The sequence below is a fragment of the Chenopodium album genome, chromosome 22 (assembly GCF_948465745.1).
Source record: "Chenopodium album chromosome 22, dcCheAlbu1.1, whole genome shotgun sequence".
Lineage (NCBI taxonomy): Eukaryota > Viridiplantae > Streptophyta > Magnoliopsida > Caryophyllales > Amaranthaceae > Chenopodium > Chenopodium album.
Window position 1 is genome coordinate 2,039,796 of NC_137855.1, and position 62,395 is coordinate 2,102,190.

Below are 62,395 nucleotides of genomic sequence, written 5' to 3' on the forward strand. Positions count from 1 at the left end.
TTACAACTCGTGATTTTCAAGTAGTAGTTTTAACATTGACAGTGCTCGAGGTCTCATGTGACTAACCTATGCAGTAGTATGCACCTTGTTTAGGGTAAAAATACCCCAGGTACGTGGCCCAATCTCATAGTGACACGTGGCCCAATAAGAAGGCGACACGTGGCCCTATGAGAGTGTGACACGTGTCCACCTGACAGGGTGACACATGTCAGCTATCTTTAAATACATAATACAATATCAGAAAGAAAAAAAGGCCCTGATTACATCAGGCCCAAATCCCGAGAAACCCTTGAAAGCCGTAAAACGGCGCCCCCCCATGACACGTGGCGACCCCTGATTGCGCAGCCAATCACGTCACGACATTCTAGGGTACAAACCCTAGAGGGGCACATGTTCCCACCCCTATAAATACCCCAATCATTTATGATGGGAGTGATGGATTATGACATAACATAAATATAGAGCATTAAAAAGCTCCAACTTCTCTCTACTTTCTCTCTCTAGCTTTTCCGATTTCCGATCGCTAACTTGATCGTCGGAGGCGAATATTCCGATCACCGGAATATTCGTTGTTTTGCAGGTGTCCGAGTCTCATTGTCAGTAGAGCGTGACCAGTATCCGAGGAGTTCACAAAAAACCCTGAAACATTTGGCGCCGTCTGTGGGGATACTCGTCCGTTATGGCAATAGATGGTCAGACACCTAATACTGGTCCTCATCCAGGCGAGGACGAATATGTAGAAGACTTACGTACAACCATACATTCTAGCAATCCTTTGACTGCCTCATTTCAAGAGGCCGAACAACCTCCTGTTACCCCAGCTACCCTAATGGCCGAGCTGACTAAGCTCCGCAAAGAGTTGGCCTCCAACCAGCAAAAGGGGGGAGGAGGTACTTCCAAGAAAACACACAACAAGACCAATGCAACTGATGCTGGTAATACCCCATTCCGTCGTTCGCATGGAAGGTCTCCCCGAGTCCCACGGACCAATCTCTCTAGTCTGTTGGCGAAAACACAGACGGCTGGGGGGAGGGGCAGACAGCCAAAAAGAGTTGAGACTGAGCCATCACAGCGTTTCAAAGACGCAAGGGATTACATTCGGCACAGGCAAAGGGAGAGGGCCGCATATTCTGACACGACCTCTACTCCAACCATGCCGGATGAAGCCTCCAACCAACCTTTCTCACAATACACCAACACGGCCGTTTCCAGCAGAAGTCAAGCCGCTCACACTATTACTCCCATTCCAGTTCAGCCATCACAATATCATCCCCCTCAAGTACTCAATGGGTTGATACAGCCAACTCCCCAGGTCTTTGGGCAATATGGGCCGTATGGCCAGGTGTTCGGCCAGGCTCCCTACCTGGCTGGAACGTCCGCTCAGCCTCAGCCCATTGATTGGCAGATGCGTTTGTTGAATTTGGGAGACAAGCCGTCTCCGTTTTCGCAAGACATATTAGCGTCCCCTCAACCAGCAAAAGTGAAGAGTGTATTAGTTGGTGCCTATGATGGTACGGGCAACCCAGAGGAACATATTACCTCGTACAGGAATTTGATGTACTTGCAAAGTGTAGATGATGCTACATGGTGCAGATGCTTCCCGGCCACTCTTAAGGGGGTGGCCCAGGATTGGTTTAACAGCCTTCCAGCCGGATGCATAAATTGTTTTACTATCCTCAGTTTGTTGTTTGTGGGAAATTTCTCATACAACATCCCACCAAGAAAGACAAGTCTCAACTTGGCAACAATTGTTCAAGGAAAGAATGAAGGACTACGCTCGTATGTCCAAAGATTTAACCAAGAAAAAGCCCAAATTCATAATCTTCCGGATGAAATGGCATACTCAGAATTTCTGTGGGGATTAAGGCATAATGGTTTTAAGTTCGAATTGGTAAGGAAAAAGATTCGGTCATACGCAGGTGTATTGCGGGAAGCCGAAGCCTATATTGAGGCCGCGGACTTTTGTTCGCTCACCAAATCAGAACAGCCGGCCAAGGGGGCTGAGAGGAAGCAATCTTCTCAGCAAGACTCGGCCGGCCGAAAGAGAGAAGGAAACAAAAGAAAAGAAATCTGGGTGGCTGATGACAAGCAACCCAAGTCAAAGAAAAGCAAGACGTACGAGCCTCAGTATGAGTTCAACAAGGATGACTACTCCATTTTGATGGAGATAAAAGACAAGTTTGAGTTTGAGAAGCCTCAGCCTTTGAGAGGTTCGGCCCAGTACAGAAACAAGAACAAGTATTGTCATTACCACAAGGATGTAGGTCATGACACGAACGATTGTATCAATCTGAAGAGGCTGTTGGATAAGTTGGCCGACAAGGGTCTGCTGAAACCCTATGTGACCAAGTCCAAATTCACCTTCAAACGTACAGACAACACGTCCGAGAAAAAGCAACAAAGTGATAAGAAAAATGACAAGGAAGATGATGGGAATAGTACTGATTCAGGTTTTGTGCCCGTGATATCACGAGGCTTTGCTTCAGGCGGCCCTACCATGAAAGGAATCAAGCAGGACGCTCGAAATTTGTCAAATGTGATGCAAACGGACGCCGTTAAGGCCGAGCCATTTCCTGAAGTGATCATAAGTGAGTCTGACCGTGGAGAGGTCAGGGCTTTGCACAATGATCCCATGGTCTTTGTCATGAAGATAGCAAATTTGAAGGTGGGACGGATATTGATTGATACGGGCAGTTCGGCCGATATCATCAGCCTGTCTGCCCTAAGGAATTTAAGCTTCCCAGAAGATGCTCTCCAGGATATCACTCACCCCTTGGTAGGATTTGGGGGGAATATCATTCATCCGGTCGGACGGATTGACCTTCCCATCCGTTTCGGGCAGAAGGGAGAGGGAAGAGATATGGTCGTCCGCTTCCTTATTGTCAAAGAGTTGACCGGGTACAACGTCATCCTTGGCCGCCCCACTCTGAATGCAGCCAAGGCGGTCATAGTACCCCACTTAATGTTGTTGAAGTTTGAAAGGTCGGACGGAAAAATTGGAACAATTCAAGGAAGTCAGAGAATGGCTAAGGAATGTAATCAGCTGGCTGTGAAGCCAACAGCGCGCGGCCCAAAAATGTCCGAGCCAAAAGGAGAAGGAACCTCACTCCCAGCATACCAGGTCGACCAGAAGCGTAAGGCGGCCAGGGCAGAAGAAGCCTAGCAATTAATGACTGTCGGCCGGCCAGATGAGTTGAGGCCCCAGCCGGCCGGCAGCCACCAGGATATAGTGCTTGACTCCAACCACCCAGAACGGACAGTTAGTGTCGGCACTATAGCTTTGGGATTGCTTGGGGATGAGTTAGTTCAGCTTTTAAGAGAATTCAAAGATGTGTTTGCATTTGAAGTTGGTGAAATGCCAGGGATAAGTCCTGACCTGGACGTGCACAAGTTGGCCGTGAATCCTTTGATAAAACCCGTCCGCCAGAAGAAGAGGAATCACGGAGAAGAGAGGAATCAGGCGGCCGCAGCAGAGGTGAAAAAGCTGCTGGACGCCGGTTTCATTCGGCAATGCTTCTACCCATATTGGGTGGCCAATGTAGTTCTTGTGAAAAAGCCGAATGGGACTTGGAGAATGTGCGTGGACTACACGGACTTGAACAAGGCGTGTCCTAAGGATAGCTTCCCTTTGCCTAAGATTGACCGTTTGGTTGAGTCTACGGCTGGACACGCCATAATGAGTTTTATGGACGCATACTCCGGATTTTACCAAATTCCTTTGTGGGAAGAACATCAAGAAAAGACAGCATTTGTGACCGAGCAGGGGTTGTACTGTTACAAAGTCATGCCATTTGGCCTCAAGAATGCCCCTGCTACCTTTCAGAGGCTTGTTAACACAGTCTTTAGAGACCAGCTCGGCCGGAACATGGAGGCGTACATTGATGACATGATTGTCAAGTCAAAAGAGCCGGCCGACCATCTCAAGGATCTACGAGAAACGTTCACTGAACTCAGGCGGCATAAGATGATGTTAAATCCAAAGAAGTTTGTATTTGGTGTTGAGTCCGGCAAGTTTCTCGGATTTTTGATTGATCAACGTGGAATTGAGGCCAACCTTGAAAAAAATTCAAGCCGTCCTTGATATGAAGTCTCCAAGAACAATTAAGGAGGTGCAAAGACTGACCGACTGTTTAGCAGCCCTTGGTAGATTTTTGTCAAGGTCAGGGGATAAGTGCCGTTACTTTTTTCAAACCATTAAGAAAAAAGCCATGTTCGAGTGGACAGAGGAGGCTGAGGAAGCATTCGTACAGTTGAAAAGTCACTTGCATACATTGCCTCGCCTCGTCAGTCCACTCAAGAATGAGAAGCTATATATCTATCTTGCCATCTCTGAACATTCTCTAAGTGCCGTCCTTCTTGCTGAGAGGGACGGCCATCAGGTCCCGGTGTATTTTATCAGCCATGTACTTCACAATGCTGAGCTTAAGTACCCCCCAATTGAAAAATTTGGCCTGGCCTTGTACATGGCATCAAAGAAGCTGCGGCCGTACTTTTTGGCACATTCAATTGTGGTCTACACAGACCAACCTTTGAAGAAGCCGTTCTCAACGTTAGAAGCAAGTGGCCGCATGCTTAAGTGGGCTTTGGAACTCAGGGGCTTTGACCTTGTGTTTGAACCAAGGAAGGCAATCAAGGGACAAGCTTTTGCGGATTTCTTGGCTGAAATGACTCGGCCTGATCTTCAGCCGGCCGGGGACCAAGTCTGGAAAGTGTTTGTGGATGGTAGTGCAACAGCGACCGGGTGTGGTGCTGGTGTTATATGTGAATCTCCTGAAGGAGACAAATATGAGTATGCGTTGAGATTTCAGTTCCAAGCGTCAAACAATGAAGCTGAGTACGAAGCATTATTGGCCGGCCTAAGGATGTGTAAAGCGGCCGGGGCAACCAAAGTTGAAGTGTGCTCGGACTCCCGGCTAATAGTCCACCAAGTCAATGGTGGCTTCGAAGCTAGGGAGTCGGCCATGATGAAGTACATGCAGCTAGTGAAGGATGAGGCCGAATGCCTAGAACATTTCTCTCTCAGACAAGTTCCTCGATCAGAAAATATCAAGCAGACGCGCTCTTCAAATTGGCTTCCTCGGCATCATGTGATACTCCAAGATCAGTGTTTTGGGAAGTAAAGGAGAAAAGGAGTATTGATGCCGAGTCCGTTCAGATGATAGATAGAAGTTCAACCTGGATGGACGGAATTATTTCCTATCTAAGGGATGGAATACTTCCGGACGATCCAAAAGAGAGTTGGCTAATGAAGAGGAGGGCGGCCTGGTTCGAGATGAAGGATGGGGAGCTATTCAAAAAAGCCTTTGTGAAGCCTTACCTTAAGTGTATAACCCCTGAAAGAGGGCATGATGTGTTGGACGACCTTCATCAGGGACATTGTGGTTCACATATTGGAGGACGAGCCTTAGCTAAAAAAGCGACACATTTGGGATATTACTGGCCGAGCTTGAATACGGACGCCATGCAAATGGTGAAAAAATGTGACAAGTGCCAGAGGTTTTCAACCCTTATTCATCGTCCAGCAAATAGTCTATCAGCCATCAGTAGTCCGCTTCCTTTTGCCAAATGGGGGATGGACATTTTGGGGCCGTATACTCCTGCGTCTGGCCAGAGATGATATGTACTAGTGGCAGTAGACTACTTCACTAAATGGGTTGAAGCTGAGGCCGTCCGGGGCATCAAATGGACGGATGTGTCCGCCTTCATTTGGAAGAGCATAATCACTCGGTATGGGGTACCTCAGTCAATGGTGTTCGACAATGGACCTCAGTTTGAGATGTGCCAACTCAAGGAATGGTTGGGGGACCAGGGCATAACTCATTTTTTTGCCTCAGTCGGCCGACCACAAGCCAATGGCCAAGTTGAGGCCTATAACAAGCTGATTTCAAATGGGATCAAGCGCAAGCTCGAAAAGGCAGGCGGCCTATGGGCAGATGAGTTGGTTAATGTGCTATGGTCCATACGGACAACAGCAAAGAGTTCTACAGGGGAGACTCCATTCTTTTTGGTCTATGGAGCTGAGGCTGTACTCCCAATTGAAATGTACGAGCCCACTTTGCGGGTAATGCTCTATGATGAATCGGCCAATTGGGAGGCCATGAAGACCGCTCTAGACTTTCTTCCAGAAGTTAGGGGCAATGCGGCGCTTAGACATGAAATTTATCGCTTAAGGATGACAAGGGCATATAACCGCCGAGTGTCTAAGCGGCCGCTCAAAATGGGGAATCTAGTGTTGAGGAAAATGGAAGCTGTTGGCCGTGCCAATGAGGACGGAAAGTTGACCCCAAACTGGGAGGGGCCGTACCGAATCAGGGAAGAAGTCCGAGACGGCACATATCGCCTTGAAGCAATTGATGGCCGTCAGATCCCACGGACATGGAACACTGACAATCTGAAAAAATATCATGTTTAAGTTTCTCTAAGTACTTAGCCAAAAAGCTGTGTATACAGCTAGGTCTATTGACCGAGCCATGTAATCAAAGCCATACGGCCGCAACAATGTACTTTTGACAAAATTAATGAAAAGTCAAGCATTGTTGAACTATTTTGCTATTTTACTTGTTTTTATTTGCATGATTTGTAATTAAAGGCCGAGTGAAATGACTTACTAAGTTGCTTCCAATATAGCAACACGGCTTATCAGTCTTACTGAGTGGCCGAAGCAACAAGGAAGCAAGATTGCTTCCGATGGAGCAATTCGGCCACGAAAAAAAAAAAAACTGATTCAATTCAGAGAACAATGCGTCCGCACCAATTCAAGGCGGACGGTTGAGGCAAGGTATTCTGAACTTGTTTAAAAAGCAAGTGTCCTTTACAAATAGGGCAAGGGCATACCTAGGCGTTTAGCCCGGCCGAGTCAGGAATCTCTAAGTTGAGATAATACTTGGGATTTCTAGGGTACGTCCGAGCGATAGATTCAACGGACTACTCGTACAAAGATAGCTGAACGGCCAATTAAATTGATTCGGTGCTTCACCTAGTCCAAGGGCAATCATTACTATGATTTGATTAACTTGCTAGTTGTCATACCCTTTAAGGCATAAAAACTACCAAGTTAATCAAACATCTTAGAGTATGGATTAGGCGAACACCGAATAAAGGGGCATACCCCTAGGAGCGTATGAAAAAGCATAATATTGAGACGTACGAAAAACAGTCAAAAAGCACAACATTGCAAAAAATTGCTAAGTATGAAACAGAATTAAAGAACCGCTCAACGGGCGGACGAAATCTTCATTAAACTGACCGCGCAAAAGGCGGCCGAAATGTTTACAAAACCGCTCAAATAGGAGGCCTTAAAATAAGATAAAAAAAAAAAGAGTACAGAATAAGCTAAGTAAAGTGAAGCTGAAAAAAGAAGAAGCAGCTGGGTAGCTGAGCAGACGGTTGCTGGAGGACCTGAGCTCTACTTAGCCGTATCATCCTTGGCAGGCTCCTCCGCAACCTTGGCGTCTTCGGCCGGAGCGGCATCACCGTCCGCCTCCACATCCTCTCCCTCCCCCTCGTCCTCTCCAGACTCGGGAGAAGTAACTACCAGCTCTGGAGGAGGCTGGCCGGCCTTCTTCGCCTCTTCCCTGAGGCAGACATAGTTCAGCCGCTTCTTAAAGCGTTCTTCATAGTATGCGGCCTAACCATCATCCACCATCAGCTCGAAGGCATCGAAGAAGTATGCCCTAAGCCTGTCTTCGGCATTCTGCTCAATGCGGACGATTTCCTCCGCGCTGGGCGGCCGAGGAGCTTTTAGCTGCTCAGCATAGTCCGAAACGGACTTCCTCAAGGCCTCAACCTCGGCCTTCAACGCGTCTGCTTCGTCCAAAGCAGACTTAAGGTTGGCTTGGGCCAACTTCAGCTCACTCTTCAAGGCCTCAGACACCTCGAAGCCCAGCCTCCATTTCTCCTTCTCCAGGACGGCCTCGTCCCTCTCAACCCGCATGGCCTCCCTAGCCAAGGACTCCTCTTCGAGTGCCTTGCCCAGTTTGACCAGGTCTTCAGTTTTCCGCGCCGCCTTGTCGGCCAGCGCGGTTATTTGGGTCTCAAAATGCACCCTTTGGACGGCGGCCGTCCCCGTCACAGCATCCTCGGCCTTCCTGATTTCGAGCCAAGTCTGCTTCAGCCGCTCGTTCTCTTTATCCTTCCATTTAAGGAAGGCGTTCAGGCGGAGGAAGAGCTGCGGACAAAAGAAGGAAACTTAATCAAATATAGAAAAATTTGCTAAGTGTTAGAAAGAAAAGGTATGGAGAAAAGGAGGCGTACCTCAGCAGTACAGTTGAGCATAGGGCCGAGGAAGCCCTCATTGATTCCCCGCAGCTTATCACGCTGCGCTTGGGGAACCGCGCGAACCATGGCCTCGCGCATGGCCTTCCTGTCCGCGCCAGTCAGCGACTGGCCGGGCAGCCTCATTTGCAACTCCTCTGAGATGTCTGCGGTCGACCGGACAAGAAGAGTTAGCTAAAATTTACAAGTACAAGTAAATCAAATGGTACAAGAATAAGGAAGAAAGGCTAACCAGTGGAGAAGCTTGGAGGAGAGAGATTGATGGGAGGGGGCGGCAAAGAGGCGTCCCCCTCGTTGTCTAAACGACCAGCAGTGTCACTGGCCGACTGACTGGCATTTAGCCAATCAGATTTATTAACTACCTCGACATGCGGAGTTGAGATGGAGCCGGTCATTTTTTCCGGGGATGACTTACCCCCATCGTCCAGTGGGACGGACGAATCGTGGACCTGATCAGCAATAGGTTCCACGGGCTTGGAGACCCCGCTTTGTGTCAGCCGGGGCTGTTCTCCTTGAGACTGCGTTGTAGCAGTCTGCGACTTTGCCTTGGCCGCGGATATTGAAGGCGTCCTGGTTGCAACCGTCTTCCTCCTTTTAGATGCGTTCGCATCAGGAGTGGACGAAGCCGGCTGCTTCCTCCTTGCCTTCGGAGTAGAAGAAGACTGTAAAAACACAAGCAAAGTTAGAAAAATTACACAAGGTAGAAAGCATGTCAGTGTCCGTGTGAATTGGGGAAGGAGCTCCCTTCCAACATGTATGAACGGACGAAATGCGTCCGTGCAAACTCGGGAAGCAGGCTCCTCCCAATATAGCAGAACGGACAATGAGGAAAGAAAAACTCAAAAAAATAAACTAAGTGATTACCTCCTTGAGTTTCTCGTACATCTTGAAACGAGCCTTGTATCGAGCAAGGTCCACCTCGGACATCGCCACCTCTCCCTTCTGAGCCGGGTCAAGCATAGCGTACGCCTCCGCTGCAAAGAGAAAAAAGCAAAGTGTTAGAATATTTTTCTAAAAACTCTACGTGCGTGCAAAAAGTTTATATATCTAAGTGTCCACCTTGGGGCATGTTCTGGTACAGGCCGTACGCAGACATGAAGGTAGTGTCCCTAAGCCAATTGGCAAGAGGAACCCAATGGCGAGGGACACGTTCGATTTTGTTACCCCGCTTGACTCGGTTGACCATAAAATATTCAAGTTGGTGCTCGTGGCTTGGATGGATGGGCGGCTTGTCAGGTTTATGGTCCCCGCGTCCGAGCTGAATGGGATCCGGACGGCACTTGTTCATGCGGAGGTTGAACTCCGCATCTTGGGTTTTGATGCGGTAGAATCGGTGCTTCCAGTCCCTCCATTGGACACGGTCGACCACAACCATGTAATCCCTGGTCGCACTCAAGACGAGCCAACCATCCGTATCCTTCTCCAGCCGAGTAAGTGAGTGCATCTCACAGAAGACCGCAAAGTCTGGCTTGAAACCCTTGCAGATGCACGTCACCAAATACCCAAAAATATTTAACCAACTGTTTGGCGTCAGTTGGAAAAGGCCAATGTCATATTCGTCCAGAACTGTCCGGACGAATGGATGAAGAGGGAAGCGAAGGCCTACATCCAAAGCGGCCCTGTAAACGCAAAACGCCCGTTTGCGCGACTTCTCATCATCCCAGGTAGCCTCAGCAATGGCTTTCCTAGGGACTTGTATTTCGAATCCCTCCCCCAAATGGAGGGACTCCTTGTACTCCTCAAAATCCTTTTTCAAGAACTTCAGGGCCGTCTCTCCAACCGTACAGGCGTACGGGTCCCTGAAGTTGTCAATATTGGCGACGTTTTCTTCGGCCGCCGCCTCACCTTCGGCCGTCTCACCCACGGCCTCTTTCTCAACTTCTTCTTCTTCCACTTGGTGAGAAAGGGCACTCCCAAACTCTGAAGACAGCACCCTGTCCAAGTCTGCTGCCTCGGCCGAGCTTCGGCCTCTTGAGCTATGTACGCCCATGGAAGAAGGAACGCCCTCCTCAACTAATGGACGCTTGCCTTTGTCTTTGGCAGCGTCCGCCTGATTTCCCGAAGGAGGGGCGTTGCGAATAGGCAGGTCGGACGGTTCCCTAATTGAGATTCCCGTCATGGGTCTGTCCGCCCCGCCCAGTTGAAGTAGAGGTTGAGAGGAAGAGGGGACGGACAAACCAGCAGCGTCCGCCCCAAGATCGGTAGGATGGTCTTTGCAGGCTACCAGTTCGGCCCCATCCATGACTGAACTGGCAAATTGAGGGAACCTAAGTTCCGGAGCAGGAGTGGACGAGGCGCCTTCAGCTTGTAAGCGTTCCTCGAAGGAAGAAGTGACCTCCACGGCCAAGTGATGAGAGCCAGTGGAGGCGGTCGTTATTTGGGTGGTGGAGGTAGTCTCCACCTCCATTGTACTTGGGTTACTAGGGTCATAAGGGACCCTAGGGTGAACCAGACTACCGTCTGGGTTCCTGGCCGCATGAAGATTGCGCGTACGCATTGTTCTTGCCATTGCCTGTGGGGACAGAGAAGAATAAGTGGGGGTGAGTATGTACGCACCAGACATAGACTCACTCCAAGGAGGAGACAACTCTTCTCCGTCCACTCTAGACTCCTCAGTCCCAAGCGAACGGCCGACCTCATGAGGAGAGTCGGACGAAGCCGAGTATGGATCCAGAATTGAAATAAAGAAAAAATACAAGAAAAGAAAGAAGTGTAGACGACCTACCTTTGTACGTTCTGAAAACTTCGAAAGTGTTCTTGGTGTTGTTGAAGATTGAATGGAAAACTCAAAAAATGCCCGGACAACTCAAACTCACGGCGGCGCTCTTGAAGATTAAAAGGAAAATCACTTTCTCTCACTAGACTGCTCTGACTTCTCTCTAGAATTCACAATTGGGTAAAGTGTGAAAATGAGAATTCACTTCCCATATTTATAGAATGAACTCATGGGGGCAAAATGGTAAAACCACCTTTCCCGCCTAAACATTCAAACGGTAATTTTTTGAAGAAATTACTCGAAGAAAGAGACAGAATGACGTTAGGGTTCTGTTAACTTGTGAAAAAATCAGACGGACAATTGACGGCACGTCAAAGTGAGTTGAAGTGAGTTAAGTCACAAATTCAAGAGATTTACACCTTCAACACTTAGTCTCCAGAACTTAAAAATATCTAAGAGGAAAATGCGTCCGCCCAGTTCCCAGACGTTTAGTCCAAAGGGGAAAGTTCAGACGTACGCAGCATGATGAAAGAACCATATAGTACGCCTGAAATCAAGGAAGCCCAATCCATTTCAAAAATATGTGGACGCTCTGGGTAGTTAGGAGATAAGCTCCTCCCAGAGTACAAGAGCGTCCAGACTAAAAAGCAAGGATGTTCATTTTAAATGCTGTGGACGCCCTGGGTAGTTAGGAGATAAGCTCCTCCCAGAGTATGAGGACGTCCAGTCCAAAGTATGTGGACGTCCAAATGAACTAGGAGATAAGCTCCTCCCAGAGTATGAGGACGTCCAGTCCAAAAAATGCGGACGTCCCGATGAGCTAGGAGATAAGCTCCTCCCAGAGCATGAAGCCGTCCAGTCCAAAGTATGTGGACGTCCAAATGAACCAGGGGTTAAGCCTCTCTCAGAGTACGAGAACGTCCAGTACAAAGTATGGACGTCCAAATGAGCAAGAAGACAAGCTCACTCTAGACTACGAGTACGTCCATAACAAAATATACGGACGTCCAGGTAGCAAAGAGAGCTTTGAGTCCAAAGTATATGGACGTCCAGGGTAGATGGGAGGTAAACCCAACCCAGAGTACCAGGACGTCCAGAATGCAAGATCAGAGGAGGCGACCAGTAGTGTACGAGCCACCCCCTCTGAGGGGCAAATGTTTAGGGTAAAAATACCCCAGGTACGTGGCCCAATCTCATAGTGACACGTGGCCCAATAAGAAGGCGGCACGTGGCCCTATGAGAGTGTGACACGTGTCCACTTGACAGGGTGACACATGTCAGCTATCTTTAAATACACAATACAACATCAGAAAGAGAAAAAGGCCCTGATTACATCAGGCCCAAATCCCGAGAAACCCTTGAAAGCCGTAAAACGGCGCCCCCCATGACACGTGGCGACCCCTGATTGCGCAGCCAATCACGTCACGACATTCTAGGGTACAAACCCTAGAGGGGCACATGTTCCCACCCCTATAAATACCCCAATCATTTATGATGGGAGTGGTGGATTATGACATAACATAAATATAGAGCATTAAAAAGCTCCAACTTCTCTCTACTTTCTCTCTCTAGCTTTTCCGATTTCCGATCGCTAACTTGATCGTCGGAGGCGAATATTCCGATCGCTAACTTGATCGCTAACCGGAATATTCGTTGTTTTGCAGGTGTCCGAGTCTCATTGTCAGTAGAGCGTGACCAGTATCCGAGGAGTTCACAAAAAACCCCGAAACACACCTGATCAAAATTTGTACAAATTATATAAAAGTATACTTATAATGCTCTTTTATCGTGTAATATAGTGGTGATTGAGACAACATTTGGTATTAAATTTTATTTTTATCTTTATTTATTTATTTATTATTTATTTATTTGGAAAAATAGTGTAAAAATAGGTTTAAAACGTGATGAATATTTGAATTTGAAGTATTTCTATTACACCCATCAAAGGTTCAAAGCCATCATCATGAATATCATTCATCATTGACTGACCTAATTGAATACAAATAATTGGGCAAATACCCGCGTTTTTTTGGTTCCCTTTTAAAGACGAAGCAATATACCAAACAAATTAAATTAACAAGTTGGTGGGTGTCTTATAATATTAGATTCCTTAATATAATTAGTCAATTAGACGATCCCATGATTATTAGAGGAGTAAGACTTTGTTTGGAGAGAGAAAAAGGAGAGATTTTGATTCAATTTTTTTGATAATAATGTCTTTTTCCAAGGATAATCTAATTGGGTTTGGATTAGCTCTTTCATCTAGTGCTTTCATTGGAGCTAGTTTCATTATCAAAAAGAAAGGATTAGGGAAAGCTGGAACTTCTGGGGTTCGAGCTGGTATAATTTTTCATCTTTTTTCATCAATTTAAATTATAATATTTATTAATTATTATGAATTAATCTGGGTTTTTTTCAAAGAGAATTAAAATGGGTTTTATTTTTCAGGCCATGGAGGATATACATATCTGTTTGAGCCCTTATGGTGGCTTGGTTTGTTCATGAGTAAGTCTTTGATTGTCTTTTAGTGCTCAAATTGTTTGTGGGTCATTCAGAATTTTGATGTTTATGTAATACATGCTTGTAATTTTGTATCTGTTGGTTATTTCTGAATCCTGGTTATGGGCAATTTGTTTGGTTGCAAGTCTTGCAACATATATATGGGGTTTTAGATAATTCATTTTATGGCCTCCAAATTGGGCGGCCTAATTGGATAGCTAATGTAGGACGTGTAATTGATACATGTACTTATTTACAAATATTGGATAGCTAATGTAGGACGTGTAATTGATGTTTGTTGTCTTTTTATGAAGTATTATCGAGGACTAATTAGCATGTACATTACCTAGTACAAAATTTTTGTTTTTTTTCATACTTGTTTGGATTGAAACATACTTAAAGAGTGTGATTTTGTGTACAGTGATTATTGGTGAGGTTGCAAATTTTGTGGCTTATGCATTTGCTCCAGCTATTCTTGTTACCCCACTAGGAGCCTTAAGCATTATTGTCAGGTACTTCTTGTAACCTTTCAGTATTTCTTCATGGGTTCGAGTGAATCCGTTGAATTGACTCTCATATCATATGATCTATGCAATGGATTAATATGATGGATGATATGCAGTGCTGTGCTGGCTCATTTTATGTTGAAGGAGAAATTGAACAAGTTGGGCTTCCTGGGTTGTGTAATGTGCATTGTTGGTTCTGTGATCATAGTGGTTCATGCACCCAAAGAGCATTCTGTCACATCTGTACAAGAGATTTGGAACATGGCCACTCAAATGGGTAATTTTTTTTGCATATTTAGTAAGCAGGACACATTATATATCATTGATGAGATTAGAGCAAGTAACCTTATTACTCTAATGTGTTTCTTTTCCAGCATTTCTTCTTTATGTTGGCTCAGTTCTCGTGTTAGTCTCCATTCTGGTACTTTACTTTGCACCATTGTGTGGACACTCAAACGTGTTGGTTTTCACTGGAATTTGTTCCTTGATGGGCTCTCTCTCGGTATAAACCTCTATCATACATCCTTTTGTTTAAAGTCATTAGTTGATCTTGGAATTAGAGTAATGCAAAAGACCAAAATGCTCCATACACATTTGTTTTGGCTTTGAATTGCTTTCCAACAGCTATCAGGTTCAATATTTTTTCATCTTTAACTTAATTCACCAAATAAAAACAAAATCATAGTTCAGGCTCAGTGCCTCAGACCATAAGCTGGAACTCCTCACGCTTGTGGTTTGCTCAATTTATTGTCTAAAATGAGTAACTAACCTAAACAATATAAGTACTTGTGTAAATATGATTCTAGTGATATTTTCCACTGTTTGGTTTCTCTTGGAGTGCATGATATGATTCAGAAATCTCATTTCTTTGTCATTAATGCTTAAATGATTATGCAGGTTATGAGTGTCAAAGCTCTTGGAATTTCATTGAAATTGACATTTGAGGGAAATAACCAGTTACTCTACCCAGAAACATGGTTCTTCACTGTGGTTCTTCTAACTTGCGTCATCACTCAAATGAATTATCTGAATAAGGTTTGTACTTTGGGGTTGAATTTTCTGGTATGAAAAGCTAGCTTTTACTATGTCTCTGTATAGATGAGAATTCTTGCTTTATTTTACATGAATAAAGCTTATATATGCAATCAATTAGCCAGGAAACGCATGATCTGAATGTGTGCACACTTTGTAAAAATATTTACTTAATGATTTAGATGAATACACACAATGAGAAAAATAAACCTTTGTCAAGGAATGCCTTATAATCAACTTTTTTTTTTTTTTAATTTTTTTTTATCATGGATCTTGGTAAAATCATGTCTCTCGTCCTGCTGAGGTGTATATCTAGGGCACTATGAGGATAAGATATTAAATAAAGACTGTTAGTCTGTTACAGGCTCTGATTGATATTTCGCATAAATATCATTTAAATTCTTGAGCAGGCTCTCTTATTAATTCGTATTTGACACAATGTTCTCTATAACATTTTCTTGGTTTGCGTAACCAGGTGTGGTGTTTAAATATTTGAGTTTTTGTTTGCTAATGGTATCTCATATACCTTCCTTTCTGGTGTTACTGTCTTTAAATGAATGTCAGCCAATTTCATTATCTGTTAGCAACAATGTGTAACAAATGGTTTTTAATTTTCTCTTTTTCAGGCTCTGGATACTTTTAACACTGTGGTTGTGTCCCCAATATATTATGTTATGTTCACAACACTTACAATTCTTGCCAGTGTGATAATGTTCAAGGTACTTTCAGATCATCTTGCTTCATAAAAACCTTTTTTATCCCTTGAATGGTGTTCATTTATAAGTAAAGTGCATCTGCAATCTGGTAAGAATTAAGATGTACTCCGTAACAAACAAGCAGTCTTTGAACTGCCAATCATGCAATGTAATTGTTCTTTTAGGAAATAAATGAAGCAGACTATCAATCTTGACATTGTGGCTATAAAACAGTGGATAAGAGCTAGAGTTAACAAACATACGAGACGACAGTTGTTAGTTGAATTGTCATGGAAAACTAATTCTAATCAGAAGGTTTCATGTGGGGTTTGAAGTAAAGCCAGACACTGGAATAAAGGAGGCAGTGTTCTGACCTGATTCATACGATTGAACATTTGAATGCATGCAAATTATCAGACTGTGTGTTACATTGTTCTTTGCTGTGGCTCCTCTAACTTTAATGAGAGGATTGAGGAACTTGCACTGTTGCACGCCTCTGAGTGAACAATAGCATAGCTTTACAAATTTGCTGTTAAGGTTTCTGGATTTTTTGTGTTTATGGTGTTGCTGGGGTTATTTCACCAGTGTCTAAAATCATTGTTGTTAACTTGTGTTGTGGAATGTACATCAGGATTGGGATGGTCAAGATGGAGCTGCCATTATATCAGAAATATGCGGCTTTATTGTTGTCATCTTAGGAACGATTTTGCTGCAGATGACCAAAGAGGTTATGGAGAAACTGCCATCTTTCAAAGGTAGGCGTTGGTAACTTTTCCATTGACTCCTTTATGCTCATGAATAAAGCTTTATAATCTATAGTTTTTCATGGTACCACCTACTTGTTATCATTAGAGTACGGCTATGTTGCTACTTTGCCTGTTTCATAAGATTTTAGCTACCTAACACTCAATAATGTGTGTTGGGTACCTACCATGTTAATACTAGAGTTCTCTTATTATTAATACACTATATACTTGCAACAGGTAATTCTTATGCGCCTCCTATGTCCCCCACTCTCACAGCCGGCCTTTGTGCTGGGAATGCGGATTTCCTAAAATGCGATTGGGATGATGTGGAAAATCCAGAGGAAGTTTTGTTGAGTAGACAATACTCATACACCTAATTTGCAAGCCTTCAATATTTCTGACCCAAAGAACCAATGATTCTTATGAGCTCTGAACACGAGTGTTTTCATTATTCCTGTGACATCTTGGTGCTCCCAATATTGGTTGAGGTAGTGAGAACATTTTTTCTCTTAGAGGTTTATTGTCGAAAATGTTAGAAAGAGCAAGAAAGTCATTAAATCAAGAGAACATGAGACTGATTCGAGTGCAGTCTGTCGTTTTTAAGAATGGAAACTGATGCCTGTTTGAAAGAAAATTATACCTGTATATTAGATTAGTAATGTTGTACATTGTAGCCTGCAAATATGTGTATGTATGTAATTATATAATGTAATTAAGATCAAATCCATCATTCTTTTCCCACATTGAATTTTGAAAGTGTTCAAGGTCTGAAGTCACATATCATCTTCATTATTTCTCATACCAGTATATTGTGTTCAAACTTTTGTTCATACAGGATTTATTACCGGCGTAATATATTGCAATGTTCTTAATTTTCTTTTCTCTCTGACATGTTTCGGAGAGGGTGGTGCTAAACTTCTTTCACAGGGAAAAAAAAATCTTATTAAGCAAGAACATCATGTCTGTAAAATTCATGATAGGGCAAATTTAAGAGTTAGAAAGAAGGGAGTGAATTCGATATAACATTGAATTATTATTGAAAGTGTTGCAACTAGAAAGATTGATGCCTATAACTTCTTATTTATTAGAAATGCTCTAAGCACTCAATATCCATCACTTCCCAACAAAGTTAGTAAAAATGCTCTGTAATCTCCTGAAGTATCTCCAGCTACAGCTTGATCAAGGGAAATGTTGTTCCTCTCCAAGTATAATTCCTTTATATCTTTCAAGTCGATTTCTGCTCGTGTAACAATCACACGAGTAAGAACATCTTCATCCGTTCCAAGTCCAACTATTGCATTGCGCAAGATCTTTTGAAAGAGAATTAACTCCAATTAGTATTCTAGTTGAAAAATGAGTAAGGTGTACTAAAAAAAAATGTAATCAGAGCATCTGAATTTCATACCTTAGCAAAGTACTTTTGAGGATTTTTGATGCATTTAACAGCCACTCTAATAGTCTGAAAAAATTCTTGTTCTGGTGCACCTCTTAGAGCCTAATTCATCACATTAAGGTTATTCTTAGCAGACTAAATAATTAACTTATTTAATGCAAATTTATAGTGAAAATTTAATTTTATTATTTAGTGACATATTATTAAGGGATATACCCTTGAAATGGAGGTTCCATGAATGTCCTTAAACTGATTGAAGGTAGCTAAGAGTTGTTGCTTGCTCCTTGTGCTGATAATTCTTGTGACCTCGTCGTGGAAAGATTGTTCATCCTGAATTTCATCGCGAAGAGTGTTTGCATCTGAGTATGCTACTATCTCATCAATTTCATCTCCATGGTACTTGTATGTGCTAACTATTCCCACCAAAAACTGCGCGAAAAAAAAAAAAAAGCATAGTCAAGTACTCAATAATGTAGATGACATTTGACCTCGAGTTTTGGGCACTATCCTTAAGTTTTTAAGTAACATACTTTTCTAATTTTTCCAGTGGTGTGAGCTGCAACATCTTCTTCAAGTGCGCGCTTGTAGATTTTGTGATAACCACGCTTAACTGCTAGGAGTTCTTCAGGTGATTTGATACTCACAATCTCCGCTACTAAATTGTATTCCGGTATTGCTTTCTTCAATGCCTCATGGATTAGAATAGCATCACGTTCAACCGGATCAATTACCCATTGGCATATTGCTTTCTTTTTTAATTTTGATTTTTGTTGGCGACAAAGAATATAAGCAATAAGTAAATAATTAATTCAACGAGTAACATAGTACATTAAAAAACAACAACAATTGAAGCCAATCTCAAAGATAGGGTCGGCTACATGAAGCAAGATTTTATAATATGTATAAGATGATTATGCTTATAAATATTAGAGAATGAATGAAGAAAATGCAGCTTCAATGACAAACCTCAAAATCCCCTGAAATTTCACATTTAAGCTGCTTAATGAGATCTTCCTGATAAACTTCTTGATAAGCTTGTTTAATTAGCTTGATTTGACTTGCATTTCGGTGACCCAACAATAAAATTATAGCTTTCTCATCGGTTCCTAATCCTAAACACAAGAAACAAATAGAAGATAACTTAATCAAACAAATATGAACAATCAATTTTCACTTTTCGAATATCACACATTCTTAAATTGGTTATACGTATATATGAACCTGCACTAAGGTACGCTTGGCAACGAGTACACTACATGCACATCATGCGCCATGCTTATAAACATCGAAATTAGCTAGAAAATATTCAATATCCGAACATCCACCCATGGCACAATCCGATATTACTTTATTATTTACAACACATATTGAAACTTTTTAATTATATTCCTCAATTCTCACGTGTTCTTAGGATCGTGCAAAGTGTAAATTTAGAAGGAAAAATTAACGTTGTAATGTCAATACATTTTATAAATATATATATATATATATATATATATATATATATATAACTTGCTAGAAAGGTTATTTGAGAAATAAAAATTTCGCGTAAAAAATAAAGAGAAATTTATAGAGAAAAACCTCTGCATGATTTTTTGATAACATAGGCATCATCAATAGGAGACGTCTTCTCAGGAGCAACAATCGTAGCCATTGTTTTTAATTATGTCTTTTCTCTCTTTTTCTTTTAATAAGAATGAATATATATAAAATTGTACATAATGCAGAAAAGCTAAACTTTATTTTATAGTAGTTGTTCTAAAGTCCATAATATTCGAAACATATCTTTTAATTCTATTCTTGGACAGTAAATTACACATTTAATTATTCAGTTATGCGGTAATACAAAGCATGGATTTTACGTAACGTGAGTAACATAATGGCAATATAATGTAAGAGTTATCGTTCTTAAACAGTTATTATTCTGACTGAGAATGTTACTAATTTACGAGGACATAGCAACGATATATAACATATTAACAGGCGATATCGTCTTGATGATTAGTTAATGTTGTTTCGAGGTGGTAACATATGTAATATGACTAAATCTAGTTTTTCTTACTCCAGCCTCTGTAGTGTTTAACATACTGTGTAAGATTAACACATCAGATCAATTCGTCAATTACTGTAACCTCTACTCGTATTACCCTGTAGTGTTTAACACTCGAGTCAATATATGTCGCAGATCCTAGTTGAACAAAGGCCGGCTGAGCTGATTATAGCGAGTCGTAATTACTCTCTAGCATACAAACCAAAAGTATTTAAGGACCTTTGGTCTAATCTAACGTAAATAAGATCCTACGTGACTACATGAGAACTGGGTTAAGCAGCAAGCAGATAGTCACACTCGAGATTAACCCATTCACATGTTTGAGCATAGCCAATTCAGCCAAACATGTTTTAATACTAACACATACCATAACACTAATATCTGCAAATGTTTATTTCCTTGATAAAAAAAATTCTAGCATATAACTCTTTAGAATCGTATTTTTGAGATCCATGACCGTGTACATGTGAATTACAAAACGCAACACTCTGTTGCAAGATATAGAGGATACTAAATTCTCCTCTCTATCCTTCCAAAAGGATAATTTTATCCACTATTCTATGTTATTGTAAACTTGTAATAAGAAGTTAATACGACGCACACCAGTAGAATTATGCTCCTTTCTTACAAAAATTTTCAAGCCATTCCATTGTCACACTCTTTGGCCTTTCTAGTGGCAAACCAAGAGCTCGATCCCATATTAGCTGCGAGAAGAGGAAACAAAATTAATGAACAACTGGTCCCATACTTGACTATAGTTTTACAGAGGAAATTTACAAACAATTCCTGAAAAAATAAATGAACAAACCTGTGAGCAAATTCCGATACTCCTTGATACCCCAAATAGGACTGTATAATACCTGTTAAAAGAGTATATATAATTGTAATGTACGTAATAAAATTCAAAATCAAATCACAAAGGAAAACCAAAGAGTACCTTGCTTCTGTCAAGCCATAGTAGTTCAACAAAACTCCACTATGAGCATCAACATTCGGCCATGGATTTTTAACCTACAGGATACAAATATTCAGTAAATTCAGCTAGCTAAAACATCTAAAATACTAGCAAATTTTCGGTTGATTAGAACATCAGAAAATTTAGCAAGAACAATTAATAGCAGGGAATATGCATAATAAAGCAGCTACCTTTCCAAGCTCTGTAAGAATAGGAGGCACCACATCATACAGTTTTGACACCTTTTTTTAAACAAAAAAAAAAAAAAGTCATCTCAAAAGTATAAAAGTCAAGAAATGGCATTAGAAATTATGGAATCGTTTATCTAATTAAAAATTTAAAAATACCAATTGGAAAAGTGGATCTTTAGGTAGGTGCTTCAATGCGAATTCTCTCTGGCATGTGTATCTTGGGTCTGTCTTTCGGAGGACTCCATGACCAAATCCAGGAACAACCTAAAGTTTGACAATGTATGAAGTGAGCTCACACAGAAATATTGAACATTGAACATAGTATAATAAATTTTTTATCTACTCCAGTATATCATTATAAGATATAGAATCCAGTAAATTTTTTTAATCATTATCAGATAGGGAAATAGATGTCCAACATTAAAAAAAAAATGGTTATCAACCAAATATGATTATTCATTCGATGGTCAATTTCATCACCTATTATCAAAAATGATGTTTTACAAAAAAAACTCTCATTAAGACATGCATTCATTTTTTTTTTTTTTTTTATTTGGTAATAAAGAATCTACTATAGCCCCCATGCAAAAGGCTCAAAGTTGATTTCCTGATATGTATGACGCTAGTCTACAAGATGTACAATAATATTTTCATAACCCCTCTACCAAAGGGCTCAAGTGTCCTGTTCTCTCTCCTTAATCTCCTAATTTTACTAGGGCTATTTTTATACCAATATATGCACCAGCCCTGTAAATGATGATAACATCTTTGTTGCAGCAAGATTTTCCAGGGCAAACATGACTTAGTTGTTAGTTCCCACCTATTTGCTACAACTATCATCCAATAATCAAATGAAGCTTGTACTTCATCATAGTTGTCAGTCTTGTCACAAGAATTTTAAGGCCATGTTTTAAGAACTGAAGGAAGTTCTAGTAGTTTGAAAATACTGAAGAGACTATATGCTAGCAACAAAGAATTCATTGACTTACCTTGCCGCTGTTTAATGTCTTCCAAACATAATCTTTCAACTGCTCGGTCGAGATGTTCTCTCCACATTCATCTACTACTTTTTTGATCCATAGCAGGACTTCCTAAAACAGAACAAGTCAAACATGAAACTTAGACCATTAGCAATTTCAGGCCACTAATGGGACCAAGCAAAATACAATGAGGGAGGGTATAATAAATATGCATAGTAAACTATTCAGGATTTGCATGCGGTTTACTTATTTGAACTACAACAGAAAACTATGTTACTTGGACTCTTCATCTCACATCAAGAACCCATGTACAATTGGACATGGGTTAGACACTTTAATTCAGACCAAAATCATGGACAAATTTCACAAAGTAACCAACTTGGACACATATACAGGTTGGATATGGGTACCAGAGTCCGAGTAACATATAAAACACTGACACTCAATTAAATACAACTACCATTATCAAGAAAGAGTATAAATGAGAATGTTTTTGGAATTAAACATGTTTAACGGCGTAATTACAGAATTTGATAGGAGCTGAAGACCATGCCCATAAGTCTGCAGCTTATTGAGGGCATGAACATACAGAAGCGTCTCTTCAGAGGCAGGAAGAAGAAAAGAATTGTCCCAAGGATCTTATTCCGCCAAAAGTGTACAATCAGGCAATTAGCAGTATGAAATTGTGCTGATAATCATGCAGGAAGAACCAGTTAACCAGAGAAATGAAAAAAAGGTGAAGTAAGATATCATACCTGGTTGGCTAATCCATGAAGTGGGCCAGCTAATCCATTTAATGCAGCTGCAAATGACAGATAAGGATCTGAGAGTGCACTTCCCACCTAAATAGAGTTAAGAAACTGGTCAGATTTCCAACGCTCAAGATTAATATTTTTTGCATAAGATGCTTCCCGATTTTCAAATATATATATATATTTCTTCAGCATGAGAAGAAGTCCATAATGCAGAAGCAAATTAACAGTAAGTTATTTTCCAGAAGCATTACCAGATGGCCAGTGTGTGCACTAACATTTCCACCCTCATGATCACTGCATGATAAAAGATTGAAGTTTATTAAAATTGAAGTTAATTCTTTAATTACATGTGGTTTCAGAGCAATCTGACCAATGTTAACCTGTGAATTGTGATATATAGCCGCATCAGCTCAAGCATTTCAGGGCTGTCAAATCCCAACATCTGTGAGAAATTCCCTCCATAATCAAGAGAGTCATCCAGTGGTATTTTTTGTCCATTCTTATACATCCTTCAGCAAGAAAATTAAAGATAAAAATGAGATTAAGCCAACTGAATCAGCTGATGAACAAACCAAACTATTAATTGCCAGTGCATAAAAACAGACCAATTCATACAGTTCCAATCCACATATTTTTATTTATTAAATCTTTTGCTACTATAGACTATAGAGGACCATTATAACACATAAGAATATGCGCTAGGCAATCAATTTCAAAGTAATAAATCACCTAATCACATTAAATGCCTAGAAACTTCAACACTAATACTTAAAAGCTCTTTTTTTCTCTCTCTCTAATACCTGAGAGCTCATTTCTTTCAATTTTTTCTGCTTATTAATGTATTATATACAGAAACACTAACAATATGTAACCATTTTCCACCCATATATCACCATCACTAAATGGCTTGTGGAAGGTTTACTTACCTACGGTAAACATAGGCTGCAACGACAGGAACTTGAGCTATCAAACTAAGGCAGTCCTCATATGTTGGCTCCCAAAACCTGGAATCAAAATCAACCTTTAGCATTTGACTAGATGAAGACACTGCAAGACAGGTAAGATAAAACCATCATTAGAAATGGCTTACTTTGTTTTGTGGATACCTTTCTCATATGCCTTCTGAAATTCGCTTTGAACCTGAAGAAAAGAAAGACAAGAGACAGTTGTATGTAAGATGCAAAATAGCAGCAAATTTTTTGGTAGGAAAAAAAAAACAAAAATCAATGTTCAACATGATAACTCATAAAGAATAAAAGCCAGAGGTCATTAGTTGGAGGTTTTATCAGTGTAATGCAGTAATATCATATTCAGGAGAACTACAGCAACCAATTCCAAGTAAGAGATAGAGAAGAAAGAAAAGGAGGAGCTATCATTTAGGAGTAAATTTTACATAATAACAATAATGAACAGCATTGCTACAGGAAATAGCAGCAGGAATTGATTAGAAATTACAGCAAATATGCATATAGTCAAATAAGAGGGAAACTGTACAGCAAGAAATCAGTACCTGAAGGGCCATAATACCAGTAGTGAACTGAGTCATAGGATGAGCAGTAATTGGTAGGGCATCAATTGTTTTGAACACATGGTCTGCGATTACAATATATATAGACATAATCAACACCAAGTGAAAAGATTCATTTCTGATCCGAGAGGCAAGCACAATAGCAAAACCAAAAATTCTTCTCTTAACAAGAACTACTAAAGAAAAGGGAAGACAATAGACACTGTAAATATAATCGATCACCAATACTTTTGAAAAAGTTCATTACCTACCATATTAATCAGTTGATATCAAGAATAATACAATGAACAGGACTTAAAAGGCAAAAAAAATGAATATTCATACAGAATTACAGATATAACATATCTATAAAACAGACACCAACAGGAACTAAAATTGGCACAAACATTGCAAGTATACATTGTCAAAATACTTAATTGTTAGTGAAATAGTGAACCTGGGACTGAAGCACGTGTTCGAAGTTCTGCTGATAAAGCATCTACTTGCTCTTTGCTCGGAACCTAAATAAATGTAAAGTAAATTAGAATACAATTGATCAAAAAGAAGCTAGAAAAGCATACAACAAAAGAAAACAAGATTTTGACAGACATAAAGGTATAGCTACATCGAAGAATAGCAGTGTAAAGAAATCAAGGTATAGCTACATCAAAGTATGCGCATGGGACTACAACAAGTAATTACAAAGAAAGTGAGAAGCATCTCTCAAACATTTTACCATATATTTCTATAATTTTACTTTCTTCTCTTGAAGTAATTTTCACCTTAACTGAGAAGAGCAAGGTAGAGAGATCCCTTCGTCCCTTTTCTACATTTTTAGGATATCATTTATAATTAACCACTTAGAACATATCAATAAGTATTTATCAAAGTTACATATGTCGAAAATGATATATGAAACACAAAGTCACCCTTCTCCCACATAAAGTGTCAGTGAGATGAAGACTTTTCGGCAAAGAAAAGCACAGAACTAAGACCCAAGAAAAGCACAATTTTTAGAAAAAAATGTATTACCGATGAAACTAAGGCTAAGAATATATAACAAACCTTTCCAGTTAAAAGAAGCCAAAGAAGGCCTTCAGGCAATGGCTCTCCACCAGGACTTGCAGCTGGTAAAAGTTTCTGACACTCGGGTATAGACAAACCCCTAAATCGAATGCCCTACAAAAAGTACCACCATCAATGAAACGAAGTTACATAAAACCTTGTTTAAATGAACTGGAGGGAACTTACAATCGAACGCAAGAGATAAGTACTATACCTCATCTGGGTCAAGTAAGGAAGTTTCCCAAAGCAAACCAGGCATCCCTCTCATTCCGCCCAATACCTATTACATTAATTCATAATGAGATAGGGGAAACTTTTTACATCATAAAGTGGCCTTGAAGAGAAATGATCGCAGGTGTAATGTTGCAATATTGACTATTTGACTTATTATAACATGATTATTCTAAATTCCACATTTGAGAATGGCCAACCATATTCACGCCAAACAAGTATTTTGATACCTTTATGGATATGAACACATAGGCATGGTCCTTGAAAACTTACAAGAGACACGAAAAGCTTGACATAATTAATTTTATATTTTGTATAACTTATATGTTCAAACGAATCTGACATTACTGAATGTCCAAGTACCATAGACAGATAAGAATATAGATTCATGATAATATTTTACCATGTCCACACTAATCTTCCCCAGCTGGACACTTCCAAATTCTTTCTTTATCTTCTTCAGACGTTCCTACAAAAAGAAAACAAGCTCAAGAACATTTATCAATAAGATATTCATGATTGTGAACTACATTGTTGCATATTTTGAAAATCAATGTTTTAAGTATAAACCGCTCATTTACCAGTTACTGAAACCCTAGCTCTGATCACAAAGGGCAACAATACAATTACATAAAATCTTTAGACATTCACGAGATAATTGCATTGTAATGTGTAAATAAATATCTAATTTTGCACTGATAATCTGAGGAAAGAAAACACTATTAGATAAAGATAGCTACCAATTGAAAATGCAAAGATACAAATTAAGCAACCAAACCTGTTGTTCAGGAATCAATTCTTGCAACTCTGCACGTAGATCCTGCACAACATGTGAAAATCATTCGAATATGTCACAATAAGCTCGACACAACCAAATGGAGAACCAAAATAAAAGGCAACATTTCGACATCTTGAAATCTAATGCGCAACTATTCATGTCGGCATTATCTTTCTTCACTTTGACAAGGTAGATTTCAAAACTAACTACCACATTTTAACCAAGTGGGTCACTTTACAGTAAATTATTTTTCCTTCAACTCCTCAAAATTGATCAGTGACACTTATTATCAATGTTGAGCTTATGCAAGATAAAATTAAGCTAAAAGCCTAATCAATACTGCAATACAATACAAAGTTCTTTCCATAGTGTTTCACTACTGCTTTAATTCATGTAAATGTGCTAATTTGTCATCGATTTCGCGAAGCAATAAATACATATTGACTGAAACAAAGAGAGATAATATACCAGACTAGAAGAACTTTGCATCTGAATCCATCTCACAGAATTGCTTAGACATGATTGTTGTCCCTGCAAGTCAAAATTCAGTGACATAAATCAAATAACTACCAGTAACTCAGAAATGAAGTAAACTTACAACAATTTCTAAATTATTACAATACATTAGTTCAAAATTAATAATTCAATCGAAGAATTAATCAAAAATTCAACATAAAAATCAAACAAAATGTCGAGCAAAAATCTTACAGAACGAGAACGAAGCTTTGAGAGAGTTGAAAGACCTCTGAAAAACGACATGATCAACCTAAAAACAAATTATATTAATTTAAACAAATGAGAATCATATTTAAGAGCAAAAAATACATCGAATTATGAGAAATTGATGCAATTACAGGAAATATCAAATCTGAAATTGAAAATCTGGAAAATGAAGCATTAATCAATGGCAGACAGAAGAGAGAGAAAGCGAAAGAGAAAGAAAAAGAGATACCTTTTAGAAGAAGAAAGTGTGAAAAAGACGAGTTAGCGAGTAATTCGGAGAGAGAAAAGGTAGGAACTTCGAACGAGTCTATGATGACTCAATGAGCCAAAACCCAGCTTAAACAAATGTTTTGGCGTTGAGGGCAGGTGGTCGTCACCGTAATTTAAATTATGCTATCAACGTGATTATTAAATTCTGTCGTGATTTTTTTTTAAAAGAAGTTGCGTTTCATATGAGTATGACTTTGAATTTTTAGATTAAAATACATAAATGACTGACGACTTTCTTCATATTTGACATTTTCAGACACCTAAATCGACAAACTATCCTACTCCGTAATATAAAAGCAACATATGGTAATGTTTCACAATTAATCAAGCTTCCATTGTATTGTAAAGTATTGTTCATGATTTATCGTCGATGATAAATCTTATTCACAAACATATATCTATACAATTTGGATTATGGTGTTAGAAAAATACACCTGATATTAAAAATCTTTGATCACACAAATTCACAAAACTCTCAAATAGGAGAGGATGAGTCAAAGAATATGGTCATAATCGGAACTAAATTGAAGTAGTAAAGAACAATACAATTAAACTACAGCAATAGAATAAAAGGAATTATTTTGATTTATGGATTGGATAAGGTCTACAGGTAAAAGAGGTATGGGAAAAATGCAGATGACCCTATTGGGGTTCGGAGAACACTGTACCAAACTAACCCATAAAAAAATTGAGTAGAGAACCAACGATTGATATGCCCATATGGTGTTTTCCCGGAACAGTGGACATTAGCAAGCTTCATGAGCTGCATTCGAAAACATGAAGCTCATTCTTATCTCTCACATACATGCAACTGAAATTGCAAGACTCGTGCAATTGTATGTGTTTCTGAAGAGCACAGCAAAAGTTGACGATAAAAGCCTCTAGTGATTCCAGCCATAGAATATTCAGACTTTGGCTGTTTTGGTTGCATCTAGAGCTTTGAGGTTGGCAACAACAACAATATCCATCCCAGAGAGCCTTCTGAAGTTCTGAGAATTGCTCGAAGCAACATCTACTCTCAATCATCAGAAAGAGGGCACAAATCGATGACATCCATCTACAAGAAGAAATGTAGGACAGTTGTACTGAAACAGAATGCAAACATTAGAATCATCTGAAACAACACTGACCAATTTTCAGAAACTTGTGGAGATGCTCACCAATAAGTTGTAATTTTCTTATCTGATGTGACTTTGGGGTAAGCCAATAGAAAATAAACCTCAAGTGTCTCTAAGACTAATACTCATCAGACAGCGGCCAACTTGTTGGTTACCACAGTTTCAGTCTCCTTATGAAAAATGCAAAAAGCTTGTGTGTTGCAATATCAGCAGCCAGATGCCACATTGCCACGGCTTGAGGTCGGCACCTTTTGCCAGCTCACTCTACAATATCAACATTGATGCCGAGTATTATTGCAGATCAATCCAGAGAAATCTGAATTTCCCTAAAGGCAAGGGATATTCTTTGGGATTTGGGAGATGAAGCTTTAGCCAGTGCCCTTTTCCATGCACCAGTCATCAGACAATCCATGTAATGCCTACCTGATCCATCAATTGATTAATCAAACATCAAATTACATGTATAGCAGCTTGAAGCATTTTTTTTCATGCTTGGGCACAAGTATAATTTTGATGTATTAACAAGCCCGAGGCTAGAAAACACAACAAAAGCTATAGGGTCATTCGTTATCGTTTTTTGTTTCCAGTTTTCAGTTTCTATAAAACAAAAAACCAAAAATCAATAATTTAAGTTGAGAATTTGATATTATTACTGAGAGGCAACAACTCTGAGTAGCCTACCAAATTTTCTTGAAATAATGGGACAATGGGACAAGCAGAGAAGTAAACTACAGAGTACTTGACAAGGAGTACGATAACAGGGAAATTTACCTGTGTTGCATATTTAATTTTAACCAAGTTGTATAAGATGGTGTACCTACCGCAAGATGGCATTCAAAAAATCAGAGATGACTACGCCCCAATATCTGTATCATAGGGAAAGCATCTTGTTACATGATCAATTCATCACTTAGTTATATTTCAGTGCTCATCAAAACCACAGATATTCCTGCAACAATAAAAAAGCATTATCTTAACATTCTCCTTTTATAATTGAAACAAACGATCAAACACAAGGGCTAATTATTAACTCACCCTTATGCACAACAGAGTTATCCTGTATCCATTGGAACTATACAGTTCTTGGGTCTTGTTTCTACATCTGATAAATGTAATGCCAGATTTTCCAGCATGTTATCTCCTTGTTCACCTTGTCCTTTGAAATACTCTAACAAAAACAAGAGAGCCGATTGGTTGACTAAGACACCGCCTAAGTCAAGAGGAGCATTCCCATCCGCATTTCCAAGTTTATTCAAAAAATCAGCAACACTATTGGAGAGCATTGATGCATTAGTTATGGTCCAATGGGAGAGAATGGCAGCAGCGAAATCAGGGAACTTATCACTAGGCAATAACATGACAGCACCAACAATTTCTGGCGTGGGAGCACAAGAGCTACATAGCGCTAGAAGTCCACCAACAGCAATACCACTAGCCTTTGAATCAAAATCAGTTGAAAAGAAGCAGCCCAAAAGCAACTTCTCCAAAGGAAACTTGTTAACAGTGAGCTCTGATCTGATCAAGCCCCAAATTTTGTGCTGATCTTCATGCTTCCAGTAAATAGACCTTTTAATTAGTTGAAGAACTTTTAGAACATCTTCACCAAATATATTGAGCCTTTTCAATCCCAAGTCCATTTGCATGTACAAAAGATCAGCATCTTCCAACTGACTGACAAGTAACAGTATTACACTTTCATCACTAAAAGATAGATCAGGAAGATACAAAAAGATACTGCAGAAGAGAAACTTCAAACTTTTTCCCTTCCATAATGAACTAGACACCACATCCATTAAGGGGAGCTTACCAGAAACCGACACTTCTGTACTTGAAACATCCTTAGCATGTGTAAGAATAGTCCTATATGAGGTGAAAGCACTATCAATCATGTTAAAGATCAATTTTCTATCAACCTCGGGGGTAGGAGTAGTTGCTCCATTTACACAATTTTCATTTTGGTATGTAAGTGCCAAATACTCTTCAATGTGACACTTTAACAAGGGCATATTTTTGTATGTGATCTCACTGGTATAATCAACTCCATAGCCAGCTTCGTGTGCTTCGTGCGCAAGTCTCAATGCATATGATAACAAGCGGGCTCCAACTAAACACCCATTCCTTGACCACCAGAATAGCATCTCTTTGATCCGTTGGTGTTGAGAAATAATAAATGTACGAATGATCACAGGTTCTATAGAGTGAACTTCATCATCACTGTTTGGAAGACTTCCAGCAGGTGAAAAAAGATTGTAGCCAGCCAACTCAAGCTCCTTCTTTAATTCACATGCTAAATAGTCAGAGCCAATACCACCAAATTTATCTTCATTGGCAGGATTTATGTACAATTGCAGAATGTTTTCCACAAGTTGCTGGCCTTTCCTGCTTGAGTTTTTCATGAACTCTCCTATTTTTCCAATCAAATTTGCCAAATCATCAACTTGGCTCTCGTAGAACGGAGCAGCTGAATCAGTTGGTTTTAATACAGAGCTGTGCTGAGCATTCAATTCATCATTTCTATGACATGCAGGAAGTCCTCCAGATAAATGTTCCTGAATTGCCTGATCAGGTGGATTAGGCAAAGTCTGGGATGACACATCAGACGAAAGAATTCCAGGTGGCTGAGGACCCTTAGGCTCTTTGCAGGTTCCAGATTCGACCTCGAATACAAATTTTTGAAGCTTCTCTTTGACCAAAGGAGACAGTACATTGCAAGAAATAAAAATGTCAAGAGAACCAATCACTCCTTTAGTGACTAGCATACTTATAGCAGATGACACACCTTTGTAAATGACATTTTTCCTGTCCATATCATAGTTATCCACAACTAGCAACAAGAATTCTAGTAGAGAATTGGTCATATCGATGTATTTAGGTATAGAGTTCACCATCAACAACATTGCAGGCTCAATATTCATAACGTTGTCCACCTTTTCATCAAAAAAAAGCCAATCATAAAACAAGGTCAGCTTCACATTAGCTTCAAAGTATTTCTTTGAACATAATTTCAACAACCAACCAATAACAGCCCACCTTGGAATCACATCTGATTGAAGTATCTCGTTTGAGGGATGGTGTCCACAGCAAATGAAACGAACAATGTCAGAGACAAGCGTCTCTCTTTCTGGCACAAATAGGAATTTCCTAGTGAACCATGCCTGGTGCCTTCTCTGAGACCCCAGCTTTACATGGGTAAGCAAAAACCGCAACTGAGTCTCCATTTCAGGAGTAATTCTAAGCAAGAAATACCTACTAGATGTCCTCATGCCATAAATACAAGAAATGTCTGAAAACCCAGAAGTCCCAAACGAACTTGGATTCAACAATAAATCCTTCCATATAGCTCGAAACTCGGGAATATGAACCAAGTCCTGTAAAAGACGAACTAAATCCCTCCCAATCCTCAAGCACAAATGAAACTGCTCCCTCAACATTCTAACACAAAACTCAATCTCCTTCCTCTTTAACTCATTCAATTTCGGACTACGCAGTAGGCGATAATGATCAGCCAATAACCTAAGATATGTATACAAAGCACAAGACAACACTAGGGGCTCCTCATTCAATATCAAATCCCATTTCAACAAAAATAATTTAACCATCTCAAAGCTCAGCCATAAATTCCCATCACTAAAAGCCCCACCAACAATTTGCCTCAAAAGAGACACCAAAAAACAATCAAAACCAATCCCAGAAACATCAATCATAACAGAAGCAACCCAAATCAACTGAACTTTAGGAAATTCCAACACCTTTGAAAACAACCCATCAACAATTTGTGAAAGTAAATTGATAAACAAACAATACCCATCATTTACAATAGCATGTAAGTATTTAATATGAATATTGGCCAAATTGGGTTCACATAAAACCCCATAAACAATTGCTTTATTAAGGTTTAAGTACTCTTCAGGGGAAGGGATAGTTAGCTTTAATGGGGGTGTTAATTTAGGTAAAAAAAGATTATAAGCTTCTCTTAAAGAAAGTTCTAATTGATTTGGGGATTCATGAGGTGCTACAAGTATCAATTTTGAAGCCATATTTGTGATTTTAATGGAGCAAGAAAGAACTAAGAAGAACAAATAAATTGGGAAAGGTTGAAAAAGTTGAAGAGATTAGGAGGAGGAGTACCTTGTTGTGGTGGCGCTTTGCGAATGACTAATTGGGGGTGAAGTGGTGGTTGTGTGGGCATCCGGGGCCGCAAGGGGTTCACCATTCACCATTCACCAAAGAGGAGAGAGAAAGGGTTGGAGCCGTAGAACATCTATGGTGTGGTGTGGTTCGGTTATCGGCCCGCTGAGTGGGAAAGGGGCGAACTATTATTTTGATAAATGTTCATTTTTATTTTGGTAAATGTTCAATCACATAATATATTACATGGTTATTCAAAATTTCACATATTCCTTATAAAAAAAAAATCACATATTAACATACGATTATAAGAATTTTTATAATTGCTCCTATTTTTGTTATCTATCTCAAATGTTTCATGTACATTTCAATTTTGAATTGTTTCAATATATGTTTTTTTTCTCATATGAATATATGGGCAATCACATATTGATAACTTAAAGTTGGAACTACTTTTTCTACGTTATTTTTTAATCTTATATGGAAATTTAAATTTAAGGTTGAAAGATGGATACTTCTAGTCTTCTACGTCAATGGCAAGTTGACAACGACAACCGTTTTTTTTAAAAAAATAATAATAAATAAAATAGTTCTTTTTTCAATAATTATAAGTCAAACGTAATGTATGAAAGGACGTACAAGATTAATCTTTAATATATAAACGTTTGAGATTGAAAACAATTACAATGGCTACCATTTAGCCATTGAAAAATTCCAACGTGAAATATGTTAAACCCCAAGTAAGATTAAAAACAACTAACACAGGATCCATAAGAGTAATTGGCTAATTGCATATAATGTAGGAGCAATTCACTGATAGAATCTTTTGATTCCGAGATTTAATTTTCATATTACGTACTGCACATTGGTTGCGTTACTTCAACTGCGAGGATTATGGAATTTTTTTCATGTCATGAGAGGCAGTTACGTCTTCTATGCTGGTGTTACGCAATCACAGACTATCTCGAAGCACGGTTTTTTCAAAATTGGGTAAAAGAGTAAAACTCTCAAAACAGGAGCTCGTAGATTATTTGGGGAGTGCAATATATTTTGGCAAATCCTATCTGCTTCCCTATGGATCGAAGAGAATGGAATTGCTTTGGAAAAAAAAAAAATTTGCATCCTTTTACAGAAACATGTTCTATAAGAGAGTAAGCAACATATAAGAAAAATAAGACATTAAAAAATTATATATAAAGATATCTTACCATCTCATACATATATTAATCATAATTTCAATACTCGACTCATAAATATATAAACTAAAGGAATCCCGTCAGCAAAAACCTACCCAAGAGTGATATTAGTCCGGTGCAAATGGAATCTCAGTCTCAAAATTATTCATCAAAGTTAACACCGAGGATGTCGATCAGTGTAATAGCAATGGAAAGCCCTATGCCGTAGTGGGAAAGACAAATAAAACTGGTCATGCGGTGCTGTTAACCGGATGGAGTGAAATACCATCGAAGTGTTATTTGGTACGAGACCTCGAGAAATTGATCAGGAAGATAAAAAGATCCAACTTTGACAGCAATGCTGCAATTTCTAAAATCTATTACATAGATGACATTTTTATGGTGTATGATTAAGGTTAGTGTTAGGAAATGTCGGGTGCGTAGCGGAAGTGGAGATGTGTATTGATAGAGAAATATGAATGGAATTGGTAATTGGCAAGATAATTAATATAATCGAACACATAATTTTATGTAACGATGAGCATTTTTATTCCACTATTTGAAAATAGGAGAGTACAAGTATCCCTTAAAGGTTTATATTACAATATGACTAGGAGTATTACAAAAGTATAGTGGTTTTGTAGGAATATAAATTTGGCAGAAAATTACAATGAGGGTTTATGAATTTTGAGTGTGGCTCTTTGGGTTGTGTTGTGTGTGTTGAATGATTGAATGCCCATGACCTATATTTATAGCTGTAGATGGAGCTTGGAAGAAACGGCTGGAATATTATTCCAATAATTTCTCCATCATTCTTGTATCCATGACGTTCTAAAAAATTCATGAACCATGTATTATATTCTAATTGCTTCCAATGTATGTATAATGCTCTAGAACATTCAAGTATGTTATTATTCTAGAGAAATCTTGAGCAAGTAATGATCTTAGGGCCTGTTCACATTTACTTAATTTCAGTTCAGTTCAGTTCAGCTCCAATCAGTTCAGTTCAGCTCCAATCAGTTCAGCTCAGTTCAGTTCAGTTCAGTTCAGTTCCAATCAGTTCAGTTCAGTTCAGCTCTTAATTTCCCTCTCACATAAAATATTCATTTCAGCTCAATTCAGTTCAGTTCAGTTCCAATCAGTTCAGTTCAGCTCCAATCAGTTCAGTTCAGTTCAGTTCAGCTCAGTTCAGTAAATATGAACAGGCCCTTACTTGATCATTCCGGAAGCCTCTAGAATATGCACAATACTCCACCAAAATGATGGGCTTAGAAAATTTAGGTCATACCCAACAGTTAGTCTTTCCTGTCTGAACTTTTCATGAACTCTCCTATCGTAGAACGGAGCAGCTGAATCAGTTGGTTTTAATACAGAGTTGTGCTGAGCATTCAATTCATCATTTCTATGACATGCAGGAAGTCCTCCAGATGGCTGTAGGGGATTAGGCAAAGTCTGGGATGACATATCGGACGAAAAAAAATCCAGGTGGCTGAGGACCCTTAGGCTCTTTGCAGGTTCTAGATTCGACCTCAAATATAAATTTTTGAAGCATCTCTTTGACCAAAGGAGACATTACATTGCAAGAAATAAAAATGTCAAGAGAATTAATCACTCCTTTAGTGACTAGCATACTTATAGCAGATGACACACCTTTGTAAATGACATTTTTCCTGTCTATATCATAGTTATCCCCAACTAGTAACAAGAATTCTAGTAAAGAATTGGTCATATCGATGTACCTAGGTATCCAGTTTATTGCTCTCCTTCCCATTTGCATACTGAATTATTGATTCTGCCTATTGATTTACTAGAATATCATAATTTTTTTAGTACATCGAGATGAAATACACTAATGAGTTTTTTAAGATGTAGTTATGTAAATGAATCATACTAAGTAATACACTAATGAGGTTTTTAAGATGTAGTTATGTAAATGAATCATACTAAGCACAAAACAATCTTTACAGCATTATTAAACAAATTCAATTTGTGCTTAATTGTTTGCCTCGGAAATGACTTTACATTGACCTTTACATAAACTATTGACAGAGTCACGAATGTATTTGTCCCCTTGATCTGTATATATGAACAAATTCAGCTTAAACAAGAAAGTTACAATCAATTTATATTATTAAGATGAAAATTATCAAAAATACTGAACAATCATCGCGGTATGGTCAATGTTCAGCCAAGTTATACATGGAGACTGGAAAGCCCTGTCAAAGGAGGTTAGAAAACCTGAAAATTGCTTTCATTTAATCAGAATTTACAAGGCAGCTGCTTTTAACAATAGCCAGCAACGTACAATGTATATACATTTCTCACCCTCAATCCTCACACATCTTACAATTAAAAAAGATAAGGAAAAAAAAAAAAAGGAAAGCTACAATCAAATTATAGGGACTAGAGAAAGAATCAAAGAAAACAATCGAACCTCTGCATCTGGACCGTTAATATTAGTCCAAGATTCATAGCTTCATAAAGATCAGCACAAAATCGTGTGGAACAACAGAATGCATAAGCTGTAGGAGAGAAACTTGAAATATAAATATCCAAGTCTACAAATTTCATTTATCGGTGATGAATGAGCCAAGGTCACTTTCAACACCAACACTCGACTTATCAGATGTACGAACATTGTAGCGCTCGTATACTCTTTCTCGGTTTGCTGCCCACCACTGCTCTGCTTGCTTTTCACTAAACCTTTTCCGGCTGCAATAAACAGGGCAAAACAATTATATAACCTTTGACAGTCAAAATGCCCCTGTATGGCTATATCTGACAAGCAAAGAAAAGTGGCCTACAGACTACTTAGAGTATGAAATCATAAGTCTACAACTTAAAACAGAATCTAAAATAGGACTACAGAAGAAAGAACTCACCTAAACCGAACTCTCTTTAGATCCTTGATACCTCCAGGTAAGGAGATAAATGTAATATATACACCAGGCTCATCCTGCTCAACCCATTCATTCTCTGGACGAGGCTCACCTTCTCGAGTTCTATTACCATTTCTTGTCGCCTCTGTACTAGCTACTCTACTTTGAACAGAACTACGGCTACTAGGGGTGGCTGACCCATTTGAAAACACAAGGCCATTGAAACCATATGAGTCAAGGCTAGGTATCTGGTCATTACATTGGTCGATTGAGGGATTTGAGATGTCAGCAAAAGTAGGAGTGGAGGACAACGATGGAAATACAGGAGACTTGCTATTTCGCGTAGCTCCAACAGGTAGCCTTTCAGCCATCTCTTTGAGCTGTATGAAGTAAGGTATATATTACTCATCAACGCAAAATCACATCAATTATCAGTAGACAGTTGCAACAAAATAACTATCATTAATTCCTGTGAATCAAAATCAAACTCATACAGGTGCACCAAATTATAAGAGAAAAATTTATACTTTGTAATGAAGTCAAAATAATGTGATAAGTTACAAGAGTCAAGAACAGTGAAGAAATATAGAGAAAGTGAAGAAAATCTAAAAGATACCTGGGCAGTTAGTGATTTGATCACTTCCTTGGCCGCTTTGCATTTTGCAGTCTCTTCACCTGCTATTGATATTGCCTCCTTTAATTGCTTATTTGCTCTTTCCAATTCAACCTCTTGAACCTGAGCTTTGCGAGTGAGACTTTCAGCCTAAAAGAAAAGAACAGGGTAAATTTTGACCATGTTGGCAACAGCATACTTCAAAAGTAATTAGACTAAAAATAACGATTCACTCACAATTGAATCTAAAAATACCAAGTGACCATAAATTTGAACTCACAGATAATCATCCTCATTTCCATAGCAAATTTAATTAACAGATCTCTGTTATGAAATGTAATGGTTACAAACACACAGTAAACTTTCCAAAAGGCGTCTTATCATAGAAAAATGGAAACTGGAGTGATGCTTAACAGCATTGCTTCCCTGCTTGATACAAAGGATATGCCAAGAGAGTGTCCAAAAGTAGTCTCATTGTTAATAAAAGATTAGAGAAGACATTAGCAGGCATATAATCTAACTTTCAACCATTCTAGCAAAGCCATTAATGCCTAATGGTACTCTATAGAAATGCTAAAATGTTCAATGTAAAGGGATAAATCGATAGTCACAGAAGTAACATAATAACAAGTAGAAAATAAGTTACATACCTGTGCTCTCAATCGGATAACCTCCTGGCTAAGGCTGTCATTGGTCCCCTTGGCATCATCAACAGTCACTTTTGGGGACATAAGTCCTGAGAGGGTTGGGGTAGGTGTTGTTGAACGAGGTGGACTTGGTCGTCTAGAGATTGGTGAAGTCGCTCGAGAAACTATTCTGGATCCTGGAACGGAAGCGGAGAAAAATTTCTTTGATGACCCAAACATAGGATTGAAAGATTTAGATATATTAGCTCCCCATTGTGACCCTCCATTTGGTATAGGTGATACACGACTGCTATCATATTCATACTTCTTGTTTTTCTTAGATCGACCTTCCGAGGAGTCCATTGAAGAGTATCTTGCAAGCTGACCACGGGATCCAGAATCAAGCTTTTCCTCTCTCTCATTAGGCTCAGTCCCTTGATTCACGATTCCTCTTCTACTAGCAGAGGAACGGGTTGAAGCCCCAGTTTCAACTGCTTTCCTAAGTTTAGTAAGGCAATTATCACAGACCCGATAAGGTTTGTTTGGATTAGGTGCCATGGAAGCCTTGAAAGACTTCTTACTACTACATGAATGACAAAATAAAAGCCCACAATTGTAACAGTTATGCCGTTTTCTTTTGAAGTTGAATGGCAGACGACAGCCAGAACACATTGACTGATCAACACCTGAGACCCACTTATGTAGACATACAGCGGCAGTGAAGTTTGTACCACAAGCAATACTTCTCACCTGTTTATCTTTTAGAGCTTCTACTAATGTTGGGCCATTTCGATCTTCTGTATCCCCGTGACCTAATCGTCCATTGGCACCCTTCCCCCAAGTGTAAACTTCAGTTCTTGAGGTCAAGGCAGCAACATGATAAGCACCACAAGCTATCTCCTCCACAAAACACTTTAAAAGCTTTCCTTCCACACGTGTCGGGAGCTTCCCATCACTATGAGGATTACCTAGTTGGCCATAAACAGGGCTACCCATCGTATAAACATGACCAGACGTTGTAAGTGCAACTGTTATGCTATGTCCACAGGTAACCTGACAGAAATTAGGCTCTACAAGATCAGCAACACATGTGGGCACAAGTTTTGCCTCCTTATCACCATGCCCAAGCCGGCCTTTATCTCCATCACCCCAAGTAAATAGCTTACCTGAAGAGCAGTTGCTAGACCCTGAGCTGCCCACCATAACTTCTACAACTGCAGCAGTATGCCAAACACCACAAGCAGCTCGAACTGTGCGAAGACCCTTTAGGGACTCCACTTCTCTGGGTATGGAAACACTTTTACGGTCTCCATGGCCCAAAACACCAAAAGTGCCATCTCCAAAAGTAAATAATTGCCCAGCAGAAGTCACAACAGCTGTGTGCCAGGGTCCACAGGAGATGTATGAGACATGTATGCCCTCTAGCGGACCATTCACTCTTTTCGGGACCCAGTGGCTTACATCATTCCCATGCCCAAGAAGGCCAAAATTGAAAGCACCATCACCCCAGGTGTACAATTCACCAGAAAGGGTGACAGCACAAGTATGATGCTCCCCACATGCTACAAGCTCAATGTTGGTGGTACTGAGGGCATCAATGAGCTTTGGATGTGATACATCAGCATCCACCCCATGCCCCAGTCTGCCACCTGTTTCCTCACCCCAAGAAAAAATCTCCCCTTGCTTGGTAACTAGAGCTGCATGCCGTCCGCCACAAGCTATGTTCTGGACATCCAGCACTACAGCCGACTCTAATGCCTTAGGCAACAAAGAATCCATCTTGTTACCAAAACAACTACCTGTTCTACGCACCCCACCACCTAACACACCATCTCCTGTACCTTCTCCCCAGATAAAAACATCACCCAGGGCATCCCCCTCATCAAGACCAGAACCTTGACTTGATGAGCTAACAGCACTTGATAGACTGACCCTAAAAGTATCTGCACCCATTCCTTTCATTTGACTATATACACTATCTGAACCTGAAGAAATGGAATGGACAGACATAACAGCAGAATCTGAAGGGAAAAAACCCTTAGGAGGTGCAGTGAGCATCACATCTGAGACTGCTTTGTCCAAAGCATTTTTAGGGGGGCTGTCGTATGGACTATGAAGACGAAGGTGTTCACTGCTATCCTGAGTTCATTTAAATAAAACTCAATCAAGCATGGAATATAAAATGTCAACAAGGAAATGATACTTTTTTATTACTTCTGTTCCTTTTTTATTATGTAGTACCTTCTGCAAGCTATCTCCACTAGCAAAGGGAGAGTGTAAAGGAGAGCTTCTTCTTGTATAGGTCCTAGGACTATTTGCTTCAGATGGAATGCTATCACTCCTTGATTCTGTTCTCCACTTCCGTTGCTGACTCCTTGAAATCAAAGCTTTGAGACCACTAAACCATACTTCAGCTTCATCCTTATCCTTGCAAATCTGATGATAAGAAGTAACTTGAAAATTGCTTGAAAAGAAATTAAGAAACAAAAGGGCCGGAAGAAGGAGAATTCCATATGATAAGGTACAGAGTATAGAAAGTTCGTACCAAGTCCAATGATCTATCATTATATATGAGAGAAAATGACTGGTATTCCTTCTCCGGCCGAGGATATCTTTGAAAAATTGGCTGTATGGAGAAGTAATTGATTAGAACAGATCCACATACATTATTTCCAAGAGAGTTCAGTCAAAATCGTACAACACCATTAGGAAAATTCCAAATTACCATCAAACAGCAGCTTACAATCCCTCATTCCTTCCCCTACCACCACCCCCAACTAAACTTTATTAAAAACAAAAAAGGCAAACAATATACCACGTGAATCACACAAAACACACAGGATATTTGGTTATTCACAAAAACAAAAAAAAATTACATATTAAAAAATAACTAGATTTTTTGTTTTACTTTTCTTAGTGACAGAAAATATCATGTTCCTCAATAAGATCTTAACAAATTGTGAAAGTGACTTACTGTGCGCTGGCCAGAAATAATTCTGGAAACATGACTCAGCTTCAGGTGCTTCTCCTCTTTCCCCGAGAACCATATCAAAACAGATTCATCCTGTAATCAATATTTAAGTCATAAAGATACTAATGCAAGCATTCAGAGTACTATTACCCAGTCAAATATCTGAAGCAGGAAAGAGCAACATAAACAAACAAGTTCAAAAAAAAAAAAAGAGAAACTTACATTGGATAGCCGGAATGGACAGAACTTTGGCTTTCCTCTTCTTCCATACTTAAGCAGATATGCACCTTTTTTAAGGGCAGTAATTGCCTGAAATGAATCCAGCGAATAGCCTATAAATGATCATTGAAATTCTCAAAGGATATTATCATACTGACACCTTATGTTTGACTCCTTGCAAAAAGTCTTTTCCATGTGAGAGGACAAACTATACATGTTAACCAACTATTCTAATAACTATGGTATCCAGGTGGTCTCTGTTTTGTTATAGAGGGGCAGCAGACAAGAACTACATACAGAGTTACTGACAGGAGTAATCAAACAGTAAGACTGAACTGCATCTAGGGAACTACTGGTATTAGACTAAGTCCAACATAGTTGAAATTGAAGATCAGCAATTTGAAAGATATGATTACAAACCAACTGGTGTCTGAAACTTGTCAGTAATGTAACTGTATCTAACTCCCTTTCCGCAATGTAGCCTTTCTAATGACACCTAAACTTCCCTCTTTTTCTAGTAATATTAGCAGTTTATAAAACACTCAATTTTTTAAAGCTAATCTAAGGCATTATTGCAACAGTGGATCTTGCACTTGCACTCTGTACTCTTAAAGTCCATTACAATCAGAAACAAAACCATGAAGTTGCATATTTTCTAAGTATGTATCAAAGTGAAGTTGAGTTGAAACCACAAACCCTTCATATAGGCCGACTGAACAAGATACCAAATGCATGGTTATATCGTCTATGAACATCAGTGTTACTCATATTCTTCATCACCAAACCAATGTTGTGTAATAAGAACACTTGGTAAAGAAACTATATGTACCCTCCTAATTTGATAATTTACATAACAAATCAGCCAAATTTGGTGTCAGACAATTTTCATAAGTTACCAAACTCAGCTATTTTTTCCTCGGATTTACAACTAACTAACTCCTAGTTACTCATAGTCCTCTTCGCGAAAACAATGTCATCTAATTTCACACTTGAACACGAAAGAACATTTGAAAATCTCTAATTAGCCTAAACACCTAACAAATTAAACCGAATTCGGCTTCATAGTCCTCTTTGCGAAAACAATGTCATCTAATTTCACACTTGAACACGAAAGAACATTCGAAAATCTCTAATTAGCCTAAACACCTAACAAATTAAACCGAATTCGGATTCAACTATTTCCATACACCTCAACTCCAAACAATCATATTATTCATGAATGATAAAATCATTCATACATTCAATTACACCAAATGCTCATAATAAGTTCAAATCATTTCAATTTCGCCTAAAAATAGCAATTACAACAAGATTGCAAAATAATTCAGCATAAAAATTCGAAAAAAAAAATAGTAAGAAATTACCTGCTCAATATCTCTTTCAACAGGACCATTGCGAGTAAGATCTGTAGTCATTTTATCCATCTCTTCAAAAATTGAAGCTCAAACCAGAAATTTCCCCCAAAAATCAAACACATAAAATCCAAAGAAATTCAACTAAAACTCAACTTCAACTCATCCATTCTCAAAGTAATGAAACCCTTCCATACATCAAATTCTCAATTAAAAACCTCAATTTCATCAACTTCCTCAAATCAAATTTCACTTCATCATCAATTATTCCAGAAACTTCGAATTTCCGGCATTATTAATCAGCTTAAATTCAGCTGAATTACACTAAGAAGTAACAAAAATCACACTCAATGAAGAACAAATTCGAAATCAGAAAATGCGAAAAAATGATGAAAGTCAAAGGTGGATTGACTAGCGCCGGAAAAAAAGAGGAGAGAGAAAATGGTCAGAAATGAATCAGCGAAAAGGTAGGAGAGAGAATCTGGGAGAGTAAATGATCTGAAAACTAGTTGCAGAGTTCAGAGGAAAGAGAGAGAAAGTGATAGAAAGAGAGAGAGATGAGTTTTTTTTTTGAGGAGAGAGAAACTTGAATCATTTACTAATTACTCTTCTTAAAAAATTAGAATTTGGTGTAATTATTAATGGAAAATAATAATTATAAAGTGATAAAGAAAAAAGGGAAAAAAATAAAGTTGAAAATTGCTTCATCTATATCTATTGATCTAAATTTTAATTGTATTATACATTATTATACACCTGATACGTGATTACACATGTTTATCTTGTTACCGGGTATACCTAGAATCTTAAAGACGATAAAATTAAGTATACCTAATAACAACTAAGAGTTTGAACGTGATATGTTTGTAGTGACAAAATTGTCCAAATATGTCACTAATGCATGATCGATAAAGTGTGAATTACTAGCTTAATTTTGTTACACTTTGCGCCTGGTAAAGTATGTACTATTTACCATGTATATCAATTACTAACTCATTTTTAGGAGAATTGCACCATCCATAAAATCATTGAATAATTTATATCAAAATCGTTCTCACTAAACTCAAAGATAATTTAAAATCAATCTAACAACCTAAGTTAAATTGTTCGACCAAGTTAGTATCACTTATACATCACTAATTGGTTAGTGAAATTAGATTAGAAAAATTATGGCATCCAACATTTGCTTACTACAATCTATGTCATGTGCTATAGTTCGTCATGACATTATTGAGCAAGAAAATATCCAATAGCATGGACGTAATCTCAAGGCTCCATATCAACAAGAATAATGTCCATGTGCAAAGAATAGATGGACTTTAAGGTCTTCCAAAATGCCCTTATTAAGGTCCACTTTAATGCAATACACACTTTAAAGGAGTAAATTTTTATCAAGAAATATGGGGACAAGTCTCAAAATTTCTACAAACTTTTTGTTACATCAAACTGATCAAATGGTCCTACCCTTTATGTTGCATTTTGCATGAATTATGTCATAATTAAATTGGGTAATTTGGGTGTACAACGTCTGAAGTTTAATTTATAATTGCGTAAAGAAAACACTAAAGGATCGGATCTTGTCTAAGAAATTTAAAACTCTAATTTTATAATAGCGTAAAGAAAACATTAAAGGACCTTGTCTAAAATATTTAAGACCTAATTTAATTTAAATAACGTGCAACTGTACACATTCTTTAAAGAGGAAGCTAAAGCACCCATGCACGGAAGCATTGGAAAGAAAGCATCAGAGTTTGCATACAAAATCCACCACATAATATTCAATTTGAAAGTGAATTTAAATTCTATTGTTATTAGAAAACAACACAAAAACTAATACAATTCGCTTTCAAGAATACAGCTAAAGTTAACAATAACCTGCTTTAAATACGATAAACAATATTCAATTCCAAAAGGACATATTGTATGTGAAAAAACATTATTCAATAGTTTTATTAAAGTGGTCCTATCTAGACCAACCCTACATACTCTTAACTAAAATTGACTATACTAGTTAGATTTGTAGTGTAGTAATAAAAAGTGAAGAAAACTTTTTTGATTAAAAACCCATAGGTTTACATAATGGTACTATCCAATAACTTATGAAATAATAGTTGGACCAACTTTTTCATGCATCCAATCTACATTTAGAAACTTAGCAAACGTGGGGTGGCAACTTGTTAGCTAGCATAATCTTCTTAGCAAAATCCCAACATAATATATTTTGGGTCAGATCTAGAAGGAAGGAAATAGTGTCCTAAAGATCATAATCATTTAGTTCGATAGTACTGTTGGTTTGTTTGCTTTACAGTACAAGAATGTTAGATTTTCTGTTCATACATCTGGTTTCTAGCTCAGTCTTCAAGTACTTCTACAACGTACAATCATGAATCAATGAATCATGGTTTCAGTGCAAATTAATACAAAGTTCGTAGTATAATTATAAGTTCAACGTGACGTGTCACATGTGGATGCCAACAACTTAGTTGACTAAAGACTATGAGTGATATCCGAGATCAAATTTTATCTACATTTGTGTATGTGCCCTTAGGATTTGTTATTTTCAACTTATATCGGGATTTTGACAAAATAAGATGTATAAAAGTAATCATAGTAGGAGTGTATTTATAAGAAGCACCAAAAAAATTATCAGAGAGGGGCTTAGGTTAAGGTCTTAGACCACCATAGTCCTTATATGAAGTACTCTGTAAGTTATTAGGTTTGTGCCATACTTCTTAATTATAATTATTTTGTGAATGTGTATATCACTGTGTGTTAAGGATTTCACTGAGGAGATGCTATTAGTATAATAATTTATACATATGGGTAAGATAGGGTACATATTATGTACTATGGCTCCTCAAAAAGATAGTGTGGATGGATGTTACGCGGTATGTAAGCTGGTAGTATACAGCTTATGGTAATATCAGTTAGATGAACGAATTAAAGCACCCATGAGATACACCGGAAAGCAGAGAAATTGATCAACACTAACAAAAGAAACCTAAGCCATGACATAGGCAAAACAGCACGTGCAAGGGAACTTGCAGGTGCATAACAAAATTAGTTCCTAAACAAGAACAAATCAGATGATTTACACAATATATGACAGGGCCAGGATTGATTGAGTGATCAATCTCAACAACAAAAGTTGATCAATCAATCTTGCCAAAAAGGACATCGCTAAAGGAGCAGGAGGGGGGAAGAGAGTGACATGGTTTGGACTTTGATGGGGGCATATAGAGCAATGCTGTTCCATCTACCCAGCTGTACAACCCACCAATGTACTTTCTGAGGGTGCAAACACTTTCATCAAACCCGAACTGTGAGCTCACTTGCATTAAAATTCTTTTCGGCCAAGCCTGATCTGAAATTTACCATGTTTGACATTACATATTCTCAGTCCATAGAGGAGCTAGTTTCTGCAGTCTCATCTTCACTGAAACTCGATGGCATTTCAATTGGTCTGCAAGGAACAAAATTCCAGTTTTGGTAAAGCAAAGGAAGAAAAAAAAAACGTTACGGAGTATATCTATGTTAGTTGCTTCCATACAGTCCGCGAGTTTATAAGCTCAACTAAGTAGTAATCCTTACAAATCTTACATGATCAACAAATTTGCTAACATAGAAAGCAGGCAAGCAGCAGTGTGATGAGTGAAAAGTTCAGTTGAGAATTGGGTCTAGTAAAAACTATATCAGCTCTTTACAAATGACAGAGACATAATAATAACACAATCATTACATACTTCCTATGTTCAAACATATTAAGGACAAGACATGATTCGATATAGTCCCCACACCCTCCACGACTCCATTAATTGTTCTAAGGAGGTTAATATTGAAAAATCCAATCATAAATCTTAAATTTCGTGTAGACCTTACGTATCTATTATCATACATCTCAAGGTACAAAATTTTAACTTGGTATTGGTACTATAACAAAACAAATAGTTAGACAAATACGTGATTGTTTTAACTCACCCTCTAATCTGTCTTGACCACTGAGATGGCTCTTGAGGTGATGGTCTGATGGCAACATAACCTTCCTGCAGCAACTCTTCTCTCCCTCTTTTGACAGCCTTAAAATGCATACAAAAAACATCACAACCATATGCAAGAAAATACTTTGTAAGAAATTAACATAGAATTTTGTTGAAGGCAGAATCTCACTCTAAGCTCATTTGGACTCATTTTCGATCTGATTGAATCATGATGATCGACAATTGGTCTTCTCTCTGCATAAAATTCCTCATCCTGCCATCCCTTAAATTATTCAAAATTCAATATATAGCTCATCCCACTCACAGATTCAAAAGGCTAAACAATAATAAAATGAAAAAAAAAAAATGTGTATCTAAACACACCTTCATTATCCTGCTAGGTGGTACTCTGTCTTCTTTATCTATGGGGTCCTTATTCCTAACTGGTGCAGCAACAGACCTGGAATCTAATCGTTCCCTTGTACGGACAGCCACAGAATTCCCGTTGTCATAATCATTCCACCAGGGCTCCTCTGGTTCACTGGTAAATTTTCCGCCATAGGAATCAGATCCCATACCCGATGGTCCATGCTTACGCAGGATACTGTTGTTCATACTGCCATCATAATCTGAGCTTTCTCTAGCAGAGTAGGAAGCCACACAAGATGGTTTATGGGCTGCAAGTACACGTCCTTGGTTAGGATAAGTTGACTTCTGTTTAGGTTGGCGGTAAGAGAAACTGTCTGAGTCTGTCTTATGCAAGGATCTGTAATCAGCAGGAGCAACAAACTTGTCCTGATTTCGTATCTGCAACGATAGAAATGTCAGTTTGCAGATAGTATAAGAGCAAAGAAGTAAATAAATTTTTCAATACAAACAAAAACTTCCCAGTAAGGCAGTACCCGCCCACAGGCATACATGGAGCAAAGGAGAGGTTAAGCATTCATAATACATACTAGTAGTATATGATGGGACATTAAATATCACTAGTATTAATTTCTAGGCATTTGTTACGAGTACCACACTACCACATCATGGATATTCAGTTACATGAGATATTCAATATCACTGGAATTATTTTCAAGGGGCAGAAAAGTAATTAATTAAAAATACAAAAAATAAATACGCTAGAATGTAATTAAAGTACTTCCTTGAGCACCAGCAAGGGGAGAATAAGGCGGGCAGGGGCAGGAGGGGAACAAAAGCACTGAGCTTTACTTCCTTTCCCTCGATACTTTGAATTTCAACTTAACTAGAATGTAAATAACAGCAAAATCTTTGCATGAGAGATGTGGAAGAACATATCAATTATATACTCCATTTCTTTCAATCTGACTTAACTAAGACATAGTAGAGCGGTTTGCCAGGTGATCAAATACCCAGTTCATTATAGGTGATTGTTTTCTTGTGTCGATAACAACCTTTCCTAGAATAATTCTTAGACTGCTGCTACACCAGATCCTCTAAACAGAAATACGTAAAAACCTAAACCTGAACCTGAACATGATTATAAAAATAAATAAATCAAAAATCAAAATTCCACTTACTGTGCTAAGGCTGGGTCGCTTGTGAATGGCACCAATGTCAAGAGAGCTAGAGCCAACAGGTACTGAAACTCCATAAGCATCTGTAGAACGAAGCAAAAGAGCCAAGAACTTAAGAGTTGGAGAAGAAATGCAATGTGATCATTCATCGGGATACATGTAATGATGAAAAATCACATAAGACCAGAAAACATATCTTTGCCAAGTTAAACAAAGCAAAATACAACACTCAAGAAAATTTGTCCGGATTAAGTGTCCCAGGGTACTGCAACTACAATGAACAAAAGATAGGGTTTGGACCCTCAACAGATAAATCCCATCAAAGCACTGCATATTAAAGCGGAACAACTTTTTCTTATACCACATACCATGAGTTTCTCATACAATCATCAAGGATAAAATCACCTCAAGTTTGACAAGAAGTCAAAGTCAGGACTTCACTCTCTTAAGTTTAGAGTAAAAAACAAGATCAAAATTCCAAATTCTTTTGCATAGTAAGTTAGCAACATTTAAGTTCACTAAAAGACAAGATAAAATACCATATGATGAGGAGAACAAACTTACCAGAATTAGCATTCTTGCTTGGTGATTCAAACGCCCCTGGAGGAAGTGGATCAAATTCAATCCCAAGGGGAGGACCATCCTCTTGATATTGCCTTCCTAGTTGTCTCTTGACTGCAGTTACAGCAGCATTTTCCGTCTGACCCTTGATTTTCAAATATCCTGAGGGTCCCACACGCCTCTTGTTTTGAGCTATAAATCCATTTGGTGCCCGATATTCTGTTGTTTCGACCTCCAAAGAACTCCTTTTATGGGGGTAAAAGCTACCCTGCAGAGCTGAATTACTTTCTGACGATGTATCATCCATCTCAATTCCATCATCAAGCACCCTTTGTTCATAGTTTACCTCAGCAGCAGGAAAATCATTGTTACCAAACCTCCGACTCTCGACCTCCCTCAAATCAGCTAGCCTATAATCACCTTGTTTGGTGCTACTGCATGAATCCTGTTTTAGCCCACTACCACGATCTTGTATAACACCGCTAGAAAGTTCCTGTCTGCCAGGTGGGTTTAGCTCACCATTTATGATTCTCTTATCCTTCAATCTGCGGTGGCAAAACCATCCAGAAATTTGCTTCTCAGTCAAACCTATATTCTCTGCAAGCTCCGCCTTCATGGACTCAGTTGGGTACTTATGTTCTGGATACAGGATCACAAAAAGCAAAAGAAAAGTACATCAATCATTTGCACCACAATGATAGAATTATTTAATTTCGGGAAGGTCAAAAGACAAGAAGATTTGAAACCATTATAAAAATCCTCCAAAGCTTGTAGTTGGTATGGTGTCTTGAACCGCCTTCTCTCGTTCTTCTCTGGAAGTGCTTTATTTTCTTCACATTGTACTTCGCTAGAATCTGAAACATTGAACAACATAATAACCAACAAGCTAAATAATAATCCTTTTTCACGAGATAGGAACCAGAGGAAGGTTAGTTAAGTAAGTTTTCAGTGAAGACCAAGAGCACTCCCAGTCGTATCTAGATAGTTCTTAATACATCTTTAACCAAAATGACACCAAACTAAAAGCATTAAGACAAATAAGCAAGATTTCAAGGAGAATAATTTATGATGATTTTGGTGGCATAACCAGGTTTCGGTTTTACATTGACACAAGTATTAAAGATGATATTGCTCATTAAGACAATCATAACTTGCAAAAGTATTGAATCTCTAGTCTATACTATACATCCAAAAGACAACAACCAAGACATCGCAATAATATGACTAAATCCTTAGTTGGAAATTCAGTAACAAGGTGTAACAACATCATTGAAACGCTAAATATTAAACTGATTATGGCACTTTTTTATCAGCAAACTCCGCGGTTTCAGATCCTATCTGTGAGATGACAGTAGAGACGAGAACAGCAGTATTGCCAGTATGTACTCATAAAAGCGCCTTTATCATGCGATATTATCTCAAGAAACATCTAGTTGAGGAACAGCACAGCACATTGATCTCCGACACTTGTTATCTCTTATCTTATGAACACTAGTTTCAATAACAAACCCAGAAGGTGATTCACATATAATCTGGCTATCAATGAGGTCCCACTTCACATTCCAATGTCAATCAAATTTAAGTTTTTCTTCTCCTAAACAATGAATCCTCAATATAATAACGCAATTAAGGAGCAAATCTAACAAGCTTGTTAGGGATATAAAAAGAACAAATGAAACACAATGTAGGTTCACTCCAATGTGTAGATCGAAACCGGAACAAACACGACGATAATCACCCATAAGCTTTCACATAATTTGCCCTTCCGTTAAATGTAACACTCCTTAAACAACAAACAATTTATCACACACAAAATGGGTTTTTTTTCATCCAACACAAAAAGGTGATACCAATTGAAAATTCACAGATTTCCAATTGACAAACAAAATAATCAATAAGCATACCATCAACATACACATAATAACACGATTAATTCAGCATTCTAAACAACAAAAATTAGCAGTTCATATACAAAAATCAGCATAAAAATAAGCAATAAAATCAGGCTTCCCTAAACATAAGAAACCCCCAATTCCCAACAAAATTCAACAAAAATCAAATCAAGAATACATGAAAAACATGCAAACCCAGATCAAAAACATAGATTTTACACAAATTAAACCCAGAAAATTGTATCAAAATTCATTAAAACTTCCTCCAAATTGACTAAACAGGATAAAATGCTGTAATAAAAATTAAAAAATCCGAATTTTAACGATCTAGGGTGGACATATAAAATTCCCATTACCTTCCATGTTGTGTATACAACTCCAAAATCCAATCAAACTTTTTGGGTCAATAAAAATTTCCAATCTTCTTTTTGTTGAAAAGTTTTTTGTGGTTTTAATGGGGTCTTCGAATCTGGAATCCTAAATCAAGCGAAAAATAGAGGAGAGAGAAAGAGAGAAGAGGGGTCTTTGAGAACAAGGCAGAGATAAAATAGCATCTTCTGAGTTTCCCATCAATTTATGGAATTAGTACGAGTAGTATTTTTCCTTTTCCAGAATTTTGATTTCTGTTCTCGGATTTTGTTGTTTTAATCCAAATTATGGTGCGACCCTTCACTATTCGTGTTTGTGCTTTTTTTTCTTTTTTTTTTTAATAGTGGTTATACATGAGGAAAATTTGACTTTTGCTATTACTAAGTTACACCATTTTGACTTTTATTACCCGTTTAATTTTTTATAATATTATACTACCACTTAAAAATAAGTGGGCCCAAAAAATCCTTTCGTGCTGGCGTCCCCACCCCTTCTCCTTTCCCCCATCCCACGCTGCCCATCTTCCTCCCCTTTCCCACTCTCGGCACCGGATTTTGCTCAGGGAGAACGCAAAAAAAAACCTTCAATCTATCGGCGAGAAAGCGTCAATTGTACCCTCCTCCCAATTACTCACCCTTTCCCGCTCTCATGTTACCCGTTACTAACTCTTTTCATCATTATCAAACCTCCTTTCTTTCAAAAATTCCAACTCCAGCTACATTACCCGTACTTCTTCATCTTCCTACCTTTGCACCACCTCCACCACAACTACAACACTACCTGTTTTCTATTTTCAACACCCATTACATCAATTTTAGAATTATCACTTAATTAATCCACCAAAAATAATGCATTTTCCTCCCAAATACTTTTACTTTCCAAAATCAGATCTTAGGTAGGAACAAAGACTGATTTGACGCCATTGTTTCCCGTAATTGGAGCAAGAGTAGGAGAGAAAATCGGCGGTAGAGTAATGACGGAATCAAGGCGATGGAAGAATTCTTCATTAAAACATACTAGAATTCCGTCGAGGCCATGAGCGGTGTGGGTGGGGAGAGGGGGGAGCGTTCGCCGGCGTCGGGGGATCATTCGAGCGCCGACAACCATCATAGAGAATGGGGATGATGATTGACAGTAAGGCAGTGGCTGGAGATTATTTTTATTTTTTAAAGTTTTTTTTTAATAAATTAAAGGAAATTTTGTTTTTTACCACCTTACAAAAGCACTAAAATCTCTTTTACCACCTCCCAAAAAAAAAGTATTACTTTACCACCTTATAAAAAAAATAAATATAGGTTTTACCACCTCCACCTGACTCCGGTGACGGAAAGTTGATGTGGGTCCCATTCTAACGGCTACTTTTTGAAATTTACCCCTTTGTTCCTCGATTTTCCGTTATAAATACCCCTTTTAACCAATTTGTTCCAAAAAATCAACAGATTTTTGTTTTTTTTTTCGATTTGGTTCCAAAAAACTCAATTTAAGTGTGCCCTAGCATTCCCAGCATCGACTTGTTTGATATTTGTGCTGAATTAACAAAGTTCACTGAGACAGAAATTGGAAGGAGGTACGATGTTCAATTAAATCTCGAATTAGATGATTTTGTAGCAAATTTTTGCAAATTGTTGTCTGAATTATGTCGCAAATGTGATGTTTGATTGTAATTGTGGATATGACTTAAGAATTGAACCCCAATTTCGTACTTTTAACATTAGGGTTTTTGTTAGTTTCAATTGAATTGGGGTTTTTTAAATTTGAATTGATTATTATAATTAGGGTATGGCAATGGTAATTTTGTTCAACTGGGAGTAATGTTGATGATGGTGCTTGCCAATTGTTGAAGGAAATGTCTTCCGTAAGCTATTCACCATCAAAAGAAAAAAAATGTCAATGCGGAGTACCCATGGCGAGGCTTACTTCCTGGACTAGGGAGAATCCGGGACGCAAGTTCAGGTCGTGCAAGTTCTATGACCCTGTGACAGAGACAAGGGGTTGTAAAGCCTTTGAGTGGGTGGATCAGCCAGATGGAACACCATGGCAAACAGAGGTGATTAACAACTTAATACTTGACAAGAAATTGATGAAGGGTGAGATAAATGACTTGAAGAGGGAAGTAGATGATGTGAGTGGGCAGAGGAGATGCTTGTTGAATGAAATTGATTCCTTGAAGATCAAGTGTAAGGCACTGAATTCTGACAGGAAGAAGATGAGCATGGAGAGTCAAGGAAATGATGGATCATCAAAGAATTTGACTATGTTTATGGGTGTTGTTGTGTTTTGTTTCCTAGGTTTGGTTATGTCCTTGTATTTTGCTAGAACTTAGGATTAGTGTGGACATTAGTCAATTTAGGCAATGTTTTATGGCTTTTGTTAAGGTATCATGTTATGTATTTGAATATTTTGCGTAATGAAATGAAATGAAATATTTTGAAAAGGTTGCTCTAACTTGTAGTGCTTAATTTAGTCATTCCCATTCATTGTAGTAGCAAAAGGCATATTTACATATGCATACAAAATGTTGAGAAAGTGTTGCAGCAAAAGAGCACTACATATGTTGACCTTTAAAAACTAAGTTGTCCAACTACACACATGAAATTACTTAAAAAACTAAGCTGTTCATGAAGTACATATTCTCTAAACTATTACAAGCTGTTCAAATTCTTTGTCCTGCTTCTGGTAACTGGCAGCTTGGGCCTTGGTTGTGTTGCTTGGGCTGGCTGAGATGAAGACTCATTTGGTTGGGGTTGAGTTGAGCTCTTTTTTCTGCCTCTAGGAGTGGGTTGACTCAGAGATTGATAGGGTGCTGATGATGCAGGGGCAGTTGCTGAGAACTGGGAAGATGTTGCTGCAGTAGTAGCCTGTGGTTTTGGCATTGTCAATGCAGCCTGCATTTCAAAAAAAAAAAAAAAAAACATAAGTCATCAACCTAAAACACATACAATGAATGCAACATTTCATGTATATACCTGTTTTGCAGCTTTAGCCTCACTTTTCTTCCTTTGCTCTTTCATCCAAGCTGTCTGCAGCTGTGGCCTTCCCCCTTTGGGATTTTGTGCAGGCTGCTGTGGTTTTTCTGGTGCAGGACCTTGCTTACAGGTCTTGGCATAATGTCCAAACCCACCACAGTTTCTACATTGCTTTTTGATCTTTTGTTTTTTCCCCTGAGAAGTAGCAGCAGCAGACCCTTCACCTTGTTCAAGCTTCCTTTTTTTCCCTTTTGGTCTGCCTGGCTGAACCTTTATCACAGGTGGCAAAGGCTCTCTAAGCTGGACCCTTTCCCAATGCTTTGAACCAGGCATTGCAGCTATAGGAGACTCATATGCATCTAGGTAAGTGACCCTATAATAGTGTGGATGCACATACAACTCAGGGTCCTCCCTCTTGTCTAAAATGCAAGCATAAGCATGGGTACAGGGTATCCCTGTCAACTCCCATCTATAGCAAGTGCAGGTCCTATTTGACAAGTCAACAATGCACTGGTCATCTTTGTATTGAACCTCATAGGTCTCTCCCCTAGAAGCCACAACAGTACATGCCCTAGCATACTTCTCAATGCCATCAAACAACTTGTTGACATATGGTGTTAATAAACCCTCCCAGCTAGAGGCAGCCTCCCACTTATCATTACTTCTCTTCATCATGTACCTTCTTAACCATTCCATTTGGGTAAGAATGGGCTTATCCCTAGCTTCCCTAATCACAGCATTAAAAGTCTCACACATGTTGTTTAACAACATGTTAGACTTGCATGTAGTTGAGAAAGCATGCCTAGACCAGTGGTGGGGGGGGATGTTTGCAAGGTACTCATATGCTTCGTCATTGAGGAACTGAATTGACTCCATAGCCACCTCAAATTCAAACTAACACACACACACACACAAAGACACACAGCATACAAAAATTACTCAGTTTGTACAGCAATGCCAAACAAAGGATATACAGCTATCCCAAATTCAACAATCCAAATTATACATTCACACACAAGATATCACATGCAAACACAATTATACACAAAATATTCAAAACAAATGCAAAGATAAAGTCAAAGTTCTTGTATATACCACTGTGCTTGCCCTAGCTGCTGCCCAAAAAAGCTCCTTGAAAGTGGCCCCATGAAATTGCAATTTGAAATTTGCCCAAATGTGTCTGACACAGAACCTCAGCTCTGCCTTTGGGACAACTTCAGCAAATGCTTCAATCAATCCCTAGCATATGACAACATACACAAAAGTTAAACCATATACATGTATAAAAAAAAATTAAAAAAAAACAGAGTCAAGGCACTTACTTTCTGCCTATCAGACATGAAAGTCAAGCCATGTCCTTTGTCAAAGCACCCTAGTGACTCCATCAGACTTTGAAGAAACCAAACCCATGTCTCCTTATTTTCAATCTCACATGTTGCCCAGGCTATTGGAAATATGTTGTTATTTCCATCTTTACTTACAGCCACCAAGATTTGCCCAGGATATGCTCCTTTAAGGTGGCAACCATCTACCCCAATAATGGGTCTGCAACCAGAGACAAACCCAAAACTCAGTGGAGCAAGGCAAATGTACATTCTCATGAAGATTGGCCTCTGTATCTGATCCATTGTATCCACAACCACATTGCAACTGCTGCCTGGGTTGTACTTTAGGATAGCTTTCCCATAGTCCCATACCCTAGCATATTGCTCAGCTGCACTCCCATAAATAACCAATTTGGCCCTGCTTCTTGCCAACCAGGCTTTGTAATACCCAACTTTAATCCCCAAATCATTCAATGCCCTCTCTTGAATCTGTCTTAACTTCCACCCTGGGTTACTCCTAAATTCCTCTAAGTACCTGTTTGCCAGAAATTCAGCTGTCACCTTCTTGTTCATCTTTGTCCTTACACACCTATGCTTCAACACTAAAGACTTAATCTGGAAAGCATCTGATTTCAGTAACCTGGAAGCATAGAACTTGAATCTGCACTTCCTCCCTTTCACACAAGTACACTGAACCAATCTACAACTTTTCTTGTTGTACTGACAACTACACCTTCTTCTACAGTAAGCTGTTATCCTTTTGCTGTCATTATGTAATAGGTAGTACTCATACCTATTCTCAATTGCATGTTGCCTCAAAGCTTTCCTCACCACTTGAACATTGCTGAACTTTAAACCCACTTCAAATTGGATAGGCTTGGAGAAATCTGTTTCAGCATTAAACCAAGTACAACCACCATTGTCATCATCAGACTCACCATCTAAGCTCCTAAGTTCCTCAGATTCATCATCAGCTTCTTCTTCAACCCTGATGTCAAGTGAGTTCAGATGTCTATCAATGTCAACCCTAGGATCCTTAGGCTCCTCTGGATCTTCACCTACACCTTCCAAGCTGCCCTTCACCTCACTTCTAAGCAGATCTAAGTTTTGCCTCAACCACTCTTCATCAGATTCATCATCATACACATCCTCTTCTCCCTCCTCCCAGTCCAGTCCTAGATCACTGTGCTCAGAATCAGAAGACTCAGTTCCTCCCTCCCTATCACTGTACTCATCTTCAAACACCAACTTCTTCCCTGCTCCTTGCTTCTTCTTGCCTGCACCTTGCTTCCTAGGTTCTTCACCCCCAGATCTAGCACCAATAGCTCCCTCAAGAACCTTTCCCTTACCCTTTTCAGCTGCAGTAAACTTCCCAGAAGCTCCCTCACCTAACTTTCCCTTTCCCTTATCTTTTGCTGTCACTCTATCTGTAGCTGCATGCACTCTTTCACCCCTGTCCTCAGCTTCTTTGTCATGAATCTCAATCCCTTTTAACCTTGGGCTTCTCCTTACTTCTAAGCTAGTATCCTTTGGGCCTGTCTTAAGTATTCTAGGCCCACCAAATTTCTTTTTAAGTCTGCTCCTCTCTTTTGAAGTCAACTCATTACCATCTATAAGATTAAATGGTGTTTTATCAGTTGCTTGAATTTGCTCATGGCTAGTCACATACATCTCTATTTCCCCATCTTTATTCACTGTCTCAAGGAACCCCTTTACCTCATCATCACTATTCAACTCCCTTTTACCAGTTACCCAAGACTTCCCTTTCTGTTTATACCAACAACTAAATCCCTTAGGCACCCTAACAGTAGCATACACAAAACCATGTATAGCTGACTCCCTCAAGTAGTGTACATCTATGCTAGAAACAGGAACATTTTTCCTCACATAAACCCAACCACCATCCCAATTTAACACCCTTCTATTTTTACCAACTAATGAGGGTATAAATGCACCCCCCAATGTCATTTTAAGGTTCACTTTATCCATCCTAGCTGTAACAGGTCCAACAACAACAAAACAAACACAACAATGCACAATCTCAGTATTTAATTGAACAATTAATCATTCAATCCAGTTTACAACTACTCACAAATTACAACATGCAAGACCAATTAGGCTACACTTTGCACTTAATTAACAATTAAAATATAAATAAAACCCTAATCAACTAATTAATTAACAATAACACAGTTCAACCAAGTCAAAGATTCGCATAATTAGGGTTTATAATTGTTTAATTCACATATTCCCAAAAACAGCAAATTTTACCCCAAATTACTCCCAATTACCCACACAAAGTACAGTAAGGAGCTAAAAAATACCTCTTTCGTCAGAATTCGAGATTCTTTGTCAGCAAAGACTCAAGCTTTTGGACCTTTACGCGTTGAAGATGACAGATACCTCGCTCAGTAGCTTCGCTATTGTGGTCCCAACTACTCTTGCTGAGGGAAGAACTGTGCGACTTAGGGTTTGCTTTTTGACAAATATCAGAAAATGAGAGGAGAGAGAGTGACAAGGTTGAATGTAAGGGAGAAATTGATGAGAAATTGATGGAGAGAGGTGAGAATTGATGATAATTCAGAGGGGAAGGTGAGAAAAGGAAGAAAGAGAGGGAAATCGTATTTTTTGTCATAAATGTGGAGGGAAATGAGAAATGGTGGGACCCACAGCAACTTTCCGTCACCGGAGTCAGGTGGAGGTGGTAAAACCTATATTTATTTTTTTTATAAGGTGGTAAAGTAATACTTTTTTTTTGGGAGGTGGTAAAAGAGATTTTAGTGCTTTTGTAAGGTGGTAAAAAACAAAATTTCCTAAATTAAATTATTATTTAATTAAATATTGGCCCCACTTAACAGAATTTGTGGGTTTTGGTGGTAGAAAAACTCAAAAATTTTCTATACATTTCTACACATAAATCATGCGAGGTGGGTTACCCTATGCATTTAATTAGTATCATATTCATTAATAACATTCTTGAGTTCTTCCTCTGATGTTGATAAACGATTAAGAGCTCTAATCACTGTCGCAACATCTAATTTAATCACAAGATTTGTGTAGATTTTTGGAACTTCTCTGAGAGCACTGAGGATTGCAAGACCCTTTGCCTGCTTGGGGTAGAAACATACACCCTCGAATTCCCCTTAGAAGGTGATTGCCATGTTCCTCTGTTGTCCATGTCGTTGATGCTTTCCAAGAATTGTTATTACCCTTACTCTCCATCTTCTAGGTTGCATAAACACATACTGATAGGATAGGCTTCCTCAAAGCTTGCCATATCTTCCACATTACAGGCATCCTTATGGCTTGATGATGTTGCACTAAATCTTTGTGAGGGGGTTCCTTAATCAATTTTGCAATCTGCCACTCTTGGACGTGTGATTGTTCCATGTCCAATATTCCAGCTGGATTAACACTCACGCCTCTGAAAATGATTTCATTTCTATGAAGCCAAATTGACCACAAAGTTGTAATAAACCATGCGAGTAAGGGGTTGGCTATCATTATTCTCCTTTTGCATGAATTAGCTAATGAAGTTTGTTACACTCTCTACAAGACAAAAAAACAAGGGTTAGTAGATATAATACCAAGAGGGGAAGCAGCCCAAATCCTCTTAGTGATAGCACAAAGTCTGAAAATGTGATTTGTTTCGGGGTTTTTTGTGAACTCCTCGGATACTGGTCGCGTTCTTCTACTTGGACACCTGCAAAACAACGAATATTCCGTTTATCGGAATATTCGCCTCCGACGATCAAGTTAGAGATCGGTAATCGGAAAAGCTAGAGAGAGAAAGTAGAGAGAAGTTGGAGCTTTTTGATGCTCTATATTTATGTTATGTCGTAATCCACCCCTCCCATCATAAATGATTGGGGTATTTATAGGGGTGGGAACATGTGCCCCTCTAGGGTTTATACCCTGGAATTTCGTGACGTGATTGGCTGCGCAATCAGGAGTCGCCACGTGTCATGGGGGGCGCCGTTTTACGGCATTCAAGGTTTTTCTCGGAATTTGGGCCTGATGTAATCAAGGCCTTTTTCTCTTTCTGATGTTGTATTGTGTATTTAAAGGTAGCTGGCATGTGTCACCCTGTCAGGAGGACACGTGTCACCCTCTCATAAAGCCACGTGTCGCCTTCTTATTGGGCCACGTGTCACTATGAGATTGGGCCACGTACTTGGGGTATTTTTACCCTAAACATGATTCATGTTCTCGTTCTCTGTGTTGCAAAAAAGGGAAGATGCCATTAACTCCAATAATGCCTCTTTTAATAAGATTATCACCAGTGGGGATAATGTTCTAAGCTATCCTCCACATAAACATCTTCCACTTCGGCATGAGATCTAGCTTCCAAAATAGTTTCTAGAAGTTAGAATCCTTCGGTAACATACCATGTTGTAGCTCTGTCCTTACTTATTTGGAACCAATATCCTGTTTTGAACGAGTATTCTCCTTTTTTATCCATAAGCCATGTGTATTCATCCTATTGAACCAATATCCTTAATTAGCTACCTTTGTATATATCGAAACTCTTCCATATTATGTTTGCTTTCCATTGTCTCGAGCTTATCATGAAATCAACTACCTTGGAAATATGTTGGTTGTCTGCAAACCTATTAACTTAAATTCTTCTTTTATTAGCCTAAATGTCTTGCTCTATGGATGTTGACTTGTCATTCCCAATTCTCTTCCTGATACCTTCTTTATGCACTGATACTGCTCTTATCATACTTTTAGCTGCCCAAGATAATCTATGGATTTTTCCACCTGACTTGCCTAAGGAGACTGGGTTAGAACCATATATTGCCTCAAAAACTTTGCTTGCTAGGAGATTAGAGTTTTTATACATTCTCCGACATTGCTTCATTAGCAGGTTGTTGTTAACTGTTCGTATCTCCTTGATTCCCAATCCTCCTTCATCTTTGAGAAGATAGAGAATTTTTTTTCTTTCTCTGACATGGTTTATTATAGTTTTCCCTAGCACCCCACTAGAATCTGTTTATTATGGAATTGATCTTAGATGAGGTTAGTTGGGGGCACCAATATAGGGAGAGAATGTGATGAGCTAGGGCCACCAAGACTTTATTGATCAGAACTTGCTTTCCCAAATGAGGAAGATTAGAAAACTTCCAAGAAGAGATCCTATAGATAATTCTTTTTCTGATGTGGATGCAAACTTCGAGTTTGATCTTCCATCCACATCTATCGGGCAACCAAGATAGGTACCAAGTTCCTTGCTACTTTTCACTCCAATAGGCTTTCGTAGAATCCTAACAAACCTTGGTGGTGTGTTAGGACTAAACATGATTGAGAATTTGTTGTTATTTACCACTTCACCCGAGATTAGGCAGAACTCATTTATTAAACTCTTAACAAGTTTGCATGAGTTTAGTGTGGCCTTAAAACACAACAAAGCATCACCAGCAAAAAAACAAGTGATTAATAGAAGGAGCTTTCCTTGCTAGTTTGATGCCCTGGAGCTCGCATTTATCTTGTGAGAAAGACAATTTCCTCGAAAGCATTGGAGACTTGGAGTCCTACTCTTGTTATTCATTTTCTTTTCTTTTTTTTTCCACATTGGAGACTTGGAGTTGCACCAAAAAATAAAATATTGGACACTTGGAGTCCTACTCTTGCCCCGAGTCGATTTGACTTTACACCACAAGGAGTGTGCCAAAAATTTGATCCGCAACCCGACTAATCCATACCAAAAAGTCAGATACCCAATCCGATTTTTCAAATTTCAGATTGGACATTTGAAAATTTGGAATCGGATTTGGATCACGAATCTTGAAAAATTAGATATCTGATCCGATTAGATTTTTACCTTTTTTTTTAATATTTTATGTTTTATTATTAAATGCAGGTGAAAATAAGACAATAAATTAACCAAATTAGAAAAAAAGGATCGCCTCAAAAGCTTTAGAGACAAAGGAGACCGATGTCGATCAATCAGACCTTCGAAACTAAGTTTTTTGATAAGATTTGTCAAATTTACCCCTAATCAAATAGCAACCAGTCCAGCCACTATTTGCCTTGGTATTTTGAGTATTGGTCAAGAAACGTAAAGTAACACGAGCATAAAATCCAACCTAGATCAAGAATACACAAGCACAAGCACAAGCTTACGTAAAATTTTACTCACTCTATTTCATAATAATCCCAACACTTTTTTTTATCATTATTATTATTTTAAGAAAAATGCAACACTTTCTTTTATTTCTTTTTTTTTTTTTTTTTTTTTTTTTTTGTAAGGCCCTACAACTTTTTTTTTTTTTTTATTATTATTGTTATGTATTAATTCATACATAACTAACCTCCATTAGTAATTCCTCATCTTGTACTTGAATATATGCAATATATATAGTTTCATGTAATTTGGTAGTTTATGAATAATTTCTATATAATTTGTTTATGTTATTTGTTTATGTTAGTTTATGATTGATTTCTATATAATTTGTTTATGTTATTTGAATGTGTGGTTTTGAATGTGTGGTTAGTGTGAGTACTCACTGGTTTACTTGTAATTTTCAAACAGAGGACAGATATGGAAGCTTATTCTGAAATTTTTTGTCCTGTGTCGGGGAAAACAATATGGCAACACGTTCGTGGGTCTCGTTACCTGACAGAGTTCGACGAGATTAGAGTGCTTGGGGTTGGAGGATACGGGTGTGTGTTCGACTGCAAAAACAAGATAGACGGTCATCGATATGCAATCAAGAAGATAGTGCTAAAAGAAGCTGACACGGATTTTGACCATGTAGTGAGGTAATTAATTTCTAAACTCTTGATCTACTTGCGTTAAACCAGTTTTGATGGAGAGCCATTAACTAAGACTGCATAAGAAGTTAGACTAGATAACAAGTTGTAGTAACACATTAGCGGATCAATACTCTTGAAGAACTTGCCTTAGACTAGTTTTGGGATTCAAGAACTTTGATGGAGAGCCATTAACTAAGACTGCATAACAAGTTGTAGTAGCACATTAGCACAAAATTGAAAATGATAACCAGTTGTGTTATCATTTGTGCTACTGTGCTACTACTGTGCTACTATGTACTACCAGAAGTGAATGTGTTACTGTGCTACAAAATTGAAAATGATAACCAGTTGTAGTAGCACATTAGCACAAAATTGAAAATTGATGGAGAGCCATTTTCAATAGATAACCAGTAGCACATTGTCCCCAATCAGGTTCCATTTATGTTGAAAGAATAGACCGGCCCATGGAGTTATTAAGGGTTCATAGAAAATGCTGCTTTGGAAAAATGACCTGCATAAAGAGTAAGTGTGGCAATCTGAAAACTTGGGCATGAT

General features: G+C 38.6%; 7 protein-coding genes across 12 annotated transcripts; 1 reads left to right on the plus strand and 6 right to left on the minus strand.

Annotated features, from left to right (window-relative positions):
• The first annotated feature begins 13,203 nt into the window (after nt 1-13,203).
• LOC145606204 (putative magnesium transporter NIPA6) lies at nt 13,204-17,216 on the plus strand. Its single transcript, XM_081662248.1, has 9 exons — nt 13,204-13,330; nt 13,439-13,495; nt 13,911-14,001; nt 14,112-14,272; nt 14,370-14,497; nt 14,893-15,030; nt 15,654-15,746; nt 16,354-16,477; nt 16,706-17,216. Exons 1-9 carry the CDS (start codon nt 13,204-13,206, stop codon nt 16,843-16,845), a joined length of 1,059 nt encoding a protein of 352 aa, XP_081518374.1. The 3' UTR covers nt 16,846-17,216.
• A 355-nt stretch (nt 17,217-17,571) lies between these two features.
• On the minus strand, nt 17,572-19,515 carry LOC145606327 (annexin D8-like). The gene is made up of 6 exons (XM_081662340.1): nt 19,443-19,515; nt 18,828-18,973; nt 18,392-18,610; nt 18,078-18,290; nt 17,874-17,963; nt 17,572-17,778 (listed from the first exon to the last, which is right to left on the minus strand). Exons 1-6 carry the CDS (start codon nt 19,513-19,515, stop codon nt 17,572-17,574), a joined length of 948 nt encoding a protein of 315 aa, XP_081518466.1.
• Nucleotides 19,516-20,280: 765 nt separating this feature from the next.
• Nucleotides 20,281-27,459, minus strand: LOC145603731 (citrate synthase, mitochondrial-like). 2 transcript variants are annotated; one of them, XM_081659700.1, is made up of 20 exons: nt 27,326-27,459; nt 27,082-27,139; nt 26,842-26,904; nt 26,374-26,415; nt 25,999-26,064; nt 25,579-25,644; nt 25,365-25,478; nt 24,757-24,820; nt 24,303-24,385; nt 23,883-23,932; nt 23,719-23,796; nt 23,173-23,301; nt 23,044-23,086; nt 22,793-22,879; nt 22,047-22,148; nt 21,214-21,321; nt 21,058-21,108; nt 20,849-20,922; nt 20,720-20,771; nt 20,281-20,615 (listed from the first exon to the last, which is right to left on the minus strand). In XM_081659700.1, exons 2-20 carry the CDS (start codon nt 27,130-27,132, stop codon nt 20,523-20,525), a joined length of 1,416 nt encoding a protein of 471 aa, XP_081515826.1. In that variant the 5' UTR covers nt 27,133-27,139; nt 27,326-27,459; the 3' UTR covers nt 20,281-20,522. The 2 variants fall into 2 exon arrangements, with proteins under 2 accessions (XP_081515826.1, XP_081515827.1); XM_081659701.1 differs by lacking the exon at nt 27,326-27,459 and adding an exon at nt 27,228-27,295.
• A 190-nt stretch (nt 27,460-27,649) lies between these two features.
• Nucleotides 27,650-32,772, minus strand: LOC145603730 (uncharacterized). 4 transcript variants are annotated; one of them, XR_014104901.1, is made up of 4 exons: nt 29,520-32,772; nt 29,302-29,433; nt 28,527-28,903; nt 27,651-28,451 (listed from the first exon to the last, which is right to left on the minus strand). XR_014104901.1 is itself a non-coding variant. In XM_081659699.1 (2 exons), exon 1 carries the CDS (start codon nt 32,519-32,521, stop codon nt 29,537-29,539), a length of 2,985 nt encoding a protein of 994 aa, XP_081515825.1. In that variant the 5' UTR covers nt 32,522-32,772; the 3' UTR covers nt 27,650-29,433; nt 29,520-29,536. The 4 variants fall into 4 exon arrangements, 1 of the variants encoding a protein (XP_081515825.1); XR_014104902.1 differs by having other exon boundaries at nt 27,650-28,423; nt 28,527-29,433; XR_014104900.1 differs by having other exon boundaries at nt 27,650-28,451; nt 28,527-29,433.
• A 3,232-nt stretch (nt 32,773-36,004) lies between these two features.
• LOC145603576 (PH, RCC1 and FYVE domains-containing protein 1-like) lies at nt 36,005-43,027 on the minus strand. Its single transcript, XM_081659501.1, has 9 exons — nt 42,460-43,027; nt 41,099-41,185; nt 40,880-40,969; nt 40,451-40,531; nt 40,147-40,341; nt 37,930-40,044; nt 37,283-37,429; nt 36,670-37,046; nt 36,005-36,499 (listed from the first exon to the last, which is right to left on the minus strand). The coding sequence occupies exons 1-9, from the start codon at nt 42,517-42,519 to the stop codon at nt 36,355-36,357; spliced, it is 3,297 nt and encodes a 1,098-aa protein (XP_081515627.1). The 5' UTR covers nt 42,520-43,027; the 3' UTR covers nt 36,005-36,354.
• A 2,377-nt stretch (nt 43,028-45,404) lies between these two features.
• On the minus strand, nt 45,405-51,100 carry LOC145604829 (uncharacterized). Of its 2 annotated transcripts, none has more exons than XM_081660798.1 (8): nt 50,778-51,100; nt 49,276-49,383; nt 48,533-49,168; nt 47,972-48,051; nt 46,809-47,231; nt 46,615-46,698; nt 46,426-46,523; nt 45,405-45,910 (listed from the first exon to the last, which is right to left on the minus strand). In XM_081660798.1, the coding sequence occupies exons 1-8, from the start codon at nt 50,782-50,784 to the stop codon at nt 45,844-45,846; spliced, it is 1,503 nt and encodes a 500-aa protein (XP_081516924.1). In that variant the 5' UTR covers nt 50,785-51,100; the 3' UTR covers nt 45,405-45,843. The 2 variants fall into 2 exon arrangements, with proteins under 2 accessions (XP_081516924.1, XP_081516923.1); XM_081660797.1 differs by having other exon boundaries at nt 46,615-46,707; nt 50,778-51,099.
• Nucleotides 51,101-53,236: 2,136 nt separating this feature from the next.
• Nucleotides 53,237-57,862, minus strand: LOC145605195 (uncharacterized). The gene is made up of 4 exons (XM_081661234.1): nt 55,079-57,862; nt 54,852-54,995; nt 53,757-54,650; nt 53,237-53,675 (listed from the first exon to the last, which is right to left on the minus strand). Exons 1-4 carry the CDS (start codon nt 57,068-57,070, stop codon nt 53,433-53,435), a joined length of 3,273 nt encoding a protein of 1,090 aa, XP_081517360.1. The 5' UTR covers nt 57,071-57,862; the 3' UTR covers nt 53,237-53,432.
• Nucleotides 57,863-62,395: the final 4,533 nt, after the last annotated feature.

Coding starts and splice junctions, on each gene's coding strand:
- LOC145606204 (XM_081662248.1), top strand. CDS start 13,204: ATGTCTTTTTCCAAGGATAATCTAATTGGGTTTGGATTAGCTCTTTCA. Junction 13,331..13,438: donor AACTTCTGGGGTTCGAGCTG/GTATAATTTTTC, acceptor TTTATTTTTCAG/GCCATGGAGGATATACATAT. Junction 14,273..14,369: donor GAACATGGCCACTCAAATGG/GTAATTTTTTTT, acceptor TTTCTTTTCCAG/CATTTCTTCTTTATGTTGGC.
- LOC145606327 (XM_081662340.1), bottom strand. CDS start 19,515: ATGGCTACGATTGTTGCTCCTGAGAAGACGTCTCCTATTGATGATGCC. Junction 18,291..18,391: donor CCACTGGAAAAATTAGAAAA/GTATGTTACTTA, acceptor TTTTTCGCGCAG/TTTTTGGTGGGAATAGTTAG. Junction 17,964..18,077: donor ATGGAACCTCCATTTCAAGG/GTATATCCCTTA, acceptor GTGATGAATTAG/GCTCTAAGAGGTGCACCAGA.
- LOC145603731 (XM_081659700.1), bottom strand. CDS start 27,132: ATGTCGTTTTTCAGAGGTCTTTCAACTCTCTCAAAGCTTCGTTCTCGT. Junction 26,065..26,373: donor AATTGATTCCTGAACAACAG/GTTTGGTTGCTT, acceptor TTCTTTTTGTAG/GAACGTCTGAAGAAGATAAA. Junction 22,880..23,043: donor GTGCACACACTGGCCATCTG/GTAATGCTTCTG, acceptor AACTCTATTTAG/GTGGGAAGTGCACTCTCAGA.
- LOC145603730 (XM_081659699.1), bottom strand. CDS start 32,521: ATGGCTTCAAAATTGATACTTGTAGCACCTCATGAATCCCCAAATCAA.
- LOC145603576 (XM_081659501.1), bottom strand. CDS start 42,519: ATGGATAAAATGACTACAGATCTTACTCGCAATGGTCCTGTTGAAAGA. Junction 40,342..40,450: donor ATGATAGATCATTGGACTTG/GTACGAACTTTC, acceptor TCTTATCATCAG/ATTTGCAAGGATAAGGATGA. Junction 40,045..40,146: donor GTGGAGATAGCTTGCAGAAG/GTACTACATAAT, acceptor AAATGAACTCAG/GATAGCAGTGAACACCTTCG.
- LOC145604829 (XM_081660797.1), bottom strand. Junction 48,052..48,532: donor AAGCAAGAATGCTAATTCTG/GTAAGTTTGTTC, acceptor TTCGTTCTACAG/ATGCTTATGGAGTTTCAGTA. Junction 46,708..46,808: donor CACCTAGCAGGATAATGAAG/GTGTGTTTAGAT, acceptor GAATAATTTAAG/GGATGGCAGGATGAGGAATT.
- LOC145605195 (XM_081661234.1), bottom strand. CDS start 57,070: ATGGATAAAGTGAACCTTAAAATGACATTGGGGGGTGCATTTATACCC. Junction 54,996..55,078: donor TCATGTCTGATAGGCAGAAA/GTAAGTGCCTTG, acceptor GTCATATGCTAG/GGATTGATTGAAGCATTTGC. Junction 54,651..54,851: donor CAGCTAGGGCAAGCACAGTG/GTATATACAAGA, acceptor TGTGTGTGTTAG/TTTGAATTTGAGGTGGCTAT.